This window comes from Emys orbicularis, chromosome 5, assembly GCF_028017835.1.
Source record: "Emys orbicularis isolate rEmyOrb1 chromosome 5, rEmyOrb1.hap1, whole genome shotgun sequence".
In the NCBI taxonomy this organism is placed as follows: Eukaryota; Metazoa; Chordata; order Testudines; family Emydidae; genus Emys; species Emys orbicularis.
In genome coordinates this window covers 117,002,147-117,074,235 of record NC_088687.1, presented here as the reverse complement: position 1 = coordinate 117,074,235, position 72,089 = coordinate 117,002,147, and the positions used below count along the sequence as shown (strand labels likewise).

General features: G+C 40.9%; 1 protein-coding gene across 1 annotated transcript; it reads right to left on the bottom strand.

The window, feature by feature from the left end:
* Positions 1-14,717: 14,717 nt before the first annotated feature.
* BOD1L1 (biorientation of chromosomes in cell division 1 like 1) lies at positions 14,718-70,363 on the bottom strand. Its single transcript, XM_065404753.1, has 27 exons — positions 70,163-70,363; positions 69,304-69,428; positions 67,347-67,537; positions 66,119-66,733; positions 65,499-65,648; positions 63,165-63,334; positions 61,662-61,785; positions 61,215-61,359; positions 57,922-57,997; positions 50,111-56,348; positions 43,764-43,831; positions 42,700-42,769; positions 37,657-37,700; positions 36,261-36,348; positions 34,309-34,379; positions 34,011-34,092; positions 31,868-31,941; positions 30,339-30,423; positions 29,180-29,253; positions 26,712-26,784; positions 26,596-26,630; positions 23,852-23,900; positions 20,866-20,900; positions 20,677-20,761; positions 20,080-20,242; positions 16,196-16,339; positions 14,718-14,883 (listed from the first exon to the last, which is right to left on the bottom strand). Exons 1-27 carry the CDS (start codon positions 70,361-70,363, stop codon positions 14,775-14,777), a joined length of 9,384 nt encoding a protein of 3,127 aa, XP_065260825.1. The 3' UTR covers positions 14,718-14,774.
* Between the last annotated feature and the right edge of the window lie 1,726 nt (positions 70,364-72,089).

Here is a 72,089-nt window from a genome sequence, read left to right as displayed (position 1 = left end):
AGACCTGTTTTTAAAGCCTTTTACAGCATAGCTCCAACCCTGTCCTGCTCTGTCCCCTCTCTCCAGAGAACAACAACAAACAGAAAAAGGGAATTTCCCCCCCCCCCCATTAAAAAAAGTTCTAGCCCTCCCATTGGCTCTTTCTTTTGGTCAGGTGCCAACTCCCTTTCTTTTACCTATGAGCCTTTTTAACCCTTTACAGGTGAAGCAAGTGGAGAATAGTTACTAATAGGGATTTTGTAGCTAACTGGCTGGCTGGGTGTCCATAAAAGGGAGCTCCCCCCTCCTCATTTATCACAACATTGATCTTCAGTGCAGAGAATCTGAGCGAGATTCCCACACCTAAAGCCATTACTTTTAGGTGAGGAATTGTCCCAGATCAAGATACCAGTAAGGGGGTGGGGGGACTTTGGAAAAAATTGATAAATTAAACTATAATAAGTCACCAGGACCAGATGGTATTCACCCAAGAGTTCTGAAGGAACTCAAATGTGAAATTGCAGAACTACTAGAAGCTGGGAATGGGCGACAGGGGATGGATGACTTGATAATAACCTGTTCTGTTCATTCCCTCTGGGGCACCTGGCATTGGCCACTGTTGGAAGACAGGATAGTAGGCTAGATGGCCCTTTGGTCTGACCCAGTATGGCTGTTCTTATGTTACTAACTGCGGTATGTTGCTTAAATCAGCCTCTGTACCAGATGACTGGAGGATAGCTAATGTGACGTCAACTTTTAAAAATGGTTTCAGAGGTAATCCTGGCATTTGCAGGCTAGTAAGACTAACTTCAGTACCAGGCAAGTTGGTTGAAACTATAGTAAAGAATAAAATTATCAGATACATAGATGAATATGATATGCTGGGGAAAGAGTCAACGTAGCTTTTGTAAACGGAAATCATACCTCACCAATCTATTGGAATTATCAGAGGGTGTGGACAAGGATGATCCAATGGATATAGTGTACTTGGACTTTCAGAAAGCCTCTGATAAGGTCTCTCACCAAAGACTCTTAAGTAAAGTAGTCAGTCATAGGATAAGTGGGAAGCTTCTCTCCTGAATCAGTAACAGTAATGCCCGTTGGGCTAGAGGACAGTGTAAAGCAGTAGTCAAGTGTGCCTGGGTGGTCGGGTTGCTGACAAGTCAATCTGTCTCAGAGGCAGTCCAGGGTAAAAGTCAGTGTTCTTGCAGGGGTCAGTAGCTGGAGGATCCAATCCAAAGGGCTGGGTCAGTGGGTTGGGGAGGCGAGGTCAGACATGGCAGCAGGGTAACAAGGCAGGATCAGGGGAGGCAGCATGGTATCAATGTAGGATCAGGCAAAGTGGCAAGGCAAGGTGGTCTAGGCAGCAGCCGCAGGCAATGGTTTGTTGCTCAAAGAGTTTCCTCTTCCAGTTGGGGACTTTTTATAGTCTAGGTACCCAATGCCGTGCTGCCTGTCCACCTAGTCAGGGGCTGGAGTGTAGCGGCTGTGGATCTGTAGGCCTTTAGCATTAGGGCTGTTGGTCGGGGCAGCAGTGTACAACTGTGGCACAGCATCTAAGGATGAATCATAGAATCCTAGAATATCAGGGTTGGAAGGGACCTCAGGATGTCATCTAGTCCAACCCCCTGCTCAAAGCAGGACCAATATCCAACTAAATCATCCCAGCCAGGGCTTTGTCAAGCCTGACCATAAAAACCTCTAAGGAAAGAGATTCCACCACCTCCCTAGGTAACCCAGTCCAGTGCTTCATCACCCTCCTAGTGAAAAAGTTTTTCCTAATATCCAACCTAAACCTCCCCCACTGCAACTTGAGACCATTACTCCTTGATGCTGCCAGTGGGCCTGGGTTCAATAATGGGGTCTTTACATCAACTGGTGAAAAGATAGGAAAAAAGGGCCAGAATAAATGGTCAGTTTTCCCAATGGACAGAGGTAAATAGTGGGATTCCCCAAGCCTCTGTACTGGGACCTGTTCTGTTCAACATATTCATAAATGACCTGAACAATGAGGTGGCAATATTTACAGAGGATACAAAATTACTCAAGATAGTTAATTTCAAAACTGACTGTGAAGAGTTACAAATGGGTCTCACAAAATGGGGTGACTAAACAACACAATGGCTAATGAAATTCAGCTTTGATAAGTACAAAGTAATGCACCTTGGAAAATATAATCCTAATTGTACATATAAAATGATAGGATTTAAATTAGCTAAAGCAAGAGATCTTGGAGTCGTCATGGATATTTCTCTGAAAACATCCACTCAATGTACAATGGCAGTCAAAAAAGCTTACAGAATAGTAGGAACCATTAGGAAAGAGAGAAGACAGAAAATATGCCACTATATAAATCGATGGTATACCCATGCCTTGAATACGGCATGCAGTTCTGGTCACCTCATCTCAAAAAAGATATATTAGAATTGAAAATGTGCAGAGAAGGGCAACAAAAATGAGGGGTATGGAACAGCTTCCATACAAGGAGAGATTAAAAAGATTGGGACTGTTCATCTTACAAAAAAGACAACTAAGAGGGGGAACATGGTAGAGGTCTATAAAATCATGACTGGTGTGGAGAAAGTGAACAGGGAAGTGCGATTTAATCTTTTACACAACACAAGAACCAGGGGTCACCTGATGAAATTACTAGGCAGTAGGTTTAAACCAAACATAAGGAAGTACTTTTTCACACAATGCACAGTCAACCTATGGAACTCATTGTCAGGGGATGTGAAGTCCAAAAGATAACTGGGTTCAAAACAGAATTCGATAAGTTTATGGAGGATAGGTTCATCAATGGCCATTAGTTAAGATGATCATAAATGCAACCCCTAAGCTCTGGGTCTCCCTAAACCTCCAATTGCCAGAAGCTGGGACTGGACAACAGGGGATGGATCACTTGAAATTGCCCTGTTCTGTTCATTTTCTGTGAAGCATCTGGCACTGGCTGCTGTCTAAGACAGGATACTGGGCTAGCTGGACCATTGGTCCATCCCAGCATAACCATTCTTGTGTTATGTTCTTATGCAAGTATTCCTAAAATGGGGAGTTCCCTTGATAGACTTGTTTGCTACCAATGTGAACATGAAATGTCCAGTGTTCTGTTCCCAATGAGGAGTTAAAGCAGAGTATAGACAAACAAATTCTCAAAGAAGAAAGAGAGGCTACTTACCTCATAGTAACTGGAGGTCTGCGAAATGCCTTTGTCTTCCTGGCTCCCAGACCAGCCTTCCTTCCCCACCTATATGGAGACCTCCTCTGGATTTTCTGTACTAGTGAAGGAACTGAGTGGTGAATAGGGTTGCTTGGTGCTTTATACTCTTGCTGTAGGGAATACAAGGAGGTGCAGGGCACAGATGCAGTCCCACTGGACATTTGTGGTTAAAGGATCCAGGCTTGTGCACATGAGAAACACACACACATAGAGTTTGGACAAAGGAACCTTCATAAACTCATCCTGTAAGGTAAGTAACATCAGTCTCTTTTCAAATAATGGTGTTCCTTCACTTCAGCATAAGAGCAAGCATTAAAGAACACTGCTTAAACCACCCAGCCTGTAGCTTCCAGTTTAATTGCTCTGGATTGGAATGTAAATTTTTTCACTTGACTATTTCAACCCACTTCACTTAGTGCCTGGGAAGAGTCTCATGTCCAGTTCAGCCAGTCTTTGATGCCTTCACTTCCTACCATGTCAGGGATTCCAGCTGTCTTGAGCAGGGCTGCCGAGATCGGCTTCAAACCGGTCTCCAGGACTACAGAGAAATTCTCTGGAGTCTTTACATTCCAGAACCCCTCCAAGCAGTGGTAGATTAACCATAGATCTCATTGACCCATGGGTCTATATCCTGGCTGGCAGGGCACCCATTGCCAATATAACTTATTTCTACAGATCTGTCTGGGGGGGGGGCAGTGCTGGAGATCAGTGGGTCTAGCAGGCACAGGAACTGTGGATTTGTGGGGATGAGGGCTGGCCCTGGCTTTCCTCTGTTTCCCCTTGTATATGAATTTTCTGTAGTGTGCTACCATGTTATATATTATGGAATGGGATCCTAGACAACCCTAGAAGACCCACTAAATTGAAGCACAAGAAGCAGCAAAAAGTGCATGAGGCAGGCCAAACAGGGAGGAAACCAGCCATACCAGAGAGAAAAGCATGAAGTGGTAGTGCTTCCAAACCCCTTATCTAGGCCCTAATGGTTGTGGTGAGCCACCACTGCAAGACCACCCGCAGAGGCCCCTCTCTTCTGCTTTCTCTGTAGGTACTTGCCTCTCCATTCCAACACTGGCTATGATTCAAGAAGGGAACTGCCTCTTCTCCACAGTATCCAGGAATGCAAGATCCTCACTTTACTTTGATTCAGCCTTAGTAAAGGGTGTTTCGTAAGTATACAAGACTTCGGGCAGAGGAGAGTGCTAAGTTCAAATTCAGTTGAAAGAAGTTTTATCACTAGTTCAATGGATTTTTTTTTAAAATGGCCTTACCTGTTTACTTAGTCTGAGAAATCCTTGCAGAATAGAGTTAAACCCGTTATTAAGCAATTCTTAGCATTTGTTTATATTAAAAGAATAGAGTGAGACTATCATTGTCTCAAAAGAAAACCACATTCCAGATCTCTGCTTGCTTTGGGCTTTGAACAAGAAACGAGTATTTAATTTTGACATTTTTAAGCGTACACACTGGAAATGGTGACAGATTATTATGACTGTGATTGTTAACCATTTTCTCTTTCCTGTATTTCTTCTTCTTCATTCATTTTAATAAACTTTGACATTTAAAGATAAATTATTGCATAATGTATGTGACAGTCACAATAAAAATCTAGAAAAATGGAGGCTGGTCTTTCAGCACTGAACCATCATTAAAGAGTTAAGTTACTGAACCGACAATAAAAGCAATACATTTGCCATTCCCCTGCTATGCTTGATTAGATCCCTAACACCTGAAGCAAGAGGAGGGCTGCAGTTCCACCCACTGATTGATGATGTGCCCTGGCTATGATAAACTGGCCTTCACAGTGCTTTTAGAAATTGTATTTTACTATGGTTCCAGCTAAACCAGTTCTTCCCATAGTGTGGCCAGCCAGTGTGGAAGGGGCCAAACTGTGTTAAAACCAAGTGTTAGAACATGTTAAAATGTGGTTCTAATTCAGTTTGGCCCCCATTCCTACTCCTGGGCTGCACCAGGTAAGAACCGCACTTCGTACTTGGTTTAGCTGGAGTCATGTATAAATGCTGTTCCTTAGTGTATTAGAAGCTCCAGCCCCTCATGGCTCTAGTGATGTCATCCGCTTTTACAAGGGCAGCACACAGCTCTGAACCTGACTCAGGGTTGGTAAAAAACCTTACAGTGCCCCATTAAAAAATGTATTGCCTTATGTATGTGTAAGCAGCTCTGAATGCACTCGCCCCTTACTTGTAATGATGAACTGGAGGAAAGAGGAGCAGACCGTATTTGCATGGCCACACCTACTCTGCCTAGGTGTTCAGCAGATGGAACTGCTTTGCCAAAATGATCAGTTTTGGCTGGGTTTGGGTTATAATTCTTTTTAGTACTGAGTGCAAGGGTAATGAAATGTTGTTATCCTTATTGTACGAGTAAAGGGCAGCAGAACTGTACTTAGTATGCCCTGATTGAGGGTGTCACCCTAAACTGAACTTCACTTGCTAAGCTGGGGGTAGGGAAGCCAAATCCTAGTGAAGATAAGGGGGGAGGAGATGTTTCTATCAGAAGTTGTGGCATGTGTCTGAAGAGCTACTATTTAACTCTTCCCTTTTCTGTGGTTAAAGATAGAACTGATGGGACCCAACTGAGCACCCTTGTTTCCTTTCAGTGATTACTAGAGCTAAATTCTCTGATGAGCAGGTCTGTGAGCTCAGGTTTAGACATGGTGTGGGTACAGTCTTACAGTGAAGAGGCAGCATCAGAGAAGTTCCCACTACCAAGTGAAATCACTGAGAGCTGGACTAAATGGTGAAACCTCAGAACACAGTATTGCAGAAGTGGCAATGATAGCAGCAGCAGAGGTGGCAGCGAGCAGCCAGTGGTGACAGAGATAATAGCACCAGCAAGTGGCCAGGGGCAGCAGAGATAGAGGCAGCAATGAGCCATTTGCAGAGATGGTGGCAGCAGTGGAGGCGTTGCTTGATGCTACCTGCCCCTTTTCAGGGGTGGGACGTGAACCCATCAGAACACACCTCTAAAGTCTGGGTCTTTACTGACCAAGGACAACCAAGTGTGAGTGGGGTGCAGCAAAGGGAAAGGGAAGTGGTGTGTTAAAGGGCTATTTGTTCAGTGGACTTTCTCACTGCAAAGTGGGAAACTGAGGCAAAGGACACTGCCCAGTGTACTGTGGGTTGGGTGTTTGCTGATGGTTACATGACTTTGAATCATGCTTGTGGTGTTTTCCCATTATGATGATGTAGTCTGATCTCCTGCATAACATAGGCCATAAAATGTCACCCAGTAATTCCTGCATCAAGCCCATAACCTCTGAAGGAGCTAGAGCAATGTTACTCAACTGGTAGGTTATGAGATGTTTAAAATGTTTATTACAATGTAAAACAAAGGAAATCTTGCTCCCTGAACCCCCTCCCCCATCCTTACCCTTCAAGGTCAAGAATTTTCTGTCAGCATCTCAAAACCACCCACACATTATGTAGACTTTTATCCTTCTTACTATAAATGTCAGAGTAACTGTAAGGGGATCACAAAATATTTGACCTCTAATCAAGGGTTGCCAATGTGAACTAAGCTAGAGCTTACCTTTCAGAAAGCCATCTAAGGTAAATTTTTCAAAAGGAGTCAATGAGTCTTTGGCTAAGTGTCTAAATCACATTTGAAAAGGAGACTTAGACTTCAAAATCACTTAGAAGCTTTTGAAAATGTTACTCCTAATTTTGATTTAAAGACTTAGTGATGGGAAATCCATCTCATCCTTAGTTAAGTTGTTTCAAGGGTGAATCTGTATGTGGCTAGAACTGGGAAAAAATCAGAATGTGTTAGGAGTGGCTGGAGTGTGAAGTGAACAGATGGGACAAGGACACCCTAGGACTTGTCAGAGTAAGCAAGCACTGGGACTTCAAGGAGCTGCCATGATCTGCAGAAACTCAGGTTAGCTGATGGGGATGTTTCCTGTGAATTTGAACTACAAGCTGACACAATAGAACTGTAAACAGGCCTGAGGAGTTGTCATTAAGGCAGTTGTCTGAAATGCTTCAGTAGCCACTGTAGAATCTATTAAAATAAGTCCACCTCTAAAACAATGAAGAAATTTGTGGAGAGCTTAGAATGGATGCACAGAGCAGAAGTATGGAAGCTGCATAAGCACTTACTGTGGTTACATGTCACCTCAGGATGAGATGTAGAAATAAAATTTCTAGACACCATTAATGACTGCTTCTTGGAACAGCTAGTCCTGGAACCCACCAAAGGAGAGGCAATTCTTGATTAAAGTCCTAAGTGGAGCTCAGGATTTGGTCCAAGAGGTGAATATAGCTGAGCCGTTCAATAATAGCGACCATAATGTAATAAATTTAACAACCTTGTGGGGGTGGGGTGGGAATATCAAATAAACCCATCACAGTAGCATTTAACTTCCAAAAGCAGAACTACACAGAAATGAGGAGGGTAGTTAAATGGAAATGAAAAGGAACAATCACAAGAATGAAATGCCTGCACACTGCATGGAAGCATTTTAAAAACACCATGCATACCCCAAATAATATTTTTTTAAAAAAAGCAATAGGACTACCAAAGAAAAAATGTCACTCTGGCCTAACAGAGTAAAGGAGGCAGTTAGAGAAAAAAAAAGACATCTTTTAAAACCTGGAAGCTAAATCCTACTGAGGAAAATAGAAAGGAACATAAATTCTGGTAAGTCAGGTGTAAAAGTATAATGAGGCTCTGGCCAAAAAAGAATGCAAAGAGCAATTAGCAGAAGAAACACAAACTGAACAGCAATTTTTTTTAAGTTCATCAGAAGCATGAAGCCTGTCAAACAATCAGTAGGGCCAATGAACGATCAAGGTGCTACAGGAGCACTCAAGGAAGAAAAGGCCATTGCAGAGAAGCTAAATGAATTGTTTGCATTAGTATTCATTGCAGAGGATTGAGGGAGATTCCCATACCTGAGCCATTCTTTTTATGGGACAAATCTGAGGAACTGTCCCAGATTGAGATGTCAGTAGAGGAGGTTTTAGAACAAATTGCTAAATTAAACCGTAATAAGTCACCAGGACCAGATGGTATTCACCCAAGCGTTCTGAAGGAACTCAAATATGAAATTGTAGAACTACTATCTATGGTATGTAATCTCTGTGAGATGACTGGGGGATAGCTAATGTGACATCAATTTTTAAAAAAAGTTCCAAAGGCGATCCTGGCAATTACACGCCTGTGTGCCAAACTTCAGTACCAGGCAATTGTTTGAAGCTCATGGGTGCAGTTGGGAGAGTGGGGGAGGCAGAGGGGCATTGCCCCCTCCCCAAACAGAGGAAAGGTATGGCAGGGTGCACATGGGATCACAGGTGAATGTCCACCCCTACCCCTGATTTCTGACAGTGCTGAGCTGCTCTGCTCAGCCTGTCGGGGGTGGGAAGGCTCTGTCTTTTCCACGTTGCACCTCCCCCCCCCCCCCCCAGCACATTTCCATCTCATTTGGTCCCTCTCCCCGGCAAGACAGAGCTGCTTCTCCTGCTGATGGTGGACACTGCAGCTGGATGCCACCTCCCACCAGGTCCTAGTGTCTGTTGCTGTGCCCTGCATGGCCACCATCCTGTTTCCTGTACAACGGGGAATGCCCATGGGAGGAGGGGCAGGGATATGGTGGAAGGAGGGGGGTTGGGGGAAAAGGCAGTAGGAAAGGGTGATGGATAGGACAGGGGGAAGGGAAGAGGGAACTGGGGCAGGGGACAGCAGGAAAGCTGCTGTAGCGGCACCAGAGTGGCAGCATTGGTGCAGCAGAGTGCCACAACTCCCACGCTCAGGTCGCTGCAGGAGCTCCCCAGTTAAGCCAGACCATTCTCCTTCTCCTCCCGCCCCTGGCACCAGCAGCCCAGTTACCACTCCAGATAGGGAGAGAGAGCCAGTGAAACAGGCTTCAGCATGTGCCCCTTCGTACAGCAGTCAAACTATGTATATGTTGAATCTACAGAACAGAATTATCAGACACACAGATTAACATATGATGGGTAAGAGTCAACAAGGCTTTTGTAAAGGGATGTTTTTCTACATTTTCAAATATATTGATTTCTGTTACAACCCTGAATACAGACTGTACAGTGCTCACTTTATATTATTTTTGTTTACAAATATTTGCATTGTAAAAATGATAAAAAAAGTATTTTTCAATTCACCTCATACAAGTACTGTAGTGCAATCTCTACCATGAAAGTGGAATCTATAAATGTAGATTTTTTTTAACATAGCACTCAAAAACAAAACAATGTAAAACTTTAGCACTCAGTCCTACTTCTTGTTCAGCCAATCGCTACGTTTGTTCACATTTACAGGAGATAATGCTGCCTGCTTCTGATTTACATCAGCTGAAAGTGAGAACAACCAACTGCCTCTGCCTATCTCCAGGCTACACCGCTGTAGCCCCAGTACCTGCTTTGGCCTTACCCAAGGCCTCACCCTGGGGAGTTGCCAGGCTATTCCCTTTGCCCTTCCCCAGCACTGCTCTGCTTCAGGTACCTTACTCCCAGGCAGCTAGCCATTCCCACTCCAGGGCTAGAGTGAGACTCCTTCCAGCTTCTGGCTCACCAGCCCTCTTATCAAGGCCAGCTGGGCCCTGATTGAACTGGCCACACCTGTGGTCAGCTGCTGTCACTGCTTTTCCCAGCCACAGCCCTCTGCAGGGCTGCTTTTAACCCCTGCCTACTGGAGTGGGGCAGTTGCCCCACTACAGGTACCAATGAGATTTCTAAAGATAGCTTCAGCACTCAACCCAAGGTTTAAGAATCTGAAGTGCTGTCCAAAATCTGAGAGGGATGAGGTGTGGAATATGCTTTCAGAAGTCTTAAAAGAGCAACACTCTGATGTGAAAACTACGGAACCTGAACCACCAAAAAAGAAAATCAACCTTCTGCTGGTGTCATCTGACTCAGATGATGAAAATGAATATGCATCAGTCTGCTCTGGTTTGGATTGTTATTGAGCAGAACCCATCATCAGCATGGAAGCATATCCTCTGGAATGGTGGTTGAAGCATGAAGACATATGAATCTTTAGTGCATCTGGCACATAAATATCTTCCAATGCCAGTTACAACAGTGCCATGCAAACGCCTGTTCTCACTTTCAGGTGACTTTGTAAAAAAGAAGCAGGCAGCGTTGTCTCCTGTAAATGTAACCAAACTTGTTTGTCTGAGCAACTGGCTGAAGTAGGACTGAGTGGACTTGTAGGCTCTAAAGTTTTACATTGTTTTGTTTTTGAGTGCAGTTATTTTTTTGTACATAATTAGACATTTGTAAGTTAAACTTTCATGATAAAGAGATTGTACTAAGTACTTATATTAGGTGAATTGAAAATACTATTTTGTTTTTTACAGTGCAAATATTTGTAATCAAAAATAAATATAAAGTGAGCACTGTAAACTTTTATTGTGTTGTAATTGAAATCTATTTGAAAATGTAGAAATCTAAAATATTTAAATAAATGGTATTCTATTATTGCTTAACAGTGCAATTAATTTTTTTAATCGCTTGACAGCCCTAATTAGAATGCTTGAAGCAAGCCAACAAATATGCACAAGGGGGAGCCAAGGGATAATGGTGCACTTAGATTTTCAGAAAGCCTTTGACAAGGTCCCTCAGCAAAGGCTCTTAAGCAAAGTAAGGAGTCATGGGCTAAGAGGGAAGGTCCTCTCATGGATCAGTAACTGGTTAAAAGACAGGAAAAGGGTAGGAATAGTCAGTTTTCCCAATGGAGAGGGGTAAATAGCGAGGTTCCCCAAGGATCTGTACTGGCACCTGTACTGTTCAACATTTTCATAAGTGATCTGAAAAGAGTGGTAAATGATGAAGTGGTAAAGTTTGCAGATAATACAAAATTACTCACGATAGTTATGGCCAAAGCAGACTTCGAAAAGTTACAAAGGGATGGCTCAAAACTGGGCAATTGAGCAACAAAATGTCAGATAAAATCAATCTTGATTAATGCAAAGTAATGCACATTGGAAAACAATCCCAATTATACATAGAAAATGATGGAGGTCTAAATTAGCTGTTGCCACTCCAGAAAGATCTTGGAGTCCTCATGGATAGTTCTCTGAAAACATCTGCTCAATGTGTAGCAGCAGTCAAAAAAGCTAAAAATGTTAGGAACCATTAGCAAAGGGATAGATAAGACGACAAAATATAATGCACTGTATAAATCCATGGTACGCCCACACCTTGAATACTGTGCAATCCTTGCTGTCCCATCTCAAAAAAGATATTAGAAATGGAAAAGGTGCAGAAAAGAGCAACAAAAATTATTAGGAGTATGGAACAGCTTCCATATGAGGAAAGATTAAAAAGACTGGGACTGTTCAGCTTGGAAAAGAGATGATTTAAGAGAAAAGAGAGTCTATAAAATCATCAATGGTGTGGAGAAAGTGAATAAGGAAGTGTTATCTACCCTTTCATGTAATACAAGAACTAGATGGTGGTGGTGAGGAGTCACCTAATGAAATTACTAGGCAGTAGGTTTAAAACAAACATATAGAAGTACTTCTTTACTCAACACACAATCAACCCCTGGAACTCATTGCAAGGGGATGTTGTGAAGGCCAAAAGTTTAACTGGGTTAAAAAAAGAATTAGATAAAGTTCATGGAGGATAGCTCTATCAATAGCTATTAGCCAAGATGTCACAGATGCAGCCCCATGCTTTGGGTGTCCTTAAACCTCTGACTGCTAGAAGCTGAGACTGGATCAATAAATTGCCCTGTTCTGTTCCCTCCCACTGAAGCATCTGGCACCAGCCACTGCCAAAATTTAGGATACTGGACTAGATGGACCATTGATCTGACCCAGTCTGTTCATTCTTATGTTCACTTAAAGACATGTGCATTGAAAAAACCCAAAGTGGAGACACACTCTCTGATAGGAAGAGAATTAAAAGCTACTAGCCAAATTCAGTCCTGCTGGTATAAGTGGGTATTACTCCATTGAAGTCAATGCAGCTAAAGCCATGTGTTGGAAGGAAGACAACAAGCCATACAGTATGTCCTGGACTCAGGACAGTGACTAATGAAGTGGTCTGGAGAAAGTAGAGATCCCAGCAGTTTGCTTCCAGAAGCAAAGGGCAGAAGAGATGGCTTGGGAGTAAAGTGGTCTTTTCTTAATGCAGACCTCACTGATGGAGATCAAGGTAGCAAGAGTGTAAAGCTGGTTGAAGTATTAATGGTCTGAAAAGTACAAGTGTGGGATTTATGTTGGACCCACACCAAAGTGGGCACTTATTGATACAGTCATGACCAGCTTAGATGCTTGAGGCATTTGCCTTCTGGGCCAGCTTCTTATTACATTTCTGGGAAATTCTGAGGGAAATCAGGAGAGCATTGGGGCATTCAGACTGCTCAAGCAAAATTCTGAACACACACCACATGTGATTTAGTGTACATCTTCATATGGAGTGGATGTCACAGGCTATTTAAAATAACCCACACACTAAGAAAACATGTTCTTATCGGAGAAGCCGCTGGCATGAAAAGCAGCTACTGAGCAGGTACTGCTTTTTCAAGCACTCCAGTGCCAGCAACAAACTTCATTCTAGCTGCTTTGTGCATCACCTACATTATCTATGCTGCTTCCTCCTATGTGGGATCCTGCTCTGCAGAGACAGTAGGTTTCACCAGTTGCTACTCCACAGCTTGTTGAAATGGCAGCTTCAAGTGATCTTTTATTGACAACCCTTTGGAATGTAGGGATTGTTAAAATTGCTAATGTAGAAAGGCCTGAATGTTATAAACTGAGGGCAATTAGGGAATCTAAGTATGACTTTAGAAGCTTTTTATTTGTATTACCATCTCCCCCAGCAAATTCCCTTCAGCCCCACTAGGAACTTGTCTTTCCAGAACTGACAGAGGGCAAACTTGTCTTTGCAACTTGCTTCCTCCGTTGCTGTGCTAGAGCATCACTCCATCAGTCTTTAGGGCACTATGGCCCTCATTCTGCAGACAGTCAGTCTTTAGTCAGCAAAGCACTTAAGCATGTGCTTAACTTTCAGGATGTGTTCAAGTCTCATTGGCTTCAGTAGGACTTAAGCATGTGCTTCGATGCTTTGCTGAACTGGGGCCTAAGACAGACCTTAAAAAGTTTAAGGATATTCGGTAAGTCTGAATAACAGTCAGTTCACTGGAGGAGTTCTTTAATTTCAGGACATGGATTCACTTAATGAGTTGTCCAAATTATTTTTGTAGTAAATATATGATACCTAGATGGCATGATACAGAGACTTTATAAAGGAACTGATTATGCAAATCATTACTCATGTGAGTAAGTCCATCCAAGTCGATTGTAAATACAGTACAAACAAATACAGTGACACAATTAAGAAATTTAAAGATAACAAATATCGCAACTCAGGTTTTGGGAAACATTTTATAATTTATATATAAAATCTCAGTAAGAAATCAAGTAGAATATCTGACAGAAATATGCGCCTTACAATAACGAGTAAAAAAACAAAACAAAACAGAATGCTAATTTTAATTATAAAACAAGAATATGAACAAAACATTTTAAAATAATCTCGGATTATTTGGCAACTCATCATATCATTGCAAGAGACAAATTTGATCTTAAGTTTTACATAGTTAAGCTTTTCTTAACTTGAACATTTGCTCTTACGGGAGTTAATATACATTAAAAAAAGATTCTGGCAATAATACCAAGTTCTACTTTTTTAATACCTGTGTATAAAATGTAACATAAAATGCTGAAGCTCCATAGTTATTTGAAGTTAAATATCACTTCAATGGGTCCCTCTTCATTGAAAGACAAACACTGAAAGAACAGTTAAGTTGTGAAATAAAACGTTGTACTTCAGAGTAGTTTTGGCTGAAATGGTCTGAGTAAAGCTAAACTACTACTATTTACTACTTTGAGGTTGGTACAAAATTCAGAGATGAAAAGTTAATCTGGAAAGATGACACTGCCTATTTTATACATAGTTATGAATGTGAACAGAAAAGGAAGAGAGAGTCCCCTTTACTATGCTTATCTACTTTAATACATGCGAGAGAATACTTTACCAACTGTCTGAGCATATTTCAGAGAACTTCGGGTTTTAGACAGCCCTAAAAAGAAGATTCCTACTGATGGCTGCATAGAATTTAAAATATCATTAATAAAACCTAAGGTATATACTAAAGTTTACAGACCAGTCCTCTCCATACAATAAATAAAGTGTTCATCATTGATTAGATTCATACACAGTAAAATACAACCTATTTTTACAAGTTTATATACAAAGAATATTAGTAGGCCCTTGGTGCCTGGTGGAGTGGAAGCATCTGTATTAGCATGTCACATTGGGAAATCCCAACTTTCTGAGTCAGTGTTAAAATCTGTAATTATTTTGTTTTTCTTTCAGCTACAAAGTAAACTTATTTTTTAATCTGTATAATATTCTGTATAAACAATAGTTTATAAAACTGTTTAAAATGTAACTTAAGTTCTGCATCTATTAACTTAGAGCTCAGAAACAAGCACATGCAAATCCCTTTGCTTTAACACAACAAAACAGAAGCAGAGACCACTCTCTTTTCTTTCAACTTTTCCATGAATATTATCAGATGGTAACAATTATCGCTTTGTTTTCTTTAATGGCGTTTCGTCCACTTTCAGCTGGCCTTTTCTGCGTACCGCTGGTGGGCTGGCTTCCCTTTTACGCTTGCTAGTCTGTATCTTTAACCTAGAAGTTATAACAATTATTAATAATGCTTACAATTTTTATAATAGTTTATATTTTCAAAGGGGTTTTAGGCACACTTGCTTAGAGGCACACTTCTCCATTCCAGGGGGAGATGCCAGGAGATGCTGTCTCAACTCCCCAGTGCCCAACACCTCCCTCAGTTGCACAGCATGTAGGGGGACTATACTCACTCCACCACGCCTTAGAAGGATGCTACATATGCTCACCCTCAATAGCCAGCCAGTTCTATTGGCTGGTGCAGAGAAGATAGGTGCAAAAATAACAGGAGTACTTGTGGCACCTTAGAGACTAACAAACTCTGAAACCAGAAGATAGGTGGTGGGACCATGTCCCTTTCTCTTCCCCATTGTTTGGGGGGTGGCTTGTGCCCCAGAAAGACATAAGCAGGGTTCAAGTTTCTTCACTCAAGACAGTAAAAGAACAGCAACTGACTCGTGTCTCTTGTGCAGGAAAGGGCTTAATGGAAAGGCACCTTACACACTCCCCTTTGTGCATGCACGTATAGGCCAATCATGCCTTAGCCCTAACCACACATGACCACGGCCCAAACTACTGGCCATCACAAAGTGCTTAATGTAAACTGAAATGCAGCCTCTAACTGTCAGTATACAATATGTGCTTGTCACTATTGCTGCAAGTTATTTAAGCAGTGTGCGTGCTCCCAATGCCACACACTGGATGGAGGAATATTGTAGAGGTAAACAGTACTGTAGAGGGTTTCTGTAGAGGTAAACAATTATTTGTGCCCTTTATTGCTCCCATATCATACATAGAGATAGCCTCAAACTTAAAAATGGAAAAAAATGCTTTCCTTCCCTCTCCTCCCAGTGCCATTTTTTAAAACTTGAAATATTAAGAATCTCAAAGGCTCCCTTCCCAAGTTCATCTGACAGAAAGAGGGAATCTCTTCGGAGAATCTGAGTATGTCACATGCTGCTGAAACCTGAATTGCAGTTCTCCTGGCCCCAGCATCTTCTCTATTCCACAAAGAATTGCAGCTCAGATTAAAGTCTTGTGTGACATTGTTAATCAGGCTCTCCTAAGTACTTTCCAAGATCCTCCAGCACAGAATGGGAAGTAAAGATCTGATATTTCAAATGTAAAAGAATACACAGAAAAAAAAAATGGGGAAAGTCCTTTGAAACAGTTTTGGGATTTCAGAGAAAGGCAAAACCCACCTTTCTTTTTGCTTTGCAGTTCAGCGTTGTAGTAAATTATAGATACCGAAAAAAGGATCAATTTAATGACATCCAAAACAAACAGTAAAAGATGCTTCCATTTTCATACTTACTGTGCCAATGGAGGAGACTTGCTAACTTTTGCCTCACTAGGCGACCTCTTTTTTGCTGCTGAAGTTTGCTGTTTTTTAGGAGAAACTGGACTTGGGCTGTTGCCTTTAGAAGCAGCACGGGTGGTTGGTTTGCTTGGCTGCTTTCTGAAACGTTAACAGAAAACTTTTTATAAAAATGATGAATGAATACAGCAAAATAATCCAATCATATTCAGCATGCATCTGTAATAAGTACAGGAAATTAAAAAACGATATGGCATTTGCCACAAGTGGATCAATACTGTCAATGCAAAATGACATCTGCAAATTTGGGAGTAAAGAAGAATACATTTTAAGAAATCCAGAATTGAGGTTTGTCCTTTATTCTTGTTGTGCTTATCTTTAATTTTAAATTATGCACAGGGTATGGGGGGTGACTTCGTCTGACTCAGAAGGGGAACCCTACGTGCAGCCTAAGAGTCCTCCTTTGGTGACCACGGTGTGGGTCGCACTGTGCTGCCTTCCCCATGCTTGTCTTTTTTTGCACTGGTGAGCAGCCACCGTCAGTGCGCTGCTTTTTGTGCTTCTTCCTTTGCACTGGGAGATGGTGAACGGTGCGGGGAAGAGCACGGTGCCAGAGGAGCGCTTTGCACCGACGCCAAAGTACTCTGTGCAGAATTGGAGCAGCTTTGCTCTGAGGTTGGTCTGAGAGTAGCTTCCATTAGGATAACCTTGAGTCTTATTTCTCTGTCCTTTTTAGTGAGGAGTCTAAAGTCCTGACAAATCTGGCACTTGTCCCTCGTGAGTTTCTTGCAAGCACTTCAAAGAACTTGAGTGTGCGTCACTCATGGGCATAGGTTTGCTGCAGGAGGCACAAGGTTTGAAGCCCAGGGACTCCACATACCTGGCCCCTAGTACGTACAGAGACCCTCAATGATAACTAGCCCCTAGCTACACTATTTACACTACCTCTAAACTACAATCTCTATATACACTAAAGCTATGTTTAAAACAAGGGCTAGGAATCAGAGTCCAAAATCCACTGGGAAGAAGCCTTGCTGAAGCAAGAGGGATCGTTCCAGCAACATCACGGGCGGTAAGAAGGAAAATTGAGAGGCTGAGTGGCCTGCGGCGCCCCTTATACCAGTGCATGAGCACACGGCTCCAGAGGGCACTAGAGCTGGCCCAACGGATACCACTGAGGGAAAATCTCTGGCAATGGTGGACACAGTGTGCACACATCTAATGTGGAAGCACTTGAAGAAGAATCTTAGTTATGAGCAAGTATCTGGTCTTGGGTGTGTTGATGTTAGAAGTATAGATAACTCCTCTTGGGGGATTCACAGACAAACAACAATTGTATGTCTGTTCTGATGTTCTGCGTATAAGATCTTGAGGGCCAGAGAGTATTGCTGTTAAAGGTGTGGTCTGAGCACCAGTTGAGTCCCATAAAGGTAAAAATGAGGTCCTCGGAAATGAAGCCAAGATAGTGATTACTAGAATCCCAATGAAGATGGTGGTGTCAAAGTACGCTGTCACTGAAAATGGAACCAAGATAGGATCTTCTGAGTTAGTCAAGCCCTGAGACCTGATTCTGTGGTTCCATGGGAATCCTATGCTCAACATCAAGAAGACTAGAAATGAACTTTTGTTTGGGTGCACTGAGAATAGCCCTTAGAATGCACCAGATCATCCATCAGCACAGACAGATATTGAGGTTGGTCTCTCGGGCAGTGCTCTTGATACCATTTAACTTTTGGCATCAGGAAATAAGATTTCTCTCTAATCTCAAGGGGTCACTAGAATGAAAACTTCTTGCTTTAGCACTGCAGATTGGTGCTGTGTCCTCATTTTTTCCTATAATTCTTAGAAGAGAAATGGCAGTTGACAATTGTGGTGCTGTCTCCTTTTCTTCTCATGGCCTCAAGGTACAAAAGAAAAACGGCATGGAACTGAGTCAGAGGCCTCTTGCTTGCTTATTAGATCACCCAGATTCTCTTGGCCTCAAACTCGGGAGAAATCCCTATCAGGAGGACTATGAAGAAGGGCCTGGAATTAGTTCTTACATGCCTGATACAAATAAGTGTCTTTTGGGAATCTTCGGGTCTTCTTGATTCTTGAGAAGAGACACTGTCCATCCAAGTTTGCTGATGTAATAATAGACGGTAGCCTAATTGTCTGCTTGAATAAGAACTACACCTTTTGGAATACTCCAATTTTGGACATGACCTCATCTGCAGGACTTTTATATAAAGTTGGACTTCTGGAGAGACCAAGTACCCTTCCCTTTATTTGGACTCCTCATCCCAAGAACAGGGTTACTACAATTTGGATTGGAGTAGTTTGGCAGGCCTTTCCATACTGAAAATTTTCTTTGCACTGCCACAACACACAGTATCTTGGAAGCAGCTAGTTTCCTCAATGCAGCAAGAATACCAGTATCGCCTGTGGAACATTGGGGTGTGTGTGTGTGGTATTATGACCACTATAGTAGCCATCAAGTTCAACATCCAGAGCATGGGCCTTGCAGAAACTTGCTGACTCAGGTGAATTCTTCTTGTCACCTCTGTGATGTCCTGGACTTTTTTCAGGGTGAATTAAAGCTTTTAGATGAGCCGTGTATCAGTATTTCTATATACTACATTACACAAGGATAAAAGGGGATTTTAGATCTATGAACTTATTAACTGCAGCACCCTAATGTTGGCAAGAACAGATTCTTCTATGACCACTAAACATCTTAGGGACACATAGTGCATGGGTACCAGTCCAAAAGGCAACAACTCACTCGTTACTAGAATCAATTCCTTATCAGGAATCCAAGATGTAACAAGCAGATGGGATGCAGTCATTATGCATGTGAAGCGTTTGTCAGCACATATCTAGCTGCCCTCCTCTAGAAGGGGTAGGGCTTTACATCTTATGGTGGTTGAACATGTAATTTCTAGATAGTTTCTATCAGATACCACAACTAACATTCTCTCCCCTATTGCATTTTCTTAACTTGACTACCATTGAGTAATATGACAGCACATGATAGAAAAAAGCCTGGCACTGTGATTCAGAGTCTCCAACTTAATTAAGCAAAAAGTCACTAGATACCATGACAATCTGAGAGAGGACTAAACTAACGCCAACTTCAGTACATCTACAACTGCTATAGATGATACCAGAGCTCACTTTATGATGACATGAGGTACAATATTTATAAGGGATAAGTCCCCACACCACGCACACACGACTTTAAGTGTTGTAGCTAAAAAGATAAACTTTAAAGTATTAAAATCTCAGCTCTTTATACATGCAACTCAACAACATATTTGTTCCAGTTACTGGTAAACATGCTTTACCATTCCCACCATTCTCCCTGCCGGTTTCATTCCTGTGAGAACTGAAAAGCATGTCAGTTTCCAGGATGAGTGGAGGATGGCACAAAATATTAGCGTTCAATTGCAAAGACATTGCTTTGTGCTTGGTCTACACGTAAAAGCTGTATTGGTATAGTTACATTGGTCAGTGTGTGAATTGCCAGTGTAGATGCAACTATGCAGATGGAAGAGTGCTTCTGTTAACATAACTAATGGTGTTCGGGGAGGTGAAGTTACTACACCAACAGAAAAAACTCTGTCAGTGTAGGCTGTCTCTATACTGGGGGCGATGCTGGCACAGCAATGGTGACATAGGTTGTGTAGAATAGAGACAACCTTAGAGTTGCAATTTGTAGGTCAACCTGTTGAGGAGCTGGGATTTTTAACACTAGTGTTACCATCCTGTTTTGTAGGGCTGACAGATTTTTTCAATATCAGACTATTTTTTTTTAAAAAAAGAGAGGTTAGTTAACTGTGTGTGTGTCATAGAAAATTGGTGGCAATGTCTTTTAAAAATACTAGCTAGCTGAATATTACTTTTGAGCCTCTAATCTCGTGGCTGATCTAGTTGTGGCTCCAGAATGCGTTTCATCATCTTCATCATCATCATCATCTTCATCATCTTCCTCCTCCTGTTCTTTTGTTTCCTCTTCAGCAGCAGATGCCAACTTCCGACGTTTTCTTTCCGGCTCCAGTATTTCTGTCCATGACAAATTTTACATGTGTTATAATTTAATGAAAGGCCCTTCAAAAGGATATAGACACTTAGTTTAGAAAAGGCATTTAAAATGGGACTTGTAGTAAAATAAGTAATTTTCCGTTTCCTTTATCCTTCAACACTTTTAATTCACACTTGTTTGACTTAATCTCTCAAACACATTCTCAGTAGTTTACTTTTGCAGTTCACAGCCAGAATTCATACAAAATTCATGGGGGTTTATAGACGCATCTGGGATGTACCAATTCTGACATGAGATTACAGCAATTTACATAATATTTACACTAGCTGTAACCCAATGATTTTTTCCCCAATGAAAGGAAAACATAATAAAGCTGATCTTGTTACAATTTAATGTATACCTAGGCACAGTAAACTCTTCAGTCTGTTAAGAGCAGCACAATTTCATGTCTTACCAGTTTCCTCTGATGGAATCACAGAACATCTGGGCTTTCTTCCTCTTCGACGCACAATCATCTCGGCTTTTCCCACCTCACCCTCCTGAGGTAATGTAATGAAAGCAAACAGGACTAATGAAATGTGAGAAAGCGGGCCATTTTTCAGTATACTGCTTAGAGGCTTTCTGTAAAAATGCTTGCACTTACATTTGCTGTTTCTTTCTTATTAGACGCGTCTTTAGCTAAAAAGAAGAAACACTGTAAGAACTCTACCCAAATGTAAAACTGAACTTCAAATCCCTTTACTAATCAATCTTTTTAAAAAAGAAAAGTTTCCAAACTCAGTTTGTTGGCTTTTTATAAACATCACCAAAGTAGTCGGAAACGCATGTAAAGGCTCTCTTTCCAGCAGGGATGCCAACCAACTGCAAACAAAAGACAGGCTTTTTTTGTCTTTTGAAAAGAGAGATGGTCTATTCATTAAAAATATTCAGGTCTTTAAAATTAAGATTTTTAGGTCACATGACACTGTATTTACTGCATTTATTGGTTTAAAATCAGTAGCAAATGCCATTCCACTTTAATGAAAAAGCAAAGTTATTTAAATATTTCAATTGCTATCTAATGGATGAGGATGGCAGCAACAGAAAAGGACAGAGTTTTAGGGTCTGACTGCAACTCTTGCATTAATCAAAAGGGACTATTCATGTAAAGGTAGACTGGATCCTTCATTTAATATTCCTGAAGGACTGTGGTGCATGTTTTAAAAATGCATATACAATCTCCAACATGCAAACTATCCTAAGCAGCAGCTCTCAGGCCTGAAAGGGAAACTATATATGTGCTAAGCAACAGAGAGTCCTGTGGCACCTTTAAGACTAACAGAGGTATTGGAGCATAAGCTTTCGTGGGTGAATGCCCACTTCGTCGGATGCATGTAACGGAAATTTCCAGGGGCAGGTATAAATATGCTGGCAAGAATCAGTCTGGAGATAACGAGGTTAGTTCAATCAGAGAGGGTGAGGTCCTCTGCTAGCAGTTGAAGTGTGAACACCAAGGGAGGAGAAACTGTTTCTGTAGTTGGCTAGCCATTCACAGTCTTTGTTTAATCCTGATCTGATGGTGTCAAATTTGCAAATTAACTGAAGCTCAGCAGTTTCTCTTTGGAGTCTGGTCCTGAAGTTTTTTTGCTGTAAGATGGCTACCTTTACATCTGCTATTGTGTGGCCAGGGAGGTTGAAGTGTTCTCCTACAGGTTTTTGTATATTGCCATTCCCAATATCTGACTTGTGTGTCCATTTATCCTTTAAATGTGCTGTCACTGTAGTGGGTGCTTACAACCTCTAACTTTGGCCTGCCCAACTCTGTGTTGGAACAAAGTCTACTCCATCCCTGGCAGAGAATGTTGCCAGTTGGCACCATCTGCATAATGGTGCAGGTAGAAATCCCTCATAACAGAAAGGAGGCGGCTCATGTCAAAAGCAAATTATTGTCTCCCCCCCCCCCCCTACAGAACTACTAGCTCTCTTTGCTGTCTGCCAGGCATGAGAAAATCCCACTCCCAAGCCTCGACTTTGCCAATTTGGTTCGACGAAGCTTGATCATCCTATTAGTCCATCTGCTTATCTGTCATAGCATATATAGAAAGGACATCTATCTATCTATCCAAATTATTAGATTGTATGAGCAGAAACATATTCTAAAACTATAATCACACATTTAAGTGTGTTGGAGTTAAGTCAATAGATTTAATGAAAAAGTTCGAATTGTGAATGAAATTTATTATTAACATTCAAAGACCTGCATAATTATATTTAATATAGATATGTAACAAAAGCGTATGAGATTAGTCCTTAAGAACATAAGAATGGCCATACTGGGTCATACAAAGGTCCATCCAGCCCAGTATCCTGTCTACCGACAGTGACCAATGCCAGGTGTCCCAGAGGGAGTGAACCTAACAGGTAATGATCAAGTGATCTCTCTCTGGCCATCCATCTCCACCCTCTAACAAACAGAGGCTAGGGACACCATTCCTTACCCATCCTGGCTAATAGCCATTAATGGACTTAACCTCCATGAATTCATCTTGTTCTCTTTTAAACCCTGTTATAGTCCTAGCCTTCACAACCTCCTCAGACAAGGAGTTCCACAGGTTGACTGTGCGCTGTGTGAAGAACTTTTAAATCTGCTGTTAAAGTTTTGCCCAAAGAAGATTATTTTGGGGAGGGTTGTGGGAAATTTGAATCAACTGTGTTTCTCTCTCTTTTGTTATACAGAAAAGCCCCCAAACCCTAAGTCTCTCCCCACAATGAACCCCCATGCAGATAGCCATTTTTAAGCCAGACTTTGAAGTTTCAAACATAGCATGGAACTAGCCTCACTGAAGTGTAATGCCTTGATTAGGTTTGAAAAAAAAACAACCTGTTTTTATTTAATAGTTATATACATTTGAAAATACTACTTGGGCCATGGGAAGTAATAAAACAAAAATCACTTCATAAAAACTCTCCTTGGCTGTGAAGCCTACAAAAAACTAGATAGTCGTCAGGCTTGCTGAGACAACAGCCTATCATGCTGACCAATACCGTCCCCCTGTTGCTTTGTATACCTCCCTTGGTCTATCTGTACCCACCTTTTGATCCCATTTCCATTGAAAGTGAAGTTAGTTGAGAAAAGATATGGTAAGGACTTATTTTTCTATTTGTATTTTAACCTCCTTACCTTAATATTTGCAATTTTGGTATCTGATTCATGGAAAGAGATAGAAGCAAAAATGGAAACTGATCACTAGCAGTTGGGAGTCAGTTTTACTATAGCAGCCACTACTTCTGTGAAGTTCTGCCCTGTGCTCCCCAACCCAGTGTATGTGCATATAGCATAACAACATTTTCTGTCGTGTATTATTTCTTACTTAACGCCAGGAGAAGTGCTGTTGAAATAAGTCCTACCAGGATCAAAAGAGAATAACCTAGCTGCTATCTTTCTATTCTATATAAAACTCATATTAGGGATGGACATCATGTTTCTACCAATTCATTTACTTAGTTTCTACATAGAGGAGAGACTCTTGAATGCAGAGGCAAAGCTCAGGAAGGACACTTCAGAACTTTTTGGAAGGTAAGCTTTTATAGGTGTCCCCCTTCTCTTTCCTGTTGATCTGTTAAGGTAGATGGATAATTTACTTGCTTACCTGTTTGAGAAAACTTTCCTCTAGTAGCAAGAGTTGGAGACTGTTGAACCTAAAATTAAAAAAGCCCCAAACATTTCTTAAAATAGAACTAGATAAACCTAGCAATGGATTAGCAAGCACTAAGATTTACTTCTATCGACATAAAAACATGTTTCCAAAACCGGAAACAACAGAAAAGTTTGATTGACATGCAGAACATTTTATTTCTAATTTCTTGTAGTGACACTGGTCTGCATTTATTCTATGCATGACTGGACAACAGAGTTTAGAACAATTTATTTGTCAGGTTAGTCCAGGGGTCAGCAACCTTTCAGAAGTGGTGTGCCGAGTCTTCATTTATTCACTCTAATTTAAGGTTTCGCGTGCCAGTAATACATTTTAACGTTTTGGAAGGCCTCTTTCTACAAGTCTATAATATATAACTAAACTATTGTATGTAAAGTAAATAAGTTTTTTTAAATGTTTAAGAAGCTTCATTTAAAATTAAATTAAAATGCAGAGCCCCCCGGACCGGTGGCCAGGACCCGGGCAGTGTGAGTGCCACTGAAAATCAGCTCGCGTGCCACCTTTGGCACGAGTGCCATAGGTTGCCTACCCCGGGTTAGTCCATGGACAAATCAAATTACATCAATTATTGAAACATGCATTTTACACCTTGGAATGCTACTACTTACTGAACGCTTATTGAAAACAACCAAGGTCACACAAGTTTCTGAAAACTAACTTTGCAGAGTCACGGCAATTTAACAATATGTAGGAAAGGAAGGTGTAGTACAGCAATTTTATGTAAATCTACACTACTAAAGAAACTCACAAAATCACTACAGACACAAGTTAGTGTTCACTCTGGATAGAGGAAAAACTGCATAACTACAATCTGCTAGGAGAAGAATACAAAAACAGTTGCTTTCACCACTGGATTTAAGAGTCTGCAATAAGGAGTCTAACGTTCCCTTTGAAGTGTGTATTTATCCCCAGTAGCATTAATGGATCAGAAGCAATCTCCCCTTTATCTCCAATCACTAAGGCTTCACATTATAGGGACACTATTTCTGGTGGAGGGTAGATCCAGTTCCTTCTGGACCCAATCTATGTTGATTGATAAATCTGCCAATGTGAGTCACCACACAAAGATGCAGGACATTCCCTTATAAGGGGCTGTTAGAAATTGTCAGCTAACAACAAAAGTTGAGTGGGATTAGGATTAGAGCTAGATGAAGAACAGTAATTCTGTTTCATGGAAGATTTCCAAATTTGTTTTCATTCTGATTCGGAACGAAAACTAAACGATGAAAGATGCTCAGCAAAAGAAATCCAAAAAGGGCTTTATTGAAAAATTGCTTCGAAACAATTCCGCCAGGCAGGTTGAAGGGGATTTGGGAGCCTAGAAACCTTGGCTGAGCAGGGAGCCTCAAAGCTCAGGAGCTGGGGTTCTCAGGTTCTTCAGCAGCCTGCTTGTCGGACTGCTAAGAAGCCAGGAAGATTGGGATTTTGGTTTCACATGGCTCCTGGGCCAACTGGCTCCTCAGGCTGCCTGACTCCTGTGGACCATTTCAAATTTCATGACTTGGCATTTACCTTTGGAAAAATGCTGAGCCAGAAAATTTCCAAATCAGCTACACTTGGGGTAAAAGTTCTGATTCAACATTACACCACACTATAATTTGATTGGACTGTACTGAGCAAAAATGCTTTCAGCAGAACAGGTATTTTCGTTAGCAGCTGTTACATGTGTTAGAATATTAATAAAATAGACAGCAAAGACTCTTAGAAGTCAGAGGGTTACCTAGGGAGCTCTTAATTTACTATTCACATATATCTGTCTTCTGACTAGGCCTATTAGCTTAAATACAAACTGAAATCCCCCATATTGAAACTCCCCACAAAATATAGGGATCACACAACCAGCTTTTCTACTAGATCATCTCTTCTATATATTAGGCGTGTAATACTTAGATGCATTGAGCTCACTGCTGGAACTAATAGGGTGGGAAAGAAGGCAAAACTGTCTAAGTCTTTTTCTCCTTTCCCGATACTTAGGCCAAAATGACCTCACCACAGGTTATAACAGCATACAAATGTCTTCCATCAGTATCTGAGTTGGTGTGTAAAATTATCTGTAAAAAGTTTGATATTTTCATTGCTGCTACAATTTTTGAAAGAGCATTTACATTGAATCATAGAATATCAGGGTTGGAAGGGACCTCAGGAGGTCATCTAGTCCAACCCCCTGTTCAAAGCAGGACCAATCCCCAACTAAATCATCCCATCAACATCTACAATGCTGGATTAAAAAAAGTACTACTACTTTGCTAGACACTACTACTGAGTTCCAATTGGTTAGAATATCTTTTTGCTCACAGAAATCAATGTTTCTATTGGATTATATTTTCACAACCATACACTCAACCATTAATTTCTAGTTTATATATTGATTGATTTGTTTTTTACATGGTAAGTTACATAAAAAATAGCTTTAAATGACCAAAATGTGTGTACAGTGGAGTCGCATCATAGGCGCATTTAACTTACGTGATTTTAACTATACGCGCTCAGCAAAAAAAAAAAAAAGGAGAAAAATAACAATTTAAATACTGTACCTGTAGTGCGGGAGATTCCGCCCGCCATTCCACTCAATGAGCGTTTGACTACACACAATTTTCGCCTTACACGCTGACTTCAGAACCTAACTCCCGCGTAAGATGCGACTCCACGGTATCCAAATAAAATATTCAGACACTTACATTTCCAGTGCTTATGTCAGCTTCTGAATCCATCCCTGGAGAAAAAGAAAAGTAGATTCAGAAAAATCATTGTTAACATTTTCATATTTTCCATGAAGATATCACATAGTACTTACTACTCTGTACTGCTTCAAGAGGGTATTTACGAGGCCTTCCTCTTTTCCGCTTAACTATTACAGGTTGATTTTCCTAAAAAAAGGGGAGAAACAGGCTTTAGTTACTGTAACATTAGGTTTTCAATTAGTGCAGGTATTCATTCAAACAGTGGGGATAATAAGAATGACCATACTATCCTGGCTTTAAGGGAAATCTGAGACATTTTCTAGTACAAAGTATCTTTCCAAGGACATACAGAACAGCCTTCAAATCATAATAGCCAAAACAGTCTGCAGTCAAACAGCTGAGCCATTCAGATGATCAAAATAAGATTTTTATTTCTATTATTTAAAGACATATGTCCTGAGTAAGAATCGCTGCAGATGTAACTTACACTATACCACTAGTTGGGGTCTACATACGCCTCTACCCCGATATAACGTGACCCGATATAACAAGAATTCAGATATAACGCGGTAAAGCAGCGCTCCGGGGGGGATCAAAGCAAGTTCGATATAACGCGGTTTCACCTATAACGCGGTAAGATTTTTTTGCTCCCGAGGACAGAGTTATATCGGGGTAGAGGTGTATTTCAAGGCTTTTGGTAAAGAATGCAATCTTTTACCTCTAGGTCATTGGCTTGAATCTAGCCCAGGTTGTAAATAACAAAAATCATCATCATGATTGCTGTATTGTAGCCTCTGTGAAATAAGTTAGTGGGTATCAGTCTAATTTTTACTGGCCAGATCCCAAAAAACCACCACCACAACTGGTACCTCATTGGCAGTTCCACGAGAGAGACCAAAGACTGAGGACCTGATCCAAAGCTCACTGAAGCCAAAGATAGTCTTTCCTCGTATTTCAGTGGACTTTGGATGAAGCCGTGAATGAGGAAGGAAACCTACTTCTCTCTCAGCTCTAGGGTATGTCTACATTGCAGCTGAGAGTGCGAATGGAGCTTGTGTAGATGTACCTGTGCTAGCTATAGTCTAGCTACCTCGCTAAAAGGAAAAGAGGATGCTGCAGTGCAAGCTTCACAAGCCCACTTGACATTTCTGGGTACGTACTTGCTAATGCAGCCCACACTTAAGCCCACGCTGCAGTTTCCTCACTTTTCCTTTTAGCAAGTACAGACAGCACAGATATGTCTACACAAGCTGCAATTCACATCTCCAGCTGCAATGTAGATGTACTCTTAGGCTACATCTATACCACAAGCTAGAGGTGTGATACCCAGCTTGTGCATGCATACTTGCACTAGTCTGATGAGAGCTAGTGCAAATATAAATAGCTGTCTTGCTGCTACTGCAGCTACACTACTATTTATACTCACGCTAGCCCTTCTCAGGCTAGCACAAATGTATGCACACGAGTTCGGAATCACACCTTTAACTCATAGTGTAGACATAGCTTTAGAGATGCTTCTTCCAATTTTGGGTTTTGATACGCTAGGAGTATTCTAGGTAAATTTGCACTACCTGTGCTGTGTCTAGGTAGTGACTGCAGTCTCCAGGACAGTCAATCAATGCACCTTTCACACACAGTAAATTAACTTACATTTCTAAGCCACATACTTTGCAGACAAAAAACTATTTTAAATTTGTTTGTGGTACTATTTTTCACACCCCTCTGTTTGTAAAGCCAGGCTGCTGCCTTAATTAACATAAATTCAACTATCTCTCTCTCTGAAGAGGAAAAATACAAATATATTTAAACTTCTGAAAGTTGCCTACAATAGCTTTTCCACATATCAATATGTCAAGATTTTGTGCCCTGATACCAGGGCTAGAAATAGAGTTCTTATACCATTGGAAAGGGACAGTTCTTGGCTTTTAACAGTAAATAGCAACAATTACTGTGATTTATAGTTTTGAAGAGTCATGAGATATCAGATCTCAAACCTGTCACTGGTCCAGAATTTACTTGTGTGTATATTTCAGGCCACTGTAGTTTGGAGGGAGAAATTCAACCTTTGTGAGGCTGGGGTCTGGGAAGTAAAGAAAAATGTTGTGCCCGGTTATGTTTTAAAAAAAAAATCACTTGTGGCTGTTTTGCCTTTTGGGAGTAATCTTGGTAGAGATGGATTAATTGGGAGGAATGCAAATGAAGTGGTCAAAGTTGCAGGTTAAATGCAATTTGTTACACATACAGCACCAGCACATACCAGGTCTCTCTTTAGATTACGCTCTTAAAAAAAAAAAAAAAAAAAACACCATACAAGTCATAGGACTTCTTTCCTGCATTTTTTACTCTGGTTGATGACAGAACTACTAATGGCTTATATTCTGGACTGGACATTATGGTCTGGCTATTTAATTAGTCACTCTACAATGCTCCAGGTGATCAAATCATTGTTTTCTTTTATGGCTGAGGTGAAGTCAATATTTTATTTTTATTGCTGCAGACAGAAAGTAAGAGACAAAATGTAATTTTGTCTTAACGCTAAACTTTCAAATGGCAATGAATTAAGATGGATAAGACTACTTGCCTCTACAGAACTTAAATTACACTCCAGACTCTGCTTTGCTTTTTCACAAGTATCCTGCTTGCTGGTTAACTCATCTGCACAAAATACAAAGTCAAAGACACAAGTTCACTGCATATCTTCGCTTTAGAAACAAAAAATATTGGCTATAGTCTCTGTACTGCTCAAAACTACTTTATATGCCTGGGGGTACTATAAATTAAATGTCAGTAAAAATATTAATAAATCAGATAATATTGGTCTTACAATTTTTGCTGTATTATGTTGTTTAGGCTGCTTCATTAGACAAGTGGGAGTTACTGTACTGGATTTTGGATTATAAAGTAATGGAATTACAAAGTTTGAGAGGGTGACCCATATTATTGTAACAAGAACCCCAAAGTCAAGTCATTTATTGATACTACTATTAATTTTTTTCCCCACACCCACCAACCAGAAAGCTAGGGAGGTAAGCTGAATAGGTGGTTAATTGCAAAACAAACTCAGATTTGTCAGCAGGTTTGTTGGTATTGGGAATTGAAGCCATTAAACAGATCAATCCCATGTTAGTGTATTGACACTATGCAAAGGAAGGTAGATGAGGAAGTCAAAGCCAACATTAATTCATAGGACACTATATAATTTTTTTTTTTTTTTTAGTACAATGTATAAATTAATTAATAGGGCTAAGTCACCCACAGTCAATGCAATTTATACACTTTGCTCCTACAGGCAGCTGACTGGAAGGGGGAGTTCCTCTCTGGGAGAGCAGGTTGTGGTTCTGTCAAGGAAAGGCAGCTCTAATTTATGGCCAGAGCTACACAGAGCCTCACTGGTGAAGTGTCCTGACCCTCCCACCTCTCTGGCAAACTGCCCATTTTCTGACTCCAGGTCATGCAATGGAGCAGAAGCAGTGGCTGGCTTACATTCCTGTGCGCCTTCTCTGGACAGGCCTTCCAGGGGCCCCGAATCAACTCTGGCAATTTCAGAAGCCAACCAAGTGTTTTTCAATGGCTACTACACTTAACATTTTTATAGACATAACACTATTAATGGAGAAGATAAGCAAATATTTAATTATGAAATAAAGATTCTCATTTTGTTATCTCAAAGATATATTCTAATTAAAAAAATTAACTGTGTACAGTTTCAGTAAATTGCCCTGAATTTATATTTACATTACCTTTTTCTTCCACAGCACTTGAAAGAGGTGCGTGTTTCCTAATGATTTCTTTGGATACCTCAGCTATATCTCCAGAGGTCACATCCTTAATTATTTTGAAAAAATAATAAAAAGAGTATTTTATTACAACTATAAGGTCACTCCCAGCTACTCTTAAAAAATAAGAGTATAAAATACTATTTTTATTCTTCATGGCTATTTAATTCTCCATTAAAACTTTAGTACTAAAAAGTCAATGGGAGAGAGAACACACAAAATATCATGGGCTCATTCCTCTACAGAGTATTTTATCCCTCCAATTTTGTCTTAATATTTGCAGATTAATGAACTGTCAATAGAAGACGTACTACTGTGGGACCTCTGCTGTGCATTCTTCATCTTTTTTTTCCCCCCTTACTAAAGAAAGAGCATCAGTTGAATGCTGGTACCAAGTAGTGGGATAATCTGGTCACACAGAATATACTCAGATGATGGCTATTTTTCCATCAGATGCAGGGGGAAGAAAAAATAACCTGGTATATTCCCTACTGGATTATACAAATTTCACAGTAACCAGGTGTTGTTCAGCTCTGTGTGTGACATTTCTGGATTATGAAAAATAGCTAGTGGTTTCCCCTTCAGGGTCCTCCATAGCCATACATGCAAGGGAGACAGGAGCCTATTCCCATTAAAACTCAAAAGCAGGGGACTGGTGCAACCAATGGAGAATGGAGTGTTGGAAGGAGAGTTTAGAAGGGGTGTTTTCTTCAGGGGGAGAAGTTGAGATAGCCTGGACTATGGGTGGAGCTGTAGAAGAGGCTGGCACAGCCTAGGAGAGTTGTTGTGTAGGAGGAAGATTTTAGGGGGCAGTGAGCCTGGAATAGGCTTCACCAAGCTGTCCCTCTCCAGTCACCCCACAATTGTGCCCCAATCCTCTTTCAACCTTTGTATCCTGCTCATTGTCAGCTCCTGCCCAATCTCTGTCCCTGCTCCCCATTCTAATCCACCTTTTTGTTGCTCCCTTTCAGTATTCCCCCATTCTGCTCCTTCCCCCTCATTTCCTCACATCTCTGCCTGCAATATATAGCACTAGCCTCCTCCTCTTCCCCCAATTCCAGAGACCCAAGCTGGCAGGGCACCAACAGGGAGAGCAGAGAGAGGAGAAGCAGAATCTTTGGTAGCAGCAGCCTGCAATGGTTGAGAGGGAACTGGTGTTGTATGCCTGCTGTCCAGCCAGATGTACAAGATTCTTCTGCAGGCAGATTATACTGAAATGAAGGAAGATGTGAAGAGCTGCCAAACGTGTGAATGTCACATCTGATGTGCGACACTTAGCAGCCTCATAATTTTGGAAGAGTTCAAAATTGAGGCTTGAACAGTTTGAATCTTTCCATGGTAACATTTAATAGTTACAATATTATTGTAAGAATTTACAATTACTGTAATTATGAAAATCGCCCCCAAAATCAAAACATATATATCTACAGCATCAGACACCAAAATTCTCTCAATATCTTTTTGACTACAACAGTGAAAATGGATAAAAATACCTTGATATCTTTTATTTTGGAGCACTGACTCTGTTTGTTTCCTTTTCTCAAATCCTGAGTAATCGGATAATCATCTGCAAAACAGTTTAAATGTTTAACTGACGTGCTCCTGTCTATGCTTATGAGAGCCTGATCCTCTTCTCATTTACACCTGTTTTGCATCAGCCAAGTTGTCCTTGATTTACATTTTTGTAAATCGGGGGGGGGGGGGGGAAGCGAGTCATTTCTCTTTGAAAGAGCAAATACACGAAACAATGAAAAGAAACTTTCAGTTCTATATTACTCATCATAGTTTTTTTTAAAAAGCATGACAAACAACCTCAATTTCATAGATGTGGCACACTAAATTAAACATGGACCTCAACTGCACTCCAACCAGATTAAACAGCAAAACTACTTTACATGCTATATGTTTGCATTCAATAGATTTATAATTAATCATTTTAATAAATTCATTTGTTCTCTGGAGCAATAGAAGAAAAGCAGTCATCAAGAGAGGAAGTAAAAATTTCCATTAGTCCAATATCATTCACATATTTTTACTCTTCTACTGTCATTAATATGTAGTGTGTATAAAATAATTATGGTTAAGAGGTGCAATATTATCTTCTTTTTGTAAAACTCTTCAGTGGTAATTGAGGCAGGGCTTAATCAAGATTACCCAGGGCAGATCACAGTTCTTGGATGGATATTCCCATATAGATTCTGACAGTAGATGCTCTGACTGAACAGGTGAAACATTTGGGGGGATATTATTAGAGTGGAGCTCCTTTTCCCTCTGTCTCCCCACCCCCACTTCACCTCCCAGATCAAGCTCAATGCCCTGTCCATCAGGGCTTGAACTGGAAAAAAAAAATAGTGATATTCTCCCAAGCTTTACCAACAAGCTAAGCTCCACCTACTTCAGATGCCAAAATGAGACACCACTCGCAGTAGATTTTGTGATGTTCAAAATATGATCGTGTGTGTTCTGCTGGGATCCTCAGGCTTGCAGGAGTTGGTTCCCTCTCAGTACGATTCACCTACATCTATGGGTACTGCTGGACTCGTCTCTCCCTTGAAGGAAATGGGGATTTCTTGCTGGACTCTATGGGAGTGGCTGCCCTTTGATGAGGATGCGATACCTCCCTTGGCTCTGTTCCTCCCCTCTGGCCTTTCAGCTCCACTGGTCAGATTGGGGAGAAAAAGGCAGTGGTACTCTCCTATGCGCCATCCACGCATAACACCAAAATGAAATGCCACTCAACAGATTATGCAGGTCTTCCTAATACATCCCCCTGCTTTCTTAACTGCTTTTAACAACAGTGAAATAGGTAACGATGTTGACATTTAACATCTGAGTTAACAGTCCATGGAGATGAATAGGAGCGATGCCCACTTGTCAGAGTAATTGTTTTTGACTCTCTGCAAACTCAAGCAGACAGTACTGCATGGGTCACGTGCATGTTTTCAAGGTTATCTTCCCAACCATAAGGGCTATTGACTTTTTTGTTTAAATGAAAAACTGAGATATTGGAGAACAAGAAGGCAGTCACCAAAACAAACAAACAAACAAACAAAAAGAAACACCACAGTATACTCCTGTTTATCTGAAACCGTATTATCCAAACGTCTGCATTGAGGAAGAGGAGCCCCCAGTTCCAGGGGATGCTACATGCTGATGAATGGCTTCTGCAGCAGGACAGGGAGCCCCCTGTTGCCCTGCTGTCATGGGAGTGAGTGGGACCATGATAACGGGGCTGCAGAGGGCTCCCTGCGCTGCCTCAGGGCCAGTGACACCCAATTCAATGTGCAGGGAAGGCTGCGGTTCTGGCTGGACAAAACAAAGTCCTGGCTGGAGGTCTCTGCTCCTGCAGGGATCAGGTGTCTCTAACCTGCCTGTGCTACTCCCTAATGAGACAGTTCATCAATGATCAGTGCCAGGTATGCCCACAAATTTCTTGGAACCAAATCAACCTTTGAAGGTAAAGACTAGGACTGGAAATCAAATCTGAGCCTAATGCACGGCTGTGCAGAGCACTACCATTAAGTTACCAGAGTGGCCCATGAGCCATGGTTATATACACAAATTTGAACACACAAGTATAAAAAACCCTTAAGATTTATGAAGATAAATGTGTGTGTCTGCAGTTGTTTCAGCTACCTGATTCACCTTCTCGAGTAGGAGATTGGTTTTTTTCCATTCCTGGCATGCTGCTTACTTTTTCCTGATCCGGTATTTCTATCTGTAATTAAAAAGTGGGAGTATGTCAGATTTACCATATGAGAGAACAGAAGAGGCAAACCTGTTCCCAGGCACTGGTAGTTCAAAAGTATCTGTATATGTGCCAACTTCACGTTCCATTTAGAATGTTGGGTCAGAAAACCCAAGGTCTTGAAGTAAAATGGTTATGTATGTTTTGCTTCCGTCTGTAAAGGCTGAATATAATAAGCATGCTTACCTCTTGATCTTTTACTTCAATCTGGATATTTGCTGCTTCTGTCATGTCTATGGTATTTGAAGTTTCCTGTGCTGAAACACAAAAGTATAAATATATAAATGATCAAGTCATTAGTATACACTGCACATATTGGATATAAAATGCTCAGAGAAAAGTGAGTAGTAAGTGTAGTTCTGAAGAGTGTTTATGCACTGTATGTTGCATCTTGCCTGAAGCTGGACTGTGTAGAGCAGAATTAAATATTTAAATCTCCATTTTGAAGTTACACTGTGATTGATTTCCCTCAGTCCAATTCCCAGTGGACACAGTACATCTGTTGGCAGTCCCAGGGGACAGGTCTAGTGATTGAGCACTGAGACTGAACTATCCTGCTTAATGATAATCCCTCCAAATCAGGGTTCAAAGGCACTGTGAATAAGCTTGCACTGCAGCTGCATTTACTATACCTGTTCTGTGAATGTACAGAGGACTTCACTCTGCAGGGATATCAGAGAGGTGCCTTTTATGATCACTAACATTCACACACAAGAAGGAAAATAATGGGTACATTCAGACTTATTTTTGTCTCTATTCTAGCAGTAAGGAAAAACTAGAGGAAAGGTAAGGTTTTTTTCCTGGTGTTCAGGCTTTCACCTGTATGTTCTTCCCTTGTATTTTGTAAAAAAGCAAGAGTATATAAAGATTTTTTTTTTTGACCTAAGAATTAAAGAATATGTTTGACCTTAATTTGACTATAAATTAACAGTTGTACAATACGCTTGTGCATGAGATTTTTCATTACACGCTGCCATTGTACTGTAGAAGTTACACTAGATAACCCAATAGCAGCTTTGCCTTCAAGTGAAGTCGAGTTTGATTTCTCTGACCAAAGGTTAATGGTCAGTAGTACCATCTATGCATCGTGGGAGAGAGCTAAACAAAAAAGGGGGCAGGGAGGTGATTAACATTGAGATATCTGGGTGTGCAGGGAATTCTTATCACTTGTGGGCCAATGCAATACATGGGAATGAAAATTGATTTGTAAAATCTTTTTAGCTTTATTAAGTACACTGCTGTTGCACTGTTCCTGCTTTATTTTGGGGGATTTGCATGCATAAAAGTTCTGTGAATGCAAAGAATTACCCAACTTCAGTATACAACTATGGTAAACTGCATGATGAAACTTCCTGAAAATTTAGGCCTAACTTTTTTGGATTCAAAATGTCCAATAGTAAAAACAACTGAAATATCTATCTGACCAGATAATTCAGTAATATCTCTGAAGAAAAAAAAGAGGGTAGGACAGTGATTGTTGAACCACTCTGATGCATCTGAGTGTTGAAAGTTATAAAGAAATAAACAATGTATATTAGTCTGAACTATCGGTCCCAAACAGCATCATACAATCACCCTTTGCTGGTATATCCCAAAGCCAAAAATTAAAAATAAAGTCGTGGTTTAGTAATTCCATGGTGAAACAATCAGTAAGAGAAATATATTTCACAAACACATTTAGCATGGAACTTCACTTTTTGTTTAGCTATGTGTGTATGCAGTAGAGCTGCGTGGAGAATGGAAATCCCATTTTGAGGAGGATTTCAAGATTTTGAAAATTTGTTTTTGTTCTAATTCAGAACAAACCCCTAAAATATTGCAGTTCTCCATGAAAGAAAATTCCATAAAAAAATTGGCTTTGGTCAATTGAAACTTATTTCAACTTTGACTTAAATTATAATATAGAATACAAAATAAAAAAAATGTGAAGCAAAAAGTCGTTTCAAAAGGAAATTTTTTTGTCCTAGAAAGGCTGAAACGCCCCCTCCCGCCCATTTTTTCTTTGAAAGGAAATTTTGGCAAAATTGACGCTTTTCAATTTTCACGGAACTACACTTTCCAACTGAAAATGATTCTGTCAGTGTTTTTCTAACCAGCTCTGTTGTACAGTATACATAAGAATATACTTACTTACCTACCTGTTTCTTTACCTGTAGTTACTGGAGATTTAGATTTCCTTTCTTTGCAGCTACACTCTTCAACTCTTTGTGTGTCAGAGTTTTCCACCTAAGCGTAAATTACAATTGCAAAGTTAATACACTTATTTTATTTACTGAAGTTATGAAGGCTGAAAGAGGAGAAAGTTTTCCCCAATTGCTACTCTCAAAGTAGAATATGCAGTAGACGGAAAGAACTGAATGAACACAAACAAGTTTGTTCTTAGAGCTCTAATACCTATAATACCACAGAACAGCAACATGATGGAAGAGCAGTTTAGCTCTGTTATAACTATTAGTATTTCCAGAATTTCTACTTATCATATTTTTAATGAGAGCTTTCCTTCAAGCTTCAATTAAAACATATTTTTATATGTTTTGAAAAGGATGTAATAGGATGGACTACATACTAATCTGCATTAATGGGACAGCACACAGCTATGTGCAGATGCTAAATTTATAAATAGTTTTAGGAGGACCAGAAACGCAGTAAATCACCATCATAATACAGGACTGGGAAATAATTCTTACAGAAAGAATCATTCTCTAGTAATAGCTCAGACAGGTAAATGCTTAGTGATTCTAAAATTTTTAAGTATAGATTATTATAGATTATTAATTTTTATACTTTAATGCATTATTTTGTCATCTGGGTTAGCAGCTTTGTGTTATAAAGTACGTGCCTTTAATACTCTATGACATTTTACATCTGCAATGTTTTCAACTACACCCAATTATATTTATCAACCTACAAATCCTTGTATGATCACAACAGATAGTATTATCAGAAAGCCTGGCCTTCTTAAAGTTTCAATTATCATCCCCTTTCCCCCCCCTCTCTATTCCTCCCGCTGAGGAGATTTAATGAAACTTCTCATTTCAATCTGTCAACACTGGTCCTGAAGTGGCCACAGACTGTTGCAGAGTAATGTAACAAAACCTCTTTCCTAAAAAGCTCAATGTGCTTGCATCCGCAATGCTCTCAACACCTATCAGGTTGAGAGCACAGGTTCAGAGATAAGAACCAAGCTCTGGATAGTGAAGTCAAGAAAGGAAGAGCTGAGGTACTCTACGCACACTTATGTGGCAAATTGAAAAATAGCAATTATGCATCAATTTGCATAGCTGCATAACCTCATTATACATAGACCTTGTATATACTAGAAATAACATTTCCCTTTAGATTGTGGCATGCAATTTTGTCGTAGCCATGTTGGTCCCAGGATATCAGAGAGACAAGATGGATGAGGTTGAACTTCTGTTGAAGCTGGTCCAATAAAAGGTATTTTCTCACCCACCCTGTCTCTCTTACTTCCCTTCAGAGACTGCTCAGTGTAAATCCAAAACGTAAAATAAAGTAAATGTAACAAGATCTTACATCTATAGGGTCTTTCTTCAAAGAAGCATTCTTCAGCGGCAAATCTGTTAAAATAAAACAGAACACTGATTTTATGGAAATCAAAAAGCCCAGCAGAAGCTTTGTGTTGCCTCATGATGTATCCAAAAAGGTTCCAGAATATGTGAAGTTCATGTACTGTGTAATGCAATGGGTTTTTAAAAAAAAATACATGAAAAATATAATTTTGATTTCTAAAGGGTAAGGTAGTTTAAAATCACTAGTGTTTTATGGCTACAGATAATTTAGATATTCATGGGTGAAATTCTGGCCCTTTTGAAATCAATGGTGCAATGCTATTTACTTCAATGGGATTAGGATTTCACGCCATATATTTAAAATCACAAAGCTGGATGCTGGATCATGGGATAGTACATAACACATGCCGGAGCATCAGGCTCAGTAGGGGAACCTAAGCTCACATGATTCCAGTAGCAAGATCCAAGTATGTCACTTCTGTAATATACTAAAAAGAGAGAAAAGCATAGTTTAGCAGTCAGAGCACAAGACTAGAAGCCAGAAAGGCTTGCGTGCTAATTCTGGATCAGCTAAAGCTCACTCTGTGCTCTTGTACAAGTCACTGACCCTCTTTGCTTTCTGACAGGGAACTATGAGAGCTGCTGGGGTCTAGAGTATTTTTGAAAATCTGGCCATTTTGTACAGATGTGTAAATGAGAGCTGAAATCTTTTTGAAAGCGGTTACCATCTGTAGGTGCTGAGCACTTTTGAAAATCTGGTCCCTGAAGCACCGACTTCATATTTTCTTATTAAAGGTTTAAAACAACTAAAAGCATTCCATGCAATTTAAGTTTCCTATCCTACATTTAGGATACAAGAGCCAGTATCCAGCATAATTTAAATGATCCGTGGTGGCAATATTGTTAATCTATTTAAAAGTATTCCACACAGTCAAACTTTTTACTGTTACCATTTTGCAATCTAAGGGTGTATCTTTCAATTTTTAAAAGCACTGTCAATTGAAGAGTTAGCTCCTAGCCACTCAAACAGCAATGATATGTTTACATTCCTTGGAATCTTGGACTACTAAACTACTGTGTCTGCTGTTCATACTCAACAGTGACAGAATACACATTTGTCTTTTAAACAACTTCCTTTTACGTATGTTGAACTATACCAAACACAGCAAAGAGAGTATTTAAAAAAAATCTCTATCCAGCACAACAAAGCATTAAAATCTTGAATGTGTGTCATATCTAACATGATTTACACAACAAAGGGATTCTTTTCATTTTACATTATGAAAGATTACTTTAGCCAGTTCAGTCCACACATTTTAAACTAAGTACTGCGCGTCTGGATGACTGAGTAACTAAGTGCTTTGAAGTGCACGTTAAAAAGTACAGCAATCTCAAAGGACAAATTAGCATGGTATCCTGAGACCAGTAGTAATAATAATAATAATTAAAAAAAAGAACGAAAGAAAAATCAGTCCTCTGAAGATAATACCCTGCAGCCAATATTCACGGTTTAAAAACCTTTTGTATAAATGCATATTTGAGCAATGCCTATTTCCTTACATGCATTTATGAAGCAAAAGTTTTTACATCTTTAAAGCGGTCTGTATGAATTTGATCCCCCGAAGAATAAATCTACAATTACATTTATACCTAATGTCATGTCAGCAGTAATTTGCAGATCTTGTAATTTAGAACCTTACAGGTCTACAAAAAATTTAAGCACTGCATGAGTGGCAATCACTCTAGTGTACACTGTGACCTTGCCATCTACGTAGCACTGGTCTCTATGAAGCACTGGTCAAAACCTTCAAAGCTGGTCAAAACCACGATTGCATTTTTTTTATATTAACCAGCACCACATAATCAGACTTTCGTACACACTTGTGAAGTGTTCCATTTCTCCCTTGATCATTTATTAAAAAATATTTTATTTTCAAAATAAACAATTTTAAAGAATTTAGGATCAGCAGAATAAAAGTGGGTATTCACCCACGAAAGCTTATGCTCCAATACATCTGTTAGTCTTAAAGGTGCCACAGGACTCTGTTGCTTTTTACAGAATAAAAACGTTTCCTGGACAGATCAAATGTCACACGAGGGCGGATGATGATTTTTCAAAATAAGTAATTAAAAAAAAAGTATATTGTACACAAGGAAGGGACCTGGATTCCTAATTTCCTTCTAACCCTTGTAATGAGCTCCAAGGAGGCAGACTTCTGTCCTATGAGGAGTCTCACTGACTTTGACGGGGATCCGCATAGTATAGTGGGTATGCCCCTGCAGAGTTCCTGGCAGGATTGGGACTCTTAGGCCGGATACATGTTAATAATTATGGCTACTTTTACTCTGTTTTTGAGGAGGGGCTTTTTTTTTTTTTGGTAAGTGGTGGAAGAACACAAATAGAAGCAGAAAAAAAATTCAACTATACAAGTAGGTTAGCTGAGGGCTTATCAAAGGCTCTGCCATGTTACTCAACACAATAGAAGCAGATTGATATTAAAGTCTATATCTATCTACTTACCTATATTAAGAATTGACTTAAACCCCCATATTCTATTTTAGGTAAACCTATCTCTCTGCCCCCCTTGTCAAGGTGATCCTTCCGTACATCACGTAGAAGCATAGAATCACAGGGTTAGAAGGGACTGCAAATGTTATCTAGTCTAACCTGCAGCCAACTCACCCGAATCCTAATCATACCTAAGGGTCCAGCTGGCTTCAAAACCAACATGGGAGGGGGCAACTGTATACCCAGCCGTAACACTTTACTGGCTGTAGGCCTTCAACTCTAAACTATTTGGGGAAGGGACTGTGTCTTTAATTTCCTTGGACAGTGCCATGCACACCTAGCGTTATCCCTGTTATCTTTTGTAATTCAACTTAGTCTTGTTATCTAGTTCTTGCAATAATTGAAGATGATCTCTGTTTCTAAGTCATGTGGCAAATGTCCTTACAAAATTACCTGGAGCACAAACTCCATCAAGAAGAAAGGAAAAAATATAAAAAAACATTCTAAGCAGTACTGGTTTTTTTCAGCCTTATAAGCATAACAAAACAACTGCAATAAATATTTGAAAATAATACTTGGAGAAGGAATTAAGTGAGTGCAGAAACATTTGCAGTGGAAGAGATTTCTAACAGGTTACATAGTCCTAAAAATAACTCAGCCTTTAACTTGAGAAAATACAATTTTCCCATCATTCAACTTATAAATGCTCTTCAAACTATGGCAAATGGATATGAACTTGCTATCTTCTGGCTAGGAGGGAAGACACATGAAATCTTCCTCTGAAGCCAGTACTAACAAGACACTGTGACTCAGCCATAATAGAAATGCAATTATTAGTACCATCTCTGCAAAAGACTTGTTAAAACACTAAAAACAAGGACATTCTAAGTTTAGTCCTACATCCCTATGGGAAGGTTGCTGTATTTTACCTGAATACTGACAACATTATGAGAACATTAACAGTTTATAATCTGTTTGCAATTAGTAATCTTCCATAGAGGCCAACATGGGAAATAAGGGGATGGAAACGAGATAGAGAAAAACTACCTCTGAGATTGCTGTCTCAAGCAATTAATAGTAGCATCTGAAGATTTATGAAGCAAATTTCTAGTGTATTACAGAGGCACTTTGATGCTCTGATTTAACCTTTTAGAAAGGCTATTTCCATTCAATACAAATTCATAGGATAAGCCACTTTTGTCATGTTACAATAGCATGTTTCCAACCCCCAACCCAACATATTTATTCTATTCCATTGAAAAGTGTGGCTCAGAGCTGGGCACCAAATGATATGGCAATACAGTTACCTGAGTGTGAATTAATTGGAGAGTTGGGGGGGGGGGGGGAAGAGGAGGGAGGAGGAGAACTGAGCCTAAGCCAGGCTCAGTTTCCCCCCCCCCCAACTCTCCAATTAATTCACACCCAGGAGTTTTCATTAACTTCTCCTCTTGGGGTCTGCTTTATTGAACCATTCTAGTTATATAATAAAAGTGAGTTTTCTTGGTCCTTCCAGGTTCAAATCATTCCTCACCTGGTCAGCAGGATTCTCTGCAGCCACACTTCAAGAGACTGCAGTTCTTCCTCAACCAAGCTGTGCAGGTTCCTCCACAGTCTTCTTTCTAGGGCCTATCCCTAAATTCTGACAAGCTTCCCTAACTTGCCACAATCCTTGCTCTACTACCAGAGCCTTCCTGCTCCTCATGTCTCGTCCAGTAAGTCTTGTCCTGTAAGTCCACAGATAGCCTATGCAGCCCAGCTTATAGGAGGTGCTGAAGCGTCATGTGACCCTTGATCACCTGACTTCATCACAGAGCAGAGCTTGGGGCCTTTAACCCCCTGTGATATTAAATAAATTAAAAAAAAAAAAAAAGTATTAACTTAAACTGCTTTTCCTTGGGTACTATTTCTAAAGCAATGGGTCAAGAAACTCCCAAATATGAAAATGTAAACCACTGTCATCATAAAAATGTAGAGACACATAACTAAGGACAGAAATAACCACTCTTATAATCTAGTTTGTCCAGCTGCAGAACACAGGTCATAGGACTTCCCTGAATTAATTCCTATTTGAAGTAGAGCATATATCTTTCAAATTAAGATTGAGTGGTTTTTCTAAAAATTGCCAGAGATGGAGACTCCACCGCAAGCCCTAATAAATTGTTCCAAAGGCTAATTATCCTAAATGTTAGAAATGTACACCTTATTTCCAGTCTGAATTTATCTAGCTTCAACTTCTAACCATTCCCATAAATACTTCTGTCTGCTAGACTGAAGGGTTCATTATCAAATTTTTGTTCCCAATGGAGGTATCAGACTGTAATCAAGTCACCCCTTAATCTTCTTTTTGTTAAGCTAAACAGAGTATATCACTAAGGTATGTTTTCCAATCCTTTAATCATTCTTGTGGTTCTTCTCTAAACCCGCTCCTATTTGTCAATATCCTTCTTGAATTGTGGACCTGAGAACTGGACAAAATATTTCAGTAGTGGTTGCACCAGTGCCAAACAGGCGTACTAAGCCACAACAAAATAAATCTACCTTTTAGACACTCTTCAACATGAGGCTCCTCATGCAGTTCTTCCCTTGTTGGACTTCTAGACTTTTGAGGCTAAAAGCAGCATACAAAGAAAACAAAATACTTCAGGTCTATGGGGGGAAAAAATTGTCTCGTATCCGTAGTAACATAGTAACTGTATAGCCTCAGTGAAGCAGTGGAGAGAGCTTTGAATTACAAGATTTTAAACAGCTTTTCAATCAAATATTGATACATCATATTAGTTTAGTAGTGGGGATTAGCAGTATTATATCACCAAAAAGTACAGCACCATTAGTTCTACTTAACTGTTAAATCTGCCACAGAAACAATGGATTATTGTAATGTAGAGATCTCAAGAGAAATCACTTGAAATCCAGATGCAGTTTCTAGGGATTATTCTCCCTGTAAGTGAAGTTCTCTGAAGGTACTTTAGTAAAAATCTAGATTAGTGGTGTATTCCATCTACAAGTTCTTCTAAAATAGTTATCACCAGAGTATGTAGCTGTTGTGGCAATAAAAATATTTTCCTTAGACAGTCAATTTTTCCAGTCTTCCCTGGCTTTCTCTTGAAACAAGTGATTTTGCAGCTCAGCACAAAAAAGTGGAGCAGAGAAAATGAACATCAGTAGCATCTGTTCATTTCAAAATACCTAACTAATGGATATTAAGGATTATAAAATTTATGCATGCATAAGTATGTTCAGAAGAACTATTTATCATAATAAGCATATTCACAATATGACTTCAACCCTTAAAAAAAAGGGGGGAAGGCACAGTTTGAGACATTATGTAGCTATTTAAAAGGGGGAATTACACCGTTGGAACAGGCAACAGATTCTACTGCTGAATAATCTGTAAGGTGCACGTGTGCAATTTAAATACGAGTCACTTGAAAAGCTGCAGCTAAATATCTGGAGAATGTCCCTTTAAAAGCTTGCAAGATTCAAATTCAGTTTTAGTTGCACACACATTCTAGTTAAATAGTAATAAATATAAAAAAGAAAATTTAAACTTAAGATTGCGCACAACTACACAGGAGAGAATGTTATCGCTATTTTCAAAATACCTCTTCAGTTTTCAAGTTTGTTTTCAGTTCCAGTTCTTCAGCCAAGATTGGTAAAGTTTCTTTCTTGCCTGATGAAATATAAGTAGATTAACAATTATTTTATAAATTTGTATAGAACCGCAATAGGACTGCTGTTCCCCAGGAACATCATATAAACTTCATGCATCTGATGTAGCTACCCCAGTGATGAAATGAATTAATCATTTTGAAAATAATCTGTCCCCCACAAAATAAAGTTCACTCTCCCATCCACTTTTTAATGTTTTGATGGAAGAGTTGGGGTAGAGAACATTGGATCCCAGGTTTCTCTCAGCTTAATTTTGATGCTTGATTTTGAAAATTATGGAAAGTATTCAATATTTTATTTTAAATACTGTTAGTAATATCAACAGACTTCATTATGTAAAAATCTAAATAGACCATTAAAACTGTATGAGTCACTAGATAGCTCAGGAGTTGCACTAAGGGACATAAATCAAGATTTTTTTTTTTTTTTTTTTTTTTTTTTTAAAGGTGCCTAAAGTTAAGAGTTTAAGTCCATAATTAGGCATCCAAATAAATGACCAGATTTTCAGAGAGGCTAAATATTCAATAGCTCCAACTAATATAATGATTGTCTTTTCGCAAGATCCTGAAGAGTCTTCCCTCCTCCCACCCCCGCCCCGACACACTCTTCAAATGGGAGCCACAGGGTGCTCCACGCCTCTGAAAATCAGGTCAATTAATTACATATCTAAATATGGATTCTGAAGTCTTCAGGAACTCATTTTTGAAAATCTTATTAACCCAAAGTCATTACCATCTGAAGGCTGCTTGATGATCTATGTGAAATGACTCACTGATTGCAGTCCACCAAATAAAATGAGTACAACTGGCATCCATGTAGGCTGTTTCAGTGGAGAACAAAAATTGAATAGGAAGATTGGACTACCCAGTATTCCCCAGAGGAGACAGGGTTGAGGAAGATTTGCAGGGCAATGAGTGGAAGTTTGCATTGTCATGGACCATACTTGTCCCTATTCTATACATAGTGAATATGTCAATTTGGCATATTTTCTGGAAACTAAATTTGTCTTACAATGTTTAATGTATTTCTTCTACCTTTATTAGTGAGAAAACCTGAGAGAGAAGAAGAAAGCATTTATAAAAGGAAAATTACTTGACCAGTCTTTTCTGTTTCCTTTACTATTAATGAAGATATAGTATATCTGAGAGCTTTCTTTCTTTTACAGCCCAATTTCTTCTGAATCTGCAATGATTCGGCGGCAAACAGCAGAGGCTAACAGAGGGAGTTTGCCTGGGAGCTGTCCAAGAGGAGGTACGCTAAGTGCTGCATTAGGGGGGCTGTGTTGGTGAGTGTCTGTTGCTGGGACAGTTTGTCAGTTTGACCGTGTGCTTGATTGCTTACTTGTTTGTTTGAAAAGTGTGAATTGGGAGTGCTTTGTTCCAGGTGGGCCTTGAGTGGGCCTGACTGGTATATAAGGGCAGTCAGCAGCGAACCAGCTGAGCGGCGAACAGCAGAGGCTAACAGAGGGAGTTTGCCTGGGGAGAGCTCACTGAGGCTTTCATCTGCAGGTTTCTCTGAGTAGTTCCTGCAACAGCTGAGGAAGCTCGTAAGAGGAAGGTGATATGGAAGGTGAGCGATCTGCTGTTGTAACCTGCACAGGTTGTGCCATGTTTGTCTTTCTTCCACAGGACAGAAGCGACTTTGTCTGTACAAAGTGCAAGCTGGTCTCCATATTGGAAGAGAAGGTTCGAGGTCTGGAGAAACGAGTATCGACTCTGCATTGCATAAGGGAAAATGAAGATTTCCTGGACAGACGTCAGGAGATGCTTCTACGGCCACAATGTTCTGAAGATTCAGAGCAGCCGCAGCAGGGACAGAAGGATGGTGAAGAAGTTTGGCAGCATGTGACCTCCAGAAGGAGACAGAGGAGCGTCCATGTACCAGGAATGGAGATACAGGTGAGCAATCGTTTCCATGTTCTCTCTACAGGTACTAATGCGGAGAGTGGACTAGATGCCCCATCTGAGGGAAGGGAGCAGAAGGAGACTCCACCGATTGGAAGGCAAAAGATGCACTATCCTAGGGATGGGGGTTCCACGACCACCATTCCCAAGAGGAGGAGGACGGTGGTGGTGGTCGGGGACTCCCTCCTCAGGGGGACTGAGTCATCTATCTGCCGCCCCGACCGGGAAAACCGAGAGGTCTGCTGCTTGCCAGGAGCTAGGATACACGATGTGACGGAGAGACTGCCGAGACTCATCAAGCCCTCGGATCGCTACCCCTTCCTGCTTCTCCACGTGGGCACCAATGATACTGCCAAGAATGACCTTGAGCGGATCACTGCAGACTACGTGGCTCTGGGAAGAAGGATAAAGGAGTTTGAGGCGCAAGTGGTGTTCTCGTCCATCCTCCCTGTGCAAGGAAAAGGCCTGGGTAGAGACCGTCGAATCGTGGAAGTCAACGAATGGCTACGCAGGTGGCGTCGGAGAGAAGGCTTTGGATTCTTCGACCATGGGATGGTGTTCCAAGGAGGAGGAGTGCTAGGCAGAGACGGGCTCCACCTAACGAAGAGAGGGAAGAGCATCTTCGCCAGCAGGCTGGCTAACCTAGTGAGGAGGGCTTTAAACTAGGTTCACCGGGGGAAGGAGACCAAAGCCCTGAGGTAAGTGGGGAAATGGGATCCTGGGAGGAAGCACAAGCAGGAGAGAGCAAGAGGGGAGGACTCCTGTCTCATACTGAGAAAGAGGGACGATCGATGGGTTATCTTAAGTGCCTATACACAAATGCAAGAAGCCTGGGAAACAAGCAGGGACAACTGGAAGTCCTGGCACAGTCAGGGAACTATGATGCAATTGGAATAACAGAGACTTGGTGGGATAACTCACATGACTGGAGTACGGTCATGGATGGATATAAACTGTTCAGGAAGGACAGGCAGGGCAGAAAAGGTGGGGGAGTTGCGTTGTATGTAAGAGAGGAGTATGACTGCTCAGAGCTCCTGTATGAAACTGCAGAAAAACCTGAGAGTCTCTGGATAAAGTTGAGAAGTGTGAGCAACAAGGGTGATGTCGTGGTCGGAGTCTGCTATAGACCACCAGACCAGGGGGATGAGGTGGACGAGGCTTTCTTCTGGCAACTAGCAGAAGTTGCTAGATCACAGGCCCTGGTTCTCATGGGAGACTTTAATCACCCTGATATCTGCTGGGAGAGCAATACAGCGGTGCACAGACAATCCAGGAAGTTTTTGGAAAGTGTAGGGGACAATTTCCTGGTGCAAGTGCTGGAGGAACCAACTAGGGGCAGAGCTTTTCTTGACCTGCTGCTCACGAACAGGGAAGAATTAGTAGGGGAAGCAAAAGTGGATGGGAACCTGGGAGGCAGTGACCATGAGATGGTCGAGTTCAGGATCCTGACACAAGGAAGAAAGGAGAGCAGTAGAATACGGACCCTGGACTTCAGAAAAGCAGACTGACTCCCTCAGGGAACAGATGGGCAGGATCCCCTGGGAGAATAACATGAAGGGCAAAGGGGTCCAGGAGAGCTGGCTGTATTTTAAAGAACCCTTATTGCGGTAGCAGGAACAAACCATCCCGAGGTGTAGAAAGAATAGTAAATATGGCAGGCGACCAGCTTGGCTAAATGGTGAAATCCTTGCTGATCTTAAATGCAAAAAAGAAGCTTACAAGAAGTGGAAGATTGGACAAATGACCAGGGAGGAGTATAAAAATATTGCTCAGGCATGCAGGAGTGAAATCAGGAAGGCCAAATCACACTTGGAGTTGCAGCTAGCAAGAGATGTTAAGAGTAACAAGAAGGGTTTCTTCAGGTATGTTAGCAACAAGAAGAAAGTCAAGGAAAGTGTGGGCCCCTTACTGAATGAGGGAGGCAACCTAGTAACCGAGGATGTGGAAAAAGCTAATGTACTCAATGATTTTTTTGCCTCTGTCTTCACGAACAAGGTCAGCTCCCAGACTGCTGCACTGAGCAGCACAGTATGGGGAGAAGGTGACCAGCCCTCTGTGGAGAAAGAAGTGGTTCGGGACTATTTAGAAAAACTGGACGTGCACAAGTCCATGGGGCCGGATGCGCTGCATCGAGGGTGCTAAAGGAGTTGGCGGATGAGACTGCAGAGCCATTAGCCATTATTTTTGAAAACTCATGGCGATCGGGGGAGGTCCCGGATGACTGGAAAAAGGCTAATGTAGTGCCCATCTTTAAAAGAGGGAAGAAGGAGGATCTGGGGAACTACAGGCCAGTCAGCCTCACCTCAGTCCCTGGAAAAATCATGGAGCAGGTACTCCATGATTGAGTACCTGCTCCATGAAACACTTAGAGGAGAGGAAAGTGATCAGGAACAGTCAGCATGGATTCATCAAGGGCAAGTCATGCCTGACTAACCTAATTTCCTTCTATGATGAGATAACTGGCTCTGTGGATGAGGGGAAAGCAGTGGATGTGTTATTCCTTGACTTTAGCAAAGCTTTTGATACGGTCTCCCACAGTATTCTTGCCGCCAAGTTAAAGAAGTATGGGCTGGATGAATGGACTGTAAGGTGGACAGAAAGCTGGCTAGATCGTCGGGCTCAACGGGTAGTGATCAATGGCTCCATGTCTAGTTGGCAGCCGGTTTCGAGCAGAGTGCCCCAAGGGTCGGTCCTGGGGCCGGTTTTGTTTAATATCTTTATTAATGATCTGGAGGATGGTGTGGACTGCACTCTCAGCAAGTTTGCAGATGACACTAAACTGGGAGGCGTGGTAGATACACTAGAGGGTAGGGATACAGAGGGACCTAGACAAATTAGAGGATTGGGCCAAAAAAAACCTGATGAGGTTCAACAAGGACAAGTGCAGAGTCCTGCACTTAGGACGGAAGAATCCCATGCACTGCTACAGACTAGGGACCGAATGGCTGGGTAGCAGTTCTGCAGAAAAGGACCTAGGGGTCACAGTGGACGAGAAGCTGGATATGAGTCAGTGTGCTCTTGTTGCCAAGAAGGCTAACGGCCTTTTGGGCTGAATAAGAAGGGGCATTGCCAGCAGATCGAGGAACGTGATCGTTCCCCTTTATTCGACATTGGTGAGGCCTCATCTGGAATACTGTGTCCAGTTTTGGGCCCCACACTACAAGAAGGATGTGGAAATATTGGAAAGAGTCCAGCGGAGGGCAACAAAAATGATTAGGGGTCTGGAGCACATGACTTATGAGGAGAGGCTGAGGGAACTGGGATTGTTTAGTCTCCAGAAGAGAAGAATGAGGGGGGATTTGTTAGCTGCTTTCAACTACCTGAGGGGGGGGTTCCAAAGAGGATGGAGCTAGGCTGTTCTAAGTGGTGGCAGATGACACAACAAGGAGCAATGGTCTCAAGTTGCAGTGGGGGAGGTCTAGGTTGGATATTAGGAAAAACTTTTTCACTAGGAGGGTGGTGAAGCACTGGAATGCGTTACCTAGGGAGGTGGTGGAGTCTCCTTCTTTGGAGGTTTTTAAGGCCCGGCTTGACAAAGCCCTGGCTGGGATATTTAGTTGGGAATTGGTCCTGCTTTGAGCAGGGGGTTGGACTAGATGACCTCCTGAGGTCCCTTCCAACCCTGATATTCTATGATTCTATGAAGTAACTCTGATGCTGGCAGCTCATGTTGAGGTCCCCATGTCTCAACTGACCACTGACAAATACATAGCTGGAATCACATGTGTGTTACCATTGTTAAAAGAAGTATGAATTATAAGAATGTGTTGAGACTTTATTGAATGCTTGTCAGTTGCTGCATGCATTAATTTCATTCATAACATCTGTAATCCCATATTGAAAGGTAATATTTGAGCGGTCGTATTGTGAGCCTCTGTGACTGTGTAAGTCAGTAGACAGGAAAGAGACATTAGTTAGGATATGTCTACACTACCTGCCGGATCGGCGGGTAGCGATTGATCCCCGAACGCGCTTCCCGTCGACTCCGGAACTCCACCAGCACGAGAGGTGGAAGCGGAGTCGACGGGGGAGCAGCGGCCGTCGATTCCGCGCTGCAAGGACGCAAAGTAAGTCAATCTAAGTCGATCTAAGATACGTCGACTTCAGCTACGCTATCCTCGTAGCTGAAGTTGCGTATCTTAGATCGATCCCCCCCCCGCAAGTGTAGACTAGGCCTTAATGGGAGAGGCTGATTTTCATGAGAAGGTGTTACACCCTTCTCAAAAGAAAAGATCCATCAGTACCAGACAGACCATTATAGGGCGTTTCAACAGAATTTCCCCTACATATGTAGATTCAGGAACTACAAAGTATGTTAGGTACATGCAGTTTATAAATCAAAGGGGGTGCGGAAGGGAAGAGAGAGAAAACCTTACCTGAATTGAAGCTTGTATTTTGTTGAAAAGAAACTTCGATTCCAAGGTTATCATTTACTTCCACGGTGTTCTTTTTGCCATCATTCTCAAATTGTTTATCCATATGCGACACAGGGAAGTCACTCTTTTCTCCCAGTTTTGCTTCTACAGTTATTTCACCCTGATTGGTATTTACAGTCAATTTGCTTTCATGTTCAGAAACTAGCGGAAGAGTTTGTGCCCTAGGAGGTGAAGTCCTTGCTTCAGAAAAGTCACTTTCTAATAATAAGCTACTGTTAACATTATAGTCTATGTTTTTAAAATTATCATTCCTCTTTGCTTCTTCTGAAGGAATACAAGGTTCTGATGTAACTTCCACATATGGAATATACTCTTCTGCTCTTTCACCACTTGCACCCATCTCTGTAGAAGGGCTAACAATGACTGTAGACTCTGTACTAATCTCCATACAGAGGGCTTCATCTATACTTATGAGGTTCACTGTAGTGTCAGCTGTTTCTGCAACTTCAGTGTCTGATGTGATCTTAGCTACTACTGATTCTCCCATCACAGCATCCTCATGAATCTCCTTTTCTCCCCTATATATGCATTCATCTCCTTCTCTACCACCCACAGGCAAAGAACTATCACTTTTTTCTGGGCCTGTAGATGACAGGATGCATTCAATCTCTTTGGTACTATTAAAGATGACATTTTCATCTTTTACTTCTGTATTTGCAGCAACGAGCTGACTTTCCTCTATGACTGAGAAGGTGAAAAGACTGTCACATTCTTCCATTGTACTGAGAGTGATCACAGCACCTTCCTCTTTATCGTCTATACTTGAAGCAATGTGTTGATCTTCATTGCTGCTGGCAACTCTCAGCATTGAAGCCCCACATTCTACCACCTTTCTAACAATAATCATAGAACCACCACTTTTCCCTTCTGCGTTTAGAGCAGTTAGTTCACGCTGCTCATCTCTCGCTGCACTGGTCTCAACAACCTTACATTCTTCTGCTGCATCTGGGGCGATCATGGAACCCTCATCTTTTTCTTCTGTTTCTGCTGTAATGAGTTGACTTTCAGCTTGTGTGGCTGCACTGATCAGGACTATCTCACATTCTTCTGTCCCACTTCTGGTGATCATGGCAGCCTCCAGTCTTCCTTCTGTTCCTGAAGCAGTGAGTTGATCTTCATCTTGTGTGGCTGCACTGGGCATAGGAGCCTCAAAATATTCCATACTTGTGGAGATCATGGCCGTGTCACTTTTTGCTTCTGTGCCTGCAGCAACATGCTGAATCCTATCCTCTGTGGCTTCACTGGACACAAGGATCACTTGTTCTTCCATTATACTTGTGGAAATCATAGCACACTCATCTTTTTCTTCTTTGCCGCTTGCAGTTGGAGGATTTCCATCATCTCTAGCACTGGATGCACTGGGCATGGCAACCTCATATATCTCCATGTCTATACAAAACATAGTACTCTCATTCACTTCTTCTTTTCTTGCAGCAGTGACCTGACTATTATATTCCATAGCCACACTGGGCATGGGAGCCTCAAATTCTTCCACAATACTGGTGGAAATCATTGTGCACTCATCTTTTGCTTGTTTACTGCTGGCAGTGTATGTAGTCTCTTTGAATTCTGTGGCTGTACTAGGCCTGGGAGCCTCAAATTCTTCCTTGTCTATTAAGACCACAGTGCTTTCATTTTCATCTGTTCTTGCAACAGTGAGGGAACCTTCTTCAATTTCTGTGGCTGAACATGGCATGGGAGCATCACCTTCTTCTACGGTACTGGTAGAGATCACGTCACCTTTAGCTTTTTCTTCATCAGTAGAAGCAGGAGGACTCTCATCTTTCTTTGTGACTGCACTGGTTATGGGACCCTCACATTTTCTGCCATGACTTCCATCAGCACTATTGCCATTCTTGTCTTCAGCTGCAGCAGCAGACTGACCCTTATCTTTCTCTGTCACTACACTAGTCATTGGACCCTCATACGCTTCAACATCTATAGACATCATGGCATCCTCATCTTCTTCTGTATTTGGGGTCAGAGTGTCTTCATTTGCTATGCTTGCACTTGTCACGCTGCTCTCAACTATCCCCTTTGCACTTTTGCAGATTATGCCACCATTAGCTTCTTTCTTTGCACCAGTATTGCTGTCAACCCCATCTTTATTTATATTTGTGGCAGCCATACCAGACTCAGCTTCTACCTGTTTTGCAACTATGCAAATAATCGAACTTTCACCTTCTTCTGACGCTATACAAATGAGTGCACTTTCACCTTCTAGTCCTGCACAGGTTGAAGCATGCTCTATTTCTTCATTTCCTCTTCCTGTACTGGTCACAATACCCTCACCTTCTTCATCCTCTTCTTTTGCACCTGTGCTAGTCACAAAGCCTTCATCGTCACAAGGCCCTATGCTGATCATAGTGATAGTAGCTTCTTCTTTTGCTCCTGTACTGTCCATTGCACTTTCACATTTTTCTACATCTAAGCCAACTGCAAAACCTTCATTGCTATCTTCTAGTCCTGTGCAGACTGCTGCAGTCTCAGCATCATCTTCTGCTATTATGCCTGTGCTGGTCACTGCACTTTCACCATTTACAATATCTTCACCTTTGTCAGCACTTGTTCCACTCATGGTATTGTTGTTCATGACCATTTCAACACATGCACCAGTTACAGCACTGTCTTCTTGTGCATCTACACCAGTCACTGAGCCAATTATGAAGCCATGACCTCTTTCTTCTGCACCTGTACAAGTCACAGCACCCTCACTTTCTTTTAACTGGTCAGCACCAGTTACATTGCTCTGGCATTCATTTGAATTGTTGCTGCTCATGGATCCTTCACCTGCTTCTGTGCCTGCACTGGTTACAGCACCATCACTTTCAATTTCACCTATACAGGTAACAGAACCTTCAAATTTGCCTGTACGTCTACAAGTTGAAGTCTTGCACTTCTCTTCCGAGCCTGCACTAGTTACAGCATCATCTTTTTCTTCTGTCCCAGCACTGTTCACATTATCCTCAATTTCTATTCTGCCTGCATTGACTGAATCGTTACCATTTTCTTCTGTATAAATCATGGTGCACTCAGCACTTTCTCCTTCCTTTGTACTAGTTAGGAAACTTTCTGTTTCTGCAAATCCTCCAGTGACAACACCGCTACCTTCTTCAGCTGCTGCAACAGTACATTCACCATCTGCTTCTGTGCTGAAACTGACACCTTCATTACTTTTCGCCCATATACTTGTCGTGAAACCTTCATCGGCTTCTATGCTTGTGCAGATTAAAGTAACCTCACTTTCTTCTTCTGAGCAAGTAGTTGTGGCATCACTTTCCTTTTCAGAGTGTATTGCAGCACCCTCACCTTTTCCTTCTCCTGAACTAGTGGCCATTACAGTGCTCTCAATCATTTTCTCTGTGCTAGTTCCTATTGCAGTGGCCTCAGTTGTTTCTAGCCTGTTGTATATGTGATCAACACTTCCTGCACTGGTGCCCACTACATTGCTTTCATTTTTATCTTCAGTGTCAGTTATTATGCCATCACCTTCTTCTGCTCCACTAACTATAAAAGAGTCTTTAATTATTTCTTCTGGAACTCTTATAACATTCATTGGCACTAGCAACAAAGAAGATTCTACCACGTCACCCATATCATGTCCTTCACTCTTTTTGATAAGATCCACCATGGTACCCTTTTCTTCCTTTGCAGCAGCACCTATATTTAAGTTATCATCACTTTCTTTTTTCCCCAGGTTCATCAAGACAGATTTTTTCATGCTTATACCTTCATGATCCGCAGCTTGGTCAGTCATCGAGCTTTTGCCTTCTATTCCACCAGTTACATTATACACATTTCTTCTTTGCACACTATCTAACATAGTCACTTGATCATAACCTTCTTGTATACTTACATCACCCATGCTCTCTCCTACTGTTTGTTCACCAATTAGACAAGTCTCACCATCTTTTTTTTCAGAGTTTATCATGGTGACCTCAGCTTCTTTCATAACACAACCTAGCACAGGGCTACCCTGTTGTTCCATGTATGCAGTTTGTGTTGCACTATTGTCTAAAATAAAGGAGTCTTTCTTTAAACAAATCTTATCTAAAGTATGAGATTCCTCTTTAGCTACATTAGGCAAAGAGTCTGTGAAGTCTGAGATACATATATCCATGGACTTTTTATGGGAAGCATCTTGTCTGGATGAATTAATTGCTAAAGAAAGACTTTCTTCAATAGGATTGACTTTGTTTAAATTTTTTGGTTTTCTGGCATCTTCTGAAGTCTGCTCCTTAATAGGAGCATTAAGTAAAATTCTGCCACTTGTTTCATACACAATGTTCATTTGATACGCCCCTTGTTTAATGGGTCCTTGCTCCTCAGAAGCTTGTTTGGACATAGTATCTAGTGCATCAACTCCTTCAATAGGATTTTTTTCATGTTCAATGGTTTGTTCAGAATTTCTGTCAGCTGGAAACTCTGATACACATGCTTCAAAATCCGCCAATCTGTTTCTTAATTCATTTTTTGAATTATGTAGGTTCATATTTTCTTTTGCAGTATTTTCAGAGTCCATGTCTAGTAGTGAATTACTACTGCTTTTTTCTTCAATTTTAGATGCTTCATGTACCTTTGCATATGTTTGTTCTGAATCAACTTCCATTGGCTCTTCTCCTTGTTCAGAATGTAACAAGCCATCACTAGTCCTGATTGGCCTTTGAGTGGCTGGAATATGACTGGTTACAAATATATCAGTTGCTAATTTTTCCTCTTCCATTGTCATTTCATGGGCTGAAAAGTTTCCTTTTTTATTTTCACAAGATAATTTCTTACTTGACTTTTTATCCATAATCATAATCCCTTGCACCTTTTCATGGCTACTGTCTATTTCTTTAATATCTTTGTCCTCCAATTTGTTACTCTCTTCCTTCTTCTTCATTTCCTTATTGCTATGCTTTAAGTTTCTGCTTTTGTGACCTTCTACTGACAGCTTTCTTTCTAGTTTGGAATAACTTATATCTTTATCACTCTTATTTTTCTCTTTTACAGTTACCTTTTCGCCTGCTTGTAACTTAACTCTGTGGCTAAAGTCTTTTTGTGAACTATAAATTGAGTGCATCCCACTTTCTACCTCAAAATCAACAATGCTTTCATCAAAAACTTTATCTTCATTCTTGGATTTGCGTTGTTTATCAGTGTCATTCTCTTCCATATTCTTATCTTTGTCTGGTTTCTGAATAGTCTCGTGTTTTGTAAAACTTTCTTGTAATTCTGTTTCAATTGGTTTGGCTTGTTTACTGTGACTCTTAGATTTAGACTTTAACAAAATCTTGTCTTCTAAGAAGCTCTTCGATCTTCGTCTATCTCTGTGAATACTATCTTCTTGCCTTAAATTACTATCTGAATTAGTTGATTCTATTTCATGTTTATCTTCTGAATAGCTTTCACTCCTTCTCTGTGATGAAGAAACAAGTTGCTTAGAATTACCCTGAGAATCCTTCTGTGGCCTAGAATCACTTGATGACCTTTTGGACTTGTATTCCACTCTTGACTTTTCTGTTGAAATGTGTCTGTCTTTTTTGTTATTTTCTTTACGCAACATTTCTTCATTTTTTAAAGTGTATTCAGAAACATTTTTTCCATCTTTGCTAGTTGTTGATATTTTCCTTTCGCTTCTGTGTTTACTTTTTTTTTCAGATTTATCATCTGATGGAACCTTTGTTTGTTGATTATGTTTTTGAACACTATCCTCACCTTTCAAGCTTCTCTCAAAAGAATGGAGGTCAATATCATCACTTATTTTATGTACACTGTCTCCTTTATATTTATGTTTTACTAACAATTTATCTTCTGAAAGAGTTCTCTCTTTTTCATTTTTATCTCTAAATGATTTGAGTTCTTTCTTGGGAACATTTCTCAAATTTTGAATTTCTGTATCATCTTTTTTCAGATGTTTTTCATTTTTAAAGGCATATTTCTGCTTCTGCAGTTCATCAGTACTAATCTCAGCTCTCTCCAGCTGCTTTTTGGGATCCCTTGTTTCTGTGTCCTGCTGCGTTCCTTCTATCTGAAGAGAGGTAGAGGTTTTTCTTTTATGTTCTCTTTCCACTTTAGGATCATTTTTGCTTTCCTCAGTTGAATGTACTGACTCTGAAACTCTTCTAACAGGCTTAGTCACTTCGCTTTTTCCATGATTATGCTTCAGCTCCTTTGAAGAGATTTTTTCACAGGTCTAAAACAACACCACCAAAAATCAGTACATTCACTACACTGAGGAATCCATTTATCATCTTAATTTAGATCTTTGAAATAATTTGTTACATAATATTTCTTGTAAGAACCCCAAATTAATTTCCCTGCTCCCAATAGGTACAAATATGAAATAATAATCAGAATTAGCAGGCCTCCCTGAATTATTTTCTGTTTGAACTAGAGCTTATCTTTAAAATAAATCCAATCTTGATTTAAAAATTTCTAGTGATGAAGAATCTCACCACCTTTGGTAAATTGTTCCAATGGTTAATCACTCTCACTATTAAAAAACTGCACCTTATTTCCAGTCTGATTTTGTCAAGCTTGAATTTCCAGCCACTAAATCTTGTTACAGTAAAAGCTTTGTTATCCAGCATGTTGGAGGAATGGGGAGTGCCGGTAAGTTAAAAATGCTGGTTAACTAAGAGGGAGGAAGTTTGGGTGCGGGAGGGGGCTCAGGGCTGGGTGGCGGGTGTGTGTGTGTGCAGGCTCTGGAAAGGAGTTTGGGTGAAGAAGCGGGCGCGGGGCAGGGGGCTGGGGCATGGGAGGGGTTTTGGGGTGCCGGATCCGGGCGGCGCTCACCTCGGGTGGCTCCCTGGAAGTGGCAGCATATCTCTGCTGCTCCTAGGCGGAGGCGCAGCCTCTGCAGCTCGCATTGGCCGCAGTTCCCAGCCAATGGGAGCTGCAGAGCCAGCACTCGGGATGGGGCAGTGCCCAGAGCCCCTGTGGCCGTTCCTCCGCCTAGGAGCAGCAGGGACATGTCGCCACTTCCGGGGAGCCATGCAGAGCCACGTAGGGAGCCTGCCGGCCCCGCACCAACCGGACTTTTAATAGCCTGGTCAGCGGTGCTGATCGGAGCCGCCAGGACCCCTTTTTGACCAGGCGTTCCGGTGAAAAAACGGACACCTGGCAACCCTACTGAAGATCAGAAATGCTGATTTATAGAGCTTTCCGGTTGGTAAAGTGCCAGAAAACACAAATTTTACTGTATATCTGTCTGCTAGAAGGAGAGCCCTGTTATCAAATTTCTGTTCCCCATCCATAAACTGATCAAAATCACCCCTTAACCCTCTCTTTGATAAGCTAAACAAATGAAACTTCTTGAATCTCTCCTATAAGGCACGCTTACCAAATCTTTTATAATTCTCATAGCTCTTCTTTGAACCCTCTCCAATTTTTCAACGTCTTTCTTGAAGTATGAATGCCAGAGCTGGACACAGTATTCCATCAATGTCAAATACAGAGATAATATAACCTCCCTAACTCCTCCTACTTATTGCAACACTACAAAGGTTTTCTACACTAGCTGTTCTAAAAAGCTGCAAAGCAGCATTACTAAAATAACAAGGCTAGAAAATTAAACCCAGAGAAAGAATTACAGGGAAAAATAATTCATAAAGATTAATCTAGTAGTAGAGAAATTTAGTATATACAGATAATCATTTTTCCAATTAAAAATGAACAGATTAGAGACATTTGATAATTTCAGTAAAACAAAGATGTTTTGATATGAAATTTAAAATAAAGTTTACTAGTTGAGCTATGACACAAACCTCATTTGTCTTTTGTGTTTCTTTGGAATCTTCTTCAGGATGCTCATATTTCTTTTGCCAACTATCTTCAACATGCCTAAAATAGATAGTCAAAGCATTAGAAAAATGTTGTAACAATTTAGTCTAACTCATCAACTCACAGACGATAGTTTTTAAACTAAGAAAAAATAGACATTTGCACACTAAAGCATCTAATAAGAACTTGCTGCATAACCTTGGGCAAGTCATTTAACACAGTAAGCTTCTATTTCTCCATATGCAAAATGGGGATAATACTTACCTACTTCACAGATGTGCTGTGAAGATTAATTAATGTCTGTGCAGTGCTTTGAAATGTAAAGTACTATACAAGTATTAGTACTGTTAAGCATGACTAGGTGTCCCCTGTAACTTGGATGAGCAAAGAGAACCACTGCACAGGCGAAAACAAACATCCCTGCCTGTATCCTTACTCTACTGCTTTCTACAGAAAAGAATTTTTAAAATACTGAATTGATCTTCCACAAACTTGGCTTCTTATGTATGTCTCGAGACTTAAAAATCAAGCCAAATCTGGAGACTGTGCGGATACTCTCTGTAAGGATGCATAACACATTCCAGTTTGCACGGCACCATGCATTGGGAGGAAGGAATGCAAGCCAAAATAGGGAAAGAACATGTTAAAGAATATTTAGATAAATTAAATGCATTCAAGTCAGCAGGGGCTGATGAAATACACCTTAAGAAACTAGCTGAAGCAATCTCAGAAGCCTTAGCAATTACCTTTGAGAATTCATGGAGGATGGGTGAAGTCCCCGGGTATAGGAGAAGGGAAAACATAGGTACCCATCTTAAAAGAGGACCAAAGAGGACTCGGGGAATTATATATTTGTCAGCCTAACTTCAATACATGGAAAGATACTGGAACAAAATTATAAAACAATCAATTTGTAAACACCTAAAGGATAGGGTAATAAGTAATAACCATGCCAAACTGACCTAATTTGTTTCTGTGACAGGGTTACTGGCCTAGTGGATGGGGTGGGCTGGGGGGGAGTTGTGGACATGATACATCTCGGTTTTAAGCAAGGCTTCTAACACAGTCGCATTTTCGAAGCAAACTAGGGAAATGTGGTCTAGATTAAATTAGTATACTGCAGGTGCGCAACTGGTTGAAAGACTCAAGTGTACTCAGGAGTGTTTTCAGTGGTTTTCTGTCAAACTGGGAGGACATATCTAGTAGGGTCTGTCTTGGATTTAGTACTATTAAATATTTTAATTAATTATCTGGATAGTGGAGTGGAGAGCATCTTATAAAATCTGTGGATGAAATCAAGCTGAAAGGGATTTCTAGCACTTTACAGGACAGATTAGAATTCACAACAACCCTGACAAGTTGGAGAATTAGTCTGAAACCAACAAGGTGAAATTCAATAAAGGACACTTAAGAAGGAAAGAATTCCAATGCACAACTACAAAATTGGGAATAACTTGCTAGGTGTGGCTCTGTTGCAAAGGATCTGGGGGTTATAGTGGACCATAAATTGAATATAAACCAACAATGCAATGCAGTTGCGAAAAGGGCTAATATAATTCAGGGGTATATTAAAACAGGAGGGCTGTATGTAAGACACAGGAGGTACTTGTCCCACTTTGCTTGGTACTGGTGAGGCCTCCACTGGAATACTGTGTTCAGTTCTGGGTGCCAAACTTTAAGAAAGATGTGGACAGATTAGAGAGTTCATAGGAGAGCAACAAAAAATGATAAAAGGTTTAGAAAACCTTACCCATGAGGAAGAGTTAAAAAAACTGGGCATGTTTAGGCTTGAGAAAGACAACTGAGGAGGGAACTGTTAATAGTCTTCAAATGTGTTAAGAGCTGTTATAAAGAGAACTGTGATCAATTGGTCTTCATGTCCACTAAAAATAGGACAAGAAGTAGTGAGCTTAATCTGCAGCAAGGAGATTTAGGTTAGATATTAGGAAAAACTTTCTAACGATAAGAGTAGTTATGCTTTAGAATGGGCTTCTATGGGAGGTTGCAGAAAGCTCATCATTGTCTAACCTGTTTTTTAAAACCTCCAAACACTTGTCAGGGATGGTCTAAGTATCCTTGGTTCTGTCTTGGCACAGGGGGCTAAACTAGATCAGGGGTTCTCAACCTTTTTCTCTCTGAGGTCCCCACAACATATTATAAAAACTCCATGGCCCATATCTGCCATAACAACGGTTTTTCAGCATATAAAAGCCAGGGTTAGCATTAGAGGGTAGCAATCAGGACAACTTCCCGGGCCCCATGCTGCTCCATGAAGCTAAGTTGCTCAGGCTTCGGCTTCAGCCCTAGAGGGTGGGGCTCAGGGCCCCAGGCTTCAGCCCCATGGGATGGGGCTTCAGCTTTCTGTCCTTGGCCCCAGAAAAATCAAATACTGGCCCTGCTTGGCAGCTCCCCTCAAACCTGCTTGCGGCCCCCCAGGGGGGTCCCAAAACCCTGGCTGAGAACCACTGGACTAGATGACCTCTTAAGGTCTCTGAGTCCTACATTTTTATGGTTCTATGACTAAATTAATAAATAATTTATATTAAAACAATTAGTAAGGCATAAGCCCAAGGGGAAAGAATTAAAGTACAAATCTCAGGCTTAACGCTCCACTTCATGATTACCAAGTGGTGAATTTCTCAGCCTCAATTACACCTCATACACTTTTATTTTCATTGTATGTTTTAAACTGAATGTTTGTGAAAGGTTAAAGAAATATACATAATCAGGCAATGAATTAGTTTGGTTGCATTATTGATTGAATTGACAGTGGAAGACTATTAATTCACTTCAGCAAACTTCACTGGTTAATTCACTCTTCCCACACCCACCGTGCTCAGAGACACTTAGGACTGGAGAGAGAAACCGAGAGAGACAGGTGGTGAGCTGAGGGCTGGAAGTCTGACATTAGAAGGATCACAAAAACACACACTTAAATGCACATAAAAGAAAGGTGATCAGAGGCATTCAGAATACATACTTTAATTATACTGTAACATAGCAGGAGCTGGCTACTAGGGGGTTATCAATACATTGAACTAGAAGCATAGTAGTTAAATGGGAAAACCCCATGATAAATTAAAATAAATATCTTAAAATAAATAAATCACATTTTTTGTCTCAAATTAAGCTTACTTCCCCCAAATATTTTTGCATGCTTTAAGGGGAAATTGTTATAATGGGTATGTGGTGACTGAAAAAGTGAAGAGAAGGTTTTTTTATAAGCAAAAGTGAGTATGTATTAATCTAATTTTTTAAAAACAAATATAAGGAATACCTTGAATCTCTTTTTCTTTTCCTGCTCAGGGCTACTTTTTTTTCTAAAAACTTCTGTTCTTTAAGAACATCCTTAATGCTGGTACCAGTAACTTTCATTTCAAAATCTTTTGTTGAAGACTCTTCCAAGTTCAGGCCACTTTTACCTAAAATATGCAACAAACAGTTACAGTGTTTGAGAAGCGTGTCTTTTTATTATTTTTGTAAGTGACATTGTAAACAGTTTGGGAATTACTAATCCTGCTTTTGTTATGTTTCAGGAATGTCACTGTGGACATGAAAAAGTTACATATGGAATTTTGCACAATACAGTACTTAGTTATAATATTATGAGTGAAATTCTGGCCATATTGAAGTCAACTGCAAAACTCTCAATGACTTCGAAGGAACCAGAATTTCACCTTATTTGGTTAAAACAACCAAGTCTAACTTGTAATTTTAACGTCACCTTCAGCACCCTGACTCCCACTTTTCAGAGACTTTGTTTTCTCTGCAGCTTTCTGTTTACGCTTCTCTTCAAGTCTCTCTCTATTAATCTGCCTCCTTAAGAGTCTCTCTTCTTTTTCTCTGGCCTGAAGACAGAAAAACAATGAAAAGGGTGATTTATTTGTATCATTAAACCAAATGAAGAATGATGAAAGTTGTATAACGTTTTTTGATTTTTTTTTTAACAAGTAAATTTCTACGCTTCTGCAGAATTCAGCGTTTCAGTACAAGAGCAAAAAAAAAAAAATAGATAAAAAAAAATCAGTAACTTCTCAAATAGTGCTGTTTATAGTTTACAAAGTGCTGTACAAACTTTTAATTAAAAGTAAACCTCATAAAATACTTCGAGATATTAACTCCTTCCCGAGCCTATAAGGTTTTATCCCCATTCTACAAGTGGAGAATGGGCAGGCACGGAGGTTATGATTCCATGTCAGAGACAGCATTATGCTAGGATGTTCCTGGTTCCCAGCCCCAATTTCAGTCCACTAGACAAGGCTACCTCCACTTTCAAAGAACTTTACAATTCTTTTCTTTCATCCCTCAACTCTGTTGTACATAAGAATTACATGGCCACACCTAGAGCCCAGTTTAACAATGGTATTGTGGTGCATAAACCAGAAAAGCTGCATAAAATGAAAGTCCAGCAAGCCAGTCTATCCTGGAAAGGTTAGGGGATGGGAGTGGAGTGGTAGAGGATGAGAAACTCAATAGATTTGCTGGTTGAGATGGGAAGGTTTTACCCCATTCTACAGGTGAAGAAACAGGCACAAAGACTATGAGACTTGCTTCAAGTACATGTCCAAAACATGTAAATGAGATCCCAGCCCTCCAACCAGGCCAACGTGTACACCTGAACATCTCTTCCCCCTCATGCTGGTCAGAGACAGCAGGAATTACTGCAGCTGAAGGGCTGTATTAACTGCATTACATGGAAGAGGAGCGAGGAAGATGGTTGGGGCCAAACAGGTACCAGTTCTTGTTATATTAAAGATATGTACAATCCACCTTGATAGATGGTGGTAAGTAGATAAGGGATTTCTTCTCTTTCCCCTTCCCTCAACTGGCAGAGTACACTCAGCTTGCTGGCCCCAGACTCCCCCATCTGTGCAGTCTTTTTCACTTCATTCTTCTCCAAATTACTCAGTTAGCCAAGAAAGAATCCATCCTTTGCTGAGATGTTGGGAAGACACCGCACACTCAGTGCTTCATCTGACATTATCATCAGCCAGAGTTTGTTGTAAAACAGGAGGAGCTGGATAGTTAGATAAGCCAGTAGATCTCAAATGACTGTCAATGGATCACTGCCATGAAATATTGACAGACCACATGGTGCAGGAGACAGTCTATAGAAGTATCAGCGGCGTCCAGGGGAAAAAACAAACTTAATAAAGGGCATAATTTTTGTATTGAGAAAACAATCAGATGGAGTTAAAATGTTAATAGTGATTGTATTAAAACTTACAATAGACTGACGGTGTTGCTCTACAGTCCGTTCATCATCGGAATCACTGTAGTACTTGGAGTACAGAAAAGGCTTGTGAACATATGCGTGACGGACAGGTTTGGCTTTTCCATCGCAAACTTCATTAGTCTGAGGCTTTGTTTTACTCTGATTGTTCTTCTCTTCTTCATCTAGACAGTAAAAAAGCGGACGTAAATTTAAGTGACATTGTTATGGTAAAATTTAAGCTTTGTAAAAACGAACTTCCATAAAATCTAAGACCAAGAGAAATGTTTCCTTTAAAAAAATGGTTTCAAAGAGATTCCAATTCAGTGTTTACAGCCAAATGTTACTAAAGTATGAGAAGTGATCAATCCATTCACATTGTCGAGAGAAAAATGTGCAGTTTATTTATATTTTGCAAACACAGAGAAGCAATTAGATTTAAAAATTCATTCCATTTTGGTACTATAAAGGTGTCATTTAACATAGTTAAGGACATTTTATATATAATTTTAGCCATGACAAATTGTGTACAGCATTACATCAGCTATGGCTAAATTTTGTAACGAAGACAATCCCCACGTGTATTTTGGGGATGCAGATACACTGCATTGGTAAAGCCTCATCTGTAAAAATCAAACATTATTCACATACCAAAAAAATCAGCACAATATTTGTGGATTTAGAAATCATGGATTTTTTTCTGTACAGGAACTATACAAGTGACCTAAGTTCATGTATGGATCAGTTAATGCTGAGGTACTATGCTGATTGAAATAACACAAGCAAATCTATCATTTTATTTTGTCAGGTTTATTCAGTAAATATACATATTGTATGTTTGGGCTTTACCAATGCAACAGAGCTGCATCCCTGAAATACATTACAAAATTTAGCCATAACTGACAATGCTGAATCCAATTTGTCATGGTTTACGTTGACTGCACAGTTACAGACAATGTCATGTTAGTTAACTCAATTCTTCCCACTCATTTCTGGGCACAATGAAATTTTACAGTGATGACAGGCTTACAGAAGACTACTGAAATGGTTCCAAAGCAGTCAATCCAAACCAGGAGAAAATTCTGTTGACTACAGAAGCCTCCATATTCCCTAAAGCCTCAATGTATCAAAGAATTGTAGAGCTGCCCAGAACTAGGAGAGGACAGAAAGATCACAAATGAGGACCCCCCACATCCACTAATCCTAAATCTGGACCTATCCCCATCTTCTCCACCAAAATCACGTAGCCTTTGGGAATTCCTGCAATCCTAGGGCTGTAACAACTCCCTGATCCCCAAATGGTCTGCTCACATTACACCTGGGTTCAAGTCAGAATATCAGTCTAAGGCTACGTCTACAATACACACCACTGGCAGTGCCACATAGTGTACGTGCAGCTACACGCTGCAGTGAAAAGCAGGCTGAGTCCCACTGTGGTGTGTAGTTCAATGCCAGTGCAAGGCTCTAGCAGGGGGAGACAGCAGGGAAAGGCTTCAACAGCTCCCTGCCTTTCACTGCAGCAAGGAAAGGCTCCAGCAGTGGGGTGCTGGCAGAGTCATTCCCTGCTGCCTTCTCCCTGCCAGAATCTTTTCCTACAGCAGGGAAAGACTCCAGCAGTTCCCTGTGGTGGGGAAAGGCACTGGCAGCAGGGAGATAGCAGGACACTACTCTGCTAAAAACAGCAGTCAACAGAATTTTCTCCTGGGTAGGATTGACTGCTTTGGAACCATTTCGGTAGTCTTCTGTAAGACTGTCATCACTAAAAACAGCAATGTAGGTAAGGGAGACACAGGCTTGAGCAAATAGACAGTCTTGTAGGATATGTACTCGGGTACATACCCACACCCTTCAGGCATGTCTCTACTCAATTCACCTAAGCTGTGCTCACCCTCTACACTGCTATTTACATTCATACTAAGGGGAGCAACCCATGTATGCACTCCCCATGCTGCGGAAAGAAGCATGCAGTGCAGATGTACATTTACACAAACTTCACATAAAAGGAAAAAAATAATAAAAAACAGCACAAAAAGCAGAAGGCATTTTTTATGAAGTGTCACCACTACATCCTGAAATAATACATACAAATAAAATAATTTTAAAGTACTGGACTATATAAATACTTTTTATTTTAAAATGCCAAATTATCTATTTTGACTATTATTTACTAACAGCAGAAATGCTATGAATTCCACCCCCAAAAGAAATATTCTCTATTATCACACTACACATATATGATAAAATATACTTCAAAATAGATTAGTCTGTAAGGTACTATGTATTCAAATGGCAGGAAATACACCAGCCAGGATATTGCTAACAAATGTATTCTTTTTATATTATTTTTACCATCTGATGTGATCTCTCCTTCTTCAGTGCTATCAGAAACCACAGCTTCCTCTTCACTTTCTTCTTCAAAGGAAGAGAGGTCACTGGTATGGACAGAGCTAACAGTGATATCACTGAGTACATCCACGTCTGAATCCTCCAAAATATGTTCTTTAAAAAAAAAAGAAGAAAAAAAAGTTATACCATGCAACTTATCAAATCAATGTGTTTAGCTCATTTCCTAAGAAAAGTTTATTGTTATTTTAAAAACTCTGATACACAGAAGAGATGCATTATTTCTGAACACAGTTTGAATTATAGACCAAATGTTTGCTTTAACCCCAATTATAACCCCACTGACTACAATGGAGCTATTCATGTTGTGTTAGTAAGGCAAGCAAGATTTAGGGTTCTCTTACAAGTCCACCTTTTCAGATGAGGGTTCTGGCCTTTGTGGGGGAAAGCTAGCATTACTGTTGATTTTATACTCTTACTGTTCCATGGCTAGTTAAAGAGGACTACAGTTACCAATATTGTTGGCCCAACATCTTTTCACTTTCTAAATTCACCTTTGAAAACCCCCACACCAACACAAAATGTCCCTCCATCCCACAATACTTTTTAAGTTGCCTTTTCTATACCTTCTTTTATACCTTCTGTTATCTTGTGTTTACTGCTGCTTTTTTCAGGAGCCAACTGTTTTACTGATTCTGCCTCTCTCTCTTTCACTTGCTTCTCTTCTTTTGCTTTTAGGGCATCATCATTCTTCTTTGAATGGTCAAACTTCTTGTCATTCTTTTCTTTTTTCTCTTTTTTTCTTTCCCCTTTCTCGGTGCTCTCTGGTTTCCTGTCACCTTTATCTGTTAATTTACTTTTCTGGTCATCACTTTCCTGTAGAATTTCTTTGCTTGGTTGAATTAAATTGTTAACATCTTTTGTTGAATTTTTGATTTCTTCACTTGGACAGGGGAGTTCATTTAAATCTTCACACTTTGCAACTGCTTCACTTCCTTCTGAAGAATCACAAATGGGTTTCTCTTGGTCTGGCAAGTCTTCTGAGTTTCGTTCTCTCTCTGTGCTACCATCAACACTCTGTTGAGATGAGAGCCTTTTTGAAGTTCTGTCACTGTTCTTGGAATTTGTATTCTCTGTTGAAGCCCTGGCAGCACTTGCTTCCTGGTTAAGAGAAGTTATTGTTTCCAAAATGGACATGGCATCACTAGCTACATTAGCACTAGGAGCAGTAGTAGAAACGCCTTAAAGAATGAGAAAAGAAATAAAACGTTTTAGCTAACCAAGTTTTCCATAACATTTGTTAAAAGGAAATATGTATTTCTACACTGACTGGTTATTATTTTTGAATGGGAAGGACTTTTCAAATGAAACTCAAATCTCAGAAGTCTGTTAGGGAAAAATTGAATAATTAGACTATTATAATACCTTAATTTTGTCCCTTCTGCATATGTATCTTAAGGACAGCCTAAATGCCCAAAATCTTCCCAAACAAAAGAACTGCATTAAGACAGTTACATCTCAGTACATAATTGGCTACTCATCTTTTATACTGTAGACCCTACTTGATCCTGTTGTGAACGTCAGTATTTAACTTTGAGATTGTCACTTCTAGGACAGACTGATTTCCTGGTAACTTCAAGTAGTGGTGAAATTGTGATAAGTGTTCGCCTCTTCTCCCCACCCCTCACAGCAGCAACAAATTAGTAACCTGAGCTATTCTCTCTCACAAAGCTCATCTTGCTGACACCTCAAATATTTAGTGTTAACAGCAGAACTAGTGATGATCAATAATACCACTTGCCAAGAGGAGAAAACCAGGTAGAAAACAGTCAACATAGAGTAATGGCAAAATACCTTGTACTGTGATGGAAGCATCTGCTTTTTCCTCACTAGGGGCTGTACTGGGGCTTGCTTCCTCTTTGTGATTTAATGTGGCTAAAAACTCATGAACAGCTTTTTCCACCTGAGGTCTGAATGTGTGGTTGATCTTTGGATCCACAACCTGAGAAATAATTCTGTCAATTCCAGACTCCAACATTCCAGACCTGAAACAAAATAATTTTAATACTTAAATATAAGGAAATTTATTCCCACAAGCTACCTTAAACAGGTCTGGTTTATCTAAAGGGTGATCCTTCCACACACACAGCTTCTAATAAAGCACTAAGTTCTCAGAAAGTAATTTTTTTTCACTTGCTTCAGGAACACCCATAGCGGACTTGTGTCTAGGTAGTACTCAAAACGTCTATCAACACACATAGGAATAAACTGTTCCTGTCCAAAAAAAAGCTTGCAGAATATGAAAGTTAGTAATAAAAACTATACCAGCAGCCCTTTTACCATGCCATTACCAGCTAACTTCTTGTAGGTACTGCAGTAATAGTGGGTTTTGGGCAGGGACTGTGGCCTGGTCTACACTACGACTTTAATTCGGATTTAGCTGCTTTAATTCGAATTAACGCTTGACCCGTCCACACAACGAAGCCCTTTAATTCGATTTCTGTACTCCTCCTCGACGAGAGGAGTAGCGTCAAAATCGGTATTGTTAATCCGAATTAAGGTTAGTGTGGCCGCAATTCGATGTTATTGGCAATTAGATGTTATTGGCTACCCACAATGCAACGCTCTGGAAATCGATGCTACTACGGTAGCTTGGACGCACACCACCAAATTAATGGTGCCTAGTGTGGCCGAATACATTCGAATTTATAAAATCGGTTTCCTAAATTCGAATTATATAAATTCGGATTAATCCTGTAGTGTAGACATACCCTAAAATTATATAAGAGGGTATTTATCTTTATAAATCAGTTTGAGGAGGGTATTCCATGCAGAAGGGGCAACCTGGAATGTGTCAGCACTATATCATTTGTCTTCATAATCCCAATGTCAGGATTTCTCAGTATGACATTAGGTGACAGCTACTAAACAGTGGAATTCAGATAATTAACTTACCTGTATTTAATAGAAAGGTTAAGTGTTGAACCAGTTAGGCCATTAGGAAGCTATCTTTTGTTCATCACACTCTAGAAAACTGCATAGGCTGTCTGTGGCTACACCTCACTTGAGACCTGGTTTCCATTTATGGTGTTATCAAGTCTGAACTACAAAACACTTGTCTTTGCTCTATCCTCAAGTGCTGATTCCTACAACTAACTTATGCAACAGGTGGCAAAGGCTCACTATTCACACCGCCAGTACTTTTGTTCTCACGTTTCTCATCTGTCTCTAAAGTTGACAGGAAGACACCCCTAATCTACACACGTTAGTTTGGAGCAACATTAGGCTGCTTCTTATATTAGTATATCTGGCAACACTAGGCAGAGAAGAATGAGTGTTTATGGCACAAATTGTGGTCACTGTAAATGCTTATTCTAAGTTATTTTGATAGGACTGTTTACCAGCAGTCTTACAAAACTTTTTAGCTGTCTGTAGAAATCATGTCTGTCCAAGGATTCTTGTTTTGTGAACATGACTTTGAGCAATTGACTTGTGCTTCAACATACATGGATTATCATATCCACAATCCTATTAATAACCCAATATTTAACCCACAAAACCTAACAACAACTAGTAATTTGCTCAATCACCTACTTATGAGGTAGCAGTAGTGCTAGAATCCCTACATGTGAGGGTATTATAACATATCACACGACTGACTTTGACCATTATAATCTGATTCAAGCTAAGAAAATATTCTCTCTTCGTAGAAGTTGTGGAACTTCTTTGTCTATTTAAGTTTTCAGTCACCTGTCACTGGGGGATGAATACCTTTTAAAACAGCAGAATATTAACTCAACTTGTGACTTACTTGAGAACCTGCTGCCTAATATTATTTCTCAGCTGATTCTTGTTGAGATGAGGACTCCAAGTGTGAGTTGCCAGGTGGTTGGAAACAAAGTTGTCGACACGTTGTCTCAGGTTTTGATAGGCAGGCTAAAAGGGCAGTGAGATCAGATATTAAAAAAAAAAGCTGCTTGAAACTCATTTTCCTAATGACAAGGGCTGAGAAACTTAAAAAACCCTAGATCTTAACTGCTGAGTCAATACAAATACCAAGACACTGTCTCCCATCCTCTGATGGGCAAAGACCATATACTAAAACCTATTTACCTATAACAGTTTTATGACCCGTATTGGAAGCATGTTTCTATAACCTACATAAACAGCATGTTCCTCTAAAACCAGTGCCCACTGACCAGCCTCTCTAAACAAATGACACGATCTTGCTGAAGTCAGTCACTGGCAACTGATGTCAAGGGGAGCACACTGGAGAGCTCATTCCTTGGGCAGCTAGAACAAGGAACCGCCACGGATCTGTCGCTAACGAGGATGTCAGCGGTCTAGTGCAAGAGGCAAAGCGCTGATGTGTGGCTGCGATGTGTCCCCTGCCCATGGGGAGCGATATTCCCCGGACACTCTAGCCAGGCAGGAGTCTCCGCAACGCTGCGAACACCCGCCGGCTCCGTGTCCTGGGCAGCCCTGCCTCGCCGAGCTCCGGCAACACTCGCCGCTCACCAGAGAGGACCCTGCTGCGCGTCTCCAGGAGACAGCCAGCCCCCGACCGGGGCGACCCCAGCCCAGCCAGCGGAGGGGGATGTTCCCGCAGAGCCGGGGCAGGTCTGTGTCCCTCACCCCCTCCTCAGACCTGCCCATCCTCCGCCCCATACCTTGGTGTCCACGTCGGCCAGGCAGTCTCGGCGGAACTGGTCGAACAGCCCCTGGCTCTTCAGGTGATTAACGATCACGGACACCAGCTCGGGCTCCACCGCGCCACCCCCTCCGGAGGCCCCGGGCAGCGGCGGCTGCTGCTGTGGGGGCGGAGGAGGAGGCGGCGGAGGAGGGGGCTGGGGCTGCGGGTTACTGGCCATGGGGGAAGCGGGGCCTTCAGAGAGCGCGGGCGCCTGCCGGCTCCGCTGCCCGGGCTCCAGGCAAAGGCTGGTTACCGAGTAGCAGCCGCGGCAACTCTGACCCCGGAAGTGAAAGGGAACGGAGGGAGGAAGCGAGAGACAACGAGCGGGGACGAGCAGCGACCAGGAGCGGCGCCACGGCTGCGGAGAGGGGCTGATTCGCACAGTGAAAGGGGCGCTGCTACTAGTCCTTTAAGGGGACGATGGGGAGGAGCGGCCGTTGCCCCTGGTCCCACGGCGGGAACATCCGAGCCGAGCTCTCCGGCTCTGGCCTCCCCTGGCGCAGCCCCATCGCTGCGCGCAGCAGCGCCGCCTTTACCAGCCGGTTGAGCTAGCGGCGCTTCCAATCCTCGCCCCGCCCCTGCCTGCCTGCCTGCCACGGTGCGGGTCGCCGGGATGCCCTGACAGCGCGCACCGGAGAGAAATAGGAGGGGGAGGGACGACTGGTTCTGAGCATGCGCATATGAAGTGAGCATGCTCAGCAGCGGCTGCTGAAGCCGCTGCCTTCACGCTGCCCTGACTTGGGCATTGCTGCTCTCCGGAACCTAGCGAGGCAGGTCTCCGGGGGGATCTGGGCAGGGGCCCTAAGTGCGGGCACAGGCTGGCCAGACCCCTGGAGCCAGGGGAAGGGCTGAGGGGCACAATCAGGGATGGGGGGTTAGGAGCTGGGGTTGAGCACGGGGTGCAGGCAGGGCAGGGGGGCTCCTCCCCATTGCAGGACAGTATGTCTTAGCTCCCGCCTCCCAGGGCCCTGTTCTCCAAAGCACAGCTCTGCCCTATCTGATATCCTGTACTGAGCGGGTAACGGAGACGTGATTCAGTGACATATCCTACCTACCCTCCCTCCATCCCTCTGAAAATTAGCATGGTCACTGTTTAAACGCACCCCTTGTCAGCTTCTATGTCTGTATAAAGCCTCATCGCACTTCACAAATGTGTCTGAGCTGCATTTCTCACTGCCTGAATTGGCCTCCCCTTTTTCTTGTAATCGCCTGGAAGTCAAGTTTCGCTCCTTTAAATTCTTTATTTTTAAACTGTTATTTTTATTACTCTTAGCACTTCATTCACCTTCGTTAACCCATGGCAGAGGAATGCCATTGTGCTGTTTAGATGATATTTTAGGAGCAATAATTATTTTAAAATATTCATAGTTGCTAGTAGGTTCAGCAATCACATCTCAGTGTTTCTAGTGTAGCACTTCCTGTTTGTATTGTGACATTAGTTTTTAATTCTGTGGTTTTTTTAATACACCGGTGTATTCTTTGGGATCGTATCACATCAAGGCTGACTGATTTCCAGGGTTGATGTCAAACTTAAGTTTCCTTTAATCCACCAGTCAAGATTGCTTTTGACAACTGTTATTTTGCCTTGCTATCCAGCACCCTCCTCCTTTGTCACATGTTACCACTTGTGTGTAGAAGAATATGGTTCGCAAACAGTCTCTACAGGCCAGATTTTTAAAGGTTGAAAGTGTCTCGATGCTTTTGAAAGTCCCACTAGTCACCTAAATACCTTTAAAAATCTGGCCCAGAGGGCACTATACTATCTTCTGTGAAATCCTTCTCAAACGTAAATTTCTATTGTAATTTTTTCTAAATATACGTATACAACCACAAGTATTCAAAAATCATGAGTTATGCACCCAAAAGTCACAAAATTAAAATAAATATATTTTAGGTTCTTTTAA

Bases quoted from the DNA above. Each gene is read 5' to 3' on its own strand.
- BOD1L1 (XM_065404753.1), bottom strand. From the start codon at position 70,363: ATGGCCAGTAACCCGCAGCCCCAGCCCCCTCCTCCGCCGCCTCCTCCT. The intron at 61,360-61,661 runs GTGACGTTAAAA...TGCATATTTTAG, and splicing joins TGGGAGTCAGGGTGCTGAAG to GTAAAAGTGGCCTGAACTTG. The intron at 57,998-61,214 runs GTATTCCTTATA...TATCTATTTTAG, and splicing joins AAAAGAAAAAGAGATTCAAG to GCATGTTGAAGATAGTTGGC.